Source organism: Metopolophium dirhodum, chromosome 5 (assembly GCF_019925205.1).
Source record: "Metopolophium dirhodum isolate CAU chromosome 5, ASM1992520v1, whole genome shotgun sequence".
NCBI classification, from domain to species: Eukaryota; Metazoa; Arthropoda; class Insecta; order Hemiptera; family Aphididae; genus Metopolophium; species Metopolophium dirhodum.
This window is the reverse complement of record NC_083564.1, coordinates 20,116,975-20,189,063: the sequence shown is the minus strand read 5'-3', so window position 1 is coordinate 20,189,063 and position 72,089 is coordinate 20,116,975. Positions and strand designations below refer to the sequence as shown.

Genomic DNA, 72,089 nt, shown 5'->3' with positions numbered 1-72,089 from the left:
CACTCATAACCTATTGAAAAAATATACTATTGTTTTAGAAAATATTTTCAACCTACTGCAGTAGCTATACCATCATCCGGGACGTTCAAAAAACGAACGCCTAAAATGAATTAATCGTCCTCGCGACGGTTAAAACTTCACACACGTTAGATACAGAAGGGTGCGATGGATACAGGCGAAGTACATGTATACCGTTATATACCGAGTGATTAATTCAACTTAAAACACTCGTTACCTATTGAAATTATACAAATGTTTTTGAAAATATTTTTGTTACACGGTTTCAGGTCGTTACAAAACAACGTTTTTTTTTTTAAAAAAAATCATATTTTTAAATATTTTTCATCCTTGTGATTTTTTTAAGTTTTTATACTTTTTTGAATTACAACATATTTATATTATATACAGTTTTAATTTCATCTTCGAAAGCAGAATACTTTTCCGAGTATTTCGATACATAAAAACCTTTTGTTTTAGTAGGTTATATTACAGTTATATATTTCTCACGTCTTGTTTTGATCGTGCAGATTGTTAAAGGAATAATATGGTATTATAATAATATACATAACAATATATATATATAGGTATAAGGTACCGCGGGTATCGAATTTCACGAGACGATAATTTTACTATTAATCAATTAAAATGTAAATGCAATGCATAGATTACTATAAATGTCATAATACTTTGGCAATTTAATAATTCATATCGGAAAATATTTCTATAACTACCAAGGTACTTACTTATATTTTTAAGAGGATGTTATAATACCCGTCATTTAAATAGTAATTTAAATATTTACATAGATCGATACAATTATACGGATATGTGTTATTGTTAAATGCTAATTAAAATCAATATTATACTTTCTAGCTAAATACAGGCGATAATGTGCCTTCGATGTCGATAAATAGAAATCGATTTAAGAGTCTAAACTCTATAGTACATAAAATAAAGATGTAGATATTAAAATTTGTCAACAAATTTACGATTAAATTAGTAGGCGCACTGTGCGTTTCATCATCGGTAGTGCCAATATTATTATTGCTGACTTATGTATAACGCGTTATTATATGCCTGCAGCGGATGTTGTAAAATAAATCAAAATATTAATTTGAAAATGAGGTGTATACAGTATAGAGAAAAAAAGAATTACTATAAATTATTAAAAACTTCGGGTTTTCTTTTGAACGTTAATCTCATATTTGGAGCCAAACAAAATAAAATATGAAAATCATTGGGTCGAATCGGCTTTCCCCCTTATATTATATTAAATTACTATCATATTTTTTTTATGACAGGGGGTGTGTATTATAGACACCACGGAAAATACTATGGACGTCTGCCAGAAATGCACCATCGAAAGTGTATATTGCGATTATTTGACATTTTTTTGCACGAACCAGGTTTGATAAATGTCAACTATTTGCGATACTCTCCGTATACAATTATAATATAACAATAGTAGAGTATTGTACCTATATAAGTACATAATGTAACAATAAATCAAACAAACGATTATTTACCAAAGTATAACACCGATTTTCGACCAAATGACGAAAATCGGACACGGTATAATCGCCCTTAAAAGATAATAATAATAATACGCATAGGCATCGAGTCGTCTATGAAGATATAAAAATTAATATTTTTTTAAATAAATATAATATATTTTATATAAAAATAGCAAAAGTGGTAAATTCATACAAATACAATAAAATTAATTAAATAATATGAAAAAAAAAAAATTACACGTAAAAATAAAAAAACAATATTACAAGCACATACGTCGAAAATGTTAAATAAAAGTGGTCTCGTACATCTTCGAGTAATATTCGTAATGTCGATGGGTTTTCTGACTCAACTGTATAACCAAATACAATTTTAATCTGTAAACAAACAACAGACGAATAAATATAAATACAAGATTAACGTAATTTTAGGTACATAATATTAATAACATGGTCGAACAATAAATCTTTTTTAACTATAATATTCGAGTTGGCGAGGAGTATAATATTATATTATTACGATCTACGTCGAAAACGATCCACAAATTATTAACAATTAATACATTTTATTATTATATAGGTAGGTATACTTTGATTGTATTATATTATTATAATATTATCATCGATTGGCGCGGACAAATAAATATTACTTAACATCGACAACGATCGCTATGGTGTTTTAATATATTTTTAAGGACACAGGTCGATTCGTTCGTTGACTCGTCGACTGTTTTCAATTAGCGAGCGTATACCGTCTATTCTGTCCGAAATGTTACCGCGTGTTACAGTATATATGTTTTTATAATTTATTCAAATTATTATATAATTTTATGTATATCGCGTGTAGCCGCCCGAGGATAAACATATGTGCATCATTGCCTGGCACTCCACTCCGAATTTTGGTTTCAAACCGATAGGTATGGGGATTTGTATATTATTATGAGCCACTTTTGTGCTGGAATTTAATGTCGTGGTGTTTTAATGTTAAGTTATTTAATAACTTGACGTCATGCGATATATTATCATCTCCGAGAGAAGCAACACGTGGCAAATTCCACAACGGTAGTCCTTATTCACAATATACAAGATATTGTAATAATAATATAATATGATGTTATAAGTTATTACGAGCAAAATACCTTTGAAATTTCCTCGTTTCTGCTAGATTTGCGTTCTTATAATAGTCACGCCCAACCCTTCTGATGCGATAAAATTATCTAATCGTTTAATTCATATTCATAAGACCGTAGTGTTATGTTTCGTAATAATACCCACGCGCGACTAACTTGTAACTTGGAACGATTTTATTTTTCAAATTTTTTAACCTGCAATCGCCGACCGCCGCGGTCCGATCTTGTCGACCTAACCGAGATTTCATTAAAGGTTTTTACTCAATACAATATTATGTACCTTAATAACGCGTCGTCTCGTCTGTATAACGGGGACATATTATAATTATGACGGTAAAATGTATGCATTATTGTTATGGGAACGCAGCGGAATCGTATCGATCGATTTAAACATAATATATTTTTCCATGTAATATAATATTATAAGTGTGGGTAAAAATAAGTAAATTAATATATTATAATAAAATTTTTATTATTTTAATCACAAACGGTCCTCACCTATTTCTACGTAAATCTGATATGGCTGCAGACGATGCGTCGTCCTTGTCGTCGTCCCGCGAGAACGCGAATCCGCCTCCGTGGTAGTCGGTATTATAATAATAAAAATAATATAATGATGATGATGATAATATGGTGATGATAATATTCTGCATACAATCCAAATCCGTTTTGACTAAATTGACGGTAATGTGGACTGGCAGCGGAATACATCGTGTGAGTACATATTGTATACAACAATGCGGTCGTATTATAATAATATGTTCCAGTCTCCAGACGTTGTATTGTTTATAATATATCCGGACGACCCCGACAAACAGCTGCGGAAAACAAACAAGTACGTTATAGTAATATACACAAGCAAAACGTTTATATTGTGACACGGTGTGCGTTTATCGACGAGGAGTGGGCGAATAAATAAATTGTCAGAGAACAAAAAGTTATGGAAAAAGAAACATAACCCAGCTGTATTATATTATATAGAATAAAAAAAAAAAATGAAAGAATGTGAACGAAAACCTTTATAAATAAAATGGGTTTGGTGAAAGATTTGAAAAATTTTAAAACGCGGTTGAAAAAATCGCGTTTGTGTAACATATATATATATTATTGTTTAGAATACCATCAAAGATTCTGGGGCCTCCGATAGTCGCGTTCTATATATATAATATTCGTATTTTTCTGGACAGCGGTGGCATTCTCCGAGTGGTGCCGCTGCAGAGGTCAACGAAACGGAAGACGCGTTTTTTTTTCCAAAAATATTACACGATAAATTCCAAACAATAAACATCAAAACCGCTAACGGACAGGAGAAAAAACCGGCTACGGCCTACAAGAAAGGTGACCCGCGATCGACGCATTTTTTAGCGGTTTTCGTCCGGTCACGGAGTCCTTGACCATCGCCGACCGCGATGTCGTCACTCGTCACGACGGTTTCACGGGCGACTGGGGCCGAATTATATTATTATTTATTAATTATAATATATATATATATATATCATATTTTTTTTTTGTATTATAATTTATATATTATATAATATTTATCATAATTGTATTTGTTTGTATTATTATTATGTTATAATATAAAATTCATCGCGGGACGTATAAGAATACGGTAAATATTAATAGTATTCCCGATCGTTTTAGAAGCACGTGTAGGCGCGTATTATAGAAGTATTATAATGGGTACCTATTATAATAATATACTAATTATTGATATCACACTAAACTCGTCCTTATCAATCGCGCGTGCAAATGGGTTTCGTGATAAAATGTCAAATATGTGGTGCTGGCATACCATATTATAGGCGCCGTACTCGTTACCTATGTAGGTATATCACAATAATATATGATTATAATAATATTATCATTGACGTTATTATAACCGTCTCGCCTGTCGTATATTTTTCACGAAATCCCATAATATAATATTATGCATTTTATACACAGGACCGATTGATTTCCGATTGCGCGCACGTAGGTATACTTATTACACTTTAACGACATTATTATGTCTTTGTCAGACGACCGAAAGCAAAAACTCAATTATATTAATATATGTGCGTTCACGAGTTGTATTATTTATACGCGAAAAATGTACCAAAATCGACGATTTTATTTGATAAACCGCTATAGGTTTATACCGTACACTATAATTTATTATATATTATTATTGGGTGTGCGCGCGTAAATGGTTTTTCAATCGTGACGGATCGTCTTTACGGTCGACGGATACGTCAAAACAAAGTTGACGGAATCAGTTGTAAAAAAAATTGTCGATTGTAGGTAGTAAGTATACAGATATTGTATTGGCTTCGGCTGAGACGTTAAGGTTTCGGGATTTTTTTCGATTTTGGTTTTTAAGTCAGACCAGTGCGTATTATTATAGGTATGCGAATGGTCATCGACGTCGTATTTGGCGAAATATTATTGTGTTCTAACGGATGAACGCATCGAATCGAATATTTAACGACCGTAACGTTATTTACGTTGTGCGTTTGATGTGCACATTGATTGTGCAGAAGATTCGCGAGTGTATACAACAATAACAATAATAGACCAAAAAAAAAATTATAAAAAATAATCAGTTATTATGGAACGGCCCAAGCACGTCCGACTGCTCGACCGTACACGTATGCGCGAAGACGACCTTTTTCGTTTGGGATCAATATTGCTAGTGTGAGTCTCGATCATAACAGATCAAGCATACTGTAATATATTATAGTACATAACACCTATTATATAGAGTATTATATTATAATGTTATTGTTTTAAATGGACTATACGATATATTATTGTTATTGCAAATTTACGACTTCTGTTATAGTACGGTTGTGCTGGCGCCGGTTTATCGCAAAGCCATGGACGTGATTGAAAACTTATAATGATTATATGGGAAACCGAACATTCGGATTGACGACAGGCGTACTTGACCCTAGAAAACTTTTGAGTCCGATCGATTTGTCCAATGATACAACACAAAATTATATTATTATACCTCCGCGTGTGGGTGATTTATTGAAAACTATACCGTACAGAGCTGCAGCTACAGTTAGCGGTACCTACTGCCTAAGTCTTGGGTGAAAACCGCGAAACGCGCGTTTTAATAAAGCGAAAAAATTCAAACGCTTACCTCGCGAGAACTCGGCGTGGAGACGTAGTGTAGTACTTGTGCGGCATATTATATATAAATATATATTTACAATCGGCGTACATATAATAATTATCATTTATCATAATATCTTCATTTGTGGCCTTGATAATTATAACATAATATTGTATTATATTATACAGCTATAATAGATAATAATACTATACTATAGTTATACTACGATACGAGGGTTCGAAACGTATAGCAAACGTATATTATATTATATTATGTGTCATAGGTATATTATATTATATTATATTATATTCTTCGGGCGGCAGCGTCTCTCTTCGGCGGCGGCGTAGACAGATATATAATAGCATAACCACGGTAACGACGGTATACAAATATCGTATCATATTTTGTACTATGAACGATGGTGTAATAATAAAGTATTATACATAGGTAGGAACATTTTCGGACGGACTTATTATTCTTCTCGTCACGAAAAAAATAAAACCGCTTTACGACTTTCGTCTCACTTCCGGCCGATGCTAACACTTGCGTCGCTTGTCCGTCGCCGTCGCCGTCGTCGTCGCCGCCGTCGTCCTGTTACTTCCTGTGTGCTTTTTCTTGTTCAGCATCGCGTCGAACTTCTTCGTCTTGTTCGTGTTGATCGACAGCAACTTGTCGATCACCTGTCTGATGGTCGAGTGTTTCCTGATCCACGGGTTCACGTACATTGTGTCGCGGAGAATAGGCGTGGTATAAATACCTAGGTATCAGCCGGTATATTATATTATTGTGTCGTGTGGTATGCGACGATATTATAACGACTGTAATACGATAAACGCCGAAACTCGCGAATATTATAATATTATAGACTGCGAAACGATTGCGACCGTAGTGGATGCGAAACGGATGACACGTCGAGACGGAAAACGAGCGAAAAAAAAACAAAAACTATATAATATTATCGTTGCGTACGGAAGTCTATGTGATGTCTGTCGCCGAAATATCCAAGAACTGTGATCGCGAAATATGACTATTGCAGTGGCGATTGCGGTTCCTCTGATATTGACATTGAACTCGGTACTGACCACGAGCGACCGCGCTGCCGACCGTTTTATAAAAAAAAATCATATCGCATTGACCGTGTGCGCACGCGTGCGCCAATCGCCGGCGTCAGCGGTCGTGGAAGTGGTTGACGGACGGGTGGCGGTGGCGGCGGCGGAGACTCGTTAATCGTTAGGTTGTACATAAATTATAATTATTATTATTTATTACCTACGAATAATATACATACATATTACACCTCTATATACGCTTTCCTGAATCGTACTCTACACGTTTCATTATCATAATAAGACGTGGAAGGTATAGACGTCATATTTTCATCCCCACTTAAAAAAAAAAACATTATTAAAAAAAAATCTTTTCGTCGAAATCGTAGGGTTTTAATTTAGTTTTTTTAGTTTTTTTTTCATCTACCCCGTTGGTAATAATAATTAACTTTATGCAATATAATATCGCAATCGTTGTAACCGTACAGTGTGCATAGGTAATTAATACATTTATTTTTAAAAAAAAACACTAAAAATTTAGTACACAATAATACGTATAATACCAATTTCGTTTGTTATATAACCAATAGATGTAACCGGTTTGCTGCATTTTTAACCACTTAATAATTATAATGTTAAAAGTTGTAGGTATACCGTAAAGTGTATAATATTATAGACGGATATATAGTAATATTATAAATTTATAACGTACTAATTTTCTGCACAAAACCCCTCGGGACTATCCCATCTATGCCTTTACTGTTATCTTTCGTTATACCGCTCTAATGATATGTTGTTGAATCTTTATTCGAAATGCGAACGCTGGAGAGAGGTTTTCACGGGATATCCGGTCGCTCACGGATAATCCGGGAGTGTCTGGGGTTTTCCCCGTTTTCTATCGCGTCGTGCGAGCCACTCGACTGCACATCTGCAAACCGGTCTTCCGGAAAACACGATATTTTTATTGTTGTTTTTTTTTATTGGTCACTCGCCATAAATATGCATAATACGCGAGAGATCAATTTTTATGATAATACATTATGACGTCGTCGTATAACCGCATACCTATATATTCAACTCTCTGAGAAGAAAGCGCACAGCGGGAATACACGTTTATACAAAGGTACTATTATAACTATGTACAACTACGATAATAATGAGCAGTTTTTTTTAAAGAGATATTTGTTGCAAATCCGGAGTCACACAAAACCGGACAACTTTATACCTGTCATGTACGAATAACCGGCCGCTGTATATTAGGGTTTGAAAAGATTTCTATTTCGTTTTTGGAAATAAAATTGCAAAGATCTAATACCAATATATTATTGCTAGAACAAATATTTTTTGCAAATTAATGTCCGTCGTTGGCGTCGACGACAGATTTGACGGATCGAATTGAGTTTCTTTTATTCGTCTACAATCGTGATGATAAAATGTTTTTCTAAAAAACCATATCACGCCACTCGATATTTTTCCTCCACAAGGACATTATCAAATATTTTTTTGTTGATAAGTAACCATGGCAACAAAAGCGTCAATTTGGCGAAATCTAAATCAGAAAAACAAAATATCTGTAACCAGCCCAAAAACATATTTATAAAACCTGAATTAATTTAATAAGTTCGATATCCAATACTCGTACTTCAACGTTTCTACAAAATATAACTGCAGGGATCGAGACTGGTTTAACCGGCTTTCTGAAAAACCGGTTAAAACCGCGGTTTTTTTTTTCATATTTCAACACCGTAACCGGAACCGAAACCAAAAGCTTTAAAACACCGGTTAATAAACCGTAACTGAAACCTAAAATCTTAAAAACCCATTCTTGAAACCGATTGAAATTTAAAACTGATATCGGTTTCTTCGAATTTTTTAAGTAAATTACCTATATTATTTACAATTCTAGTTAAAACGAGTATTTTTATGCCAAGAAAATATTTTGTTTGAATACCGATGCCATAACTGATTATTACTAAATATTAATAGATAATACGAATATTGTTCTATTTATATTTTTTAATATCAATACTAAATTCACTGATTCAAAATTAAAATGCAAATATCAATTTATTAATGTTATTACAATTGTTTCGTATTCGACTGATCCGCATCCGTCCCGCAGTCATAAATTGCTTATGTAATTATTATCATTCTCCACAGAATCTCCTGGATTATAAATGTGTGTACCAAATCTTATAACGTGTATTTCTTGAATCTGAACACTATAAACCTTTTTCAATAACAATATTTTCAATAATCCTATACTCTTTTTTTAGTATCCATTTAAATTGATATTTTGTTCAAATATCATAAGCATAATCACTTAACAAGAGATTTATTATATACTGTATTATAGTGTGATACTAATGTAAATTACAATTAAATATTAATATAATCGAATAATGATCTCAACCGTATGTTGCATGCAAAAGTAGGTATAAATATAATAAAATATAACTTTAATATAATATATTAAAGTTAACAACACGAAATTAGTTCTGCTATATTGTATGTATCTAGTTATACAAATCGGACATATTTTAGGGCTATAGACGCCGCTCAGCCCTTATTATTAAATAGATAGTTATTTTATATTATTAGTTGAAGGAAAAAAAAAATTTCAAAAACCGTTCTTGATACCGATAAATTTGAAAACCGATCTTAGAACCTAAACCAAAACCATAAATTGTAGAAAACCGTTCTCAAAAACCAAAACCGTAACCGTTAAAATTTGAAACTGTTTCGATCCCTGTACAAAAGTATTGCTCAAAAACGGAAAATGTCGAACGAGACGAAATAGAAGGATATATAGACATTTCTTTGTATAAAAACGTTTATTCCAAAAAGTTTCCTGAGTTTAAAAAATCTCATTACATATAGTATGGGGGGTCAAGTGTGGTCAATGGAAATGCAATTTAAATGTTAACAACTTTTTACATTTTTCATATTGTAAATATTCTTTATTTTTGGCTTAAGTAGCTAAACAATTTTTAACTAGGTATAAACAAAAATAGCTCCTTACGATTAAATCAAAAGTAAAAATGTTTGATTTGAGAAAAAATTATTTTACCACAACTGCGTCCTAAAAAATGTATATTAATTGCTCTATACTTTTAGGGTAGGTAAATGTAAATAACTACCTATTTCAAACTGCATCCGTCCTACTGAGCTCATTTAATGGACAAATAAAATCGTATATAATACAATATAATAATATGCCTGCATTTATTTTTTTAGTTGATTTAAACGACCTATATAATAAGCTTAAATAATAATATAATTAGAAAAATTAGGCTCAACATAAAGACTTAATGGGAGAAGGCCGCACCCACTTTCGACCCTCCTGGGCTGTGGTTATAGGGTAAGGTTAAGGGAGTAGGTCATGACACAATTTTCCTTACAGTTTTTCGAATGGTTTATTTTTTGTATTGTGGTTTTGCCAAATGGGGTGAACCGTTTGCATAATATTTATAACCCCCCATTTATTGGGTGGGTTATCGGGCATTTTTTTGGTTAGATTTTGTGCTTTGACGTTTGGGTGATCGATAAGTGAGTTGTAGTAACGTGTGTTATGTTTTATACTGGTTGCTAGTTTTAGTGTGTTCATTTTTAAGCCGACTGTCTGAGAATGTAGTGCAATGTTAACACCATTATAGCGAATATCTATAATAGACTCACTATAATAATAGTGTACATCAATAGTGTACCTAACCCATTTACTGCATTTTAAATATGGTGTTTAGAAAACTTTTGACTGTGAAAAAATGTACTTAAGTAGTTAAGTATAATTTTTATTTTTTATGATTTTTTAAAATGTCACCATTTTTTGAAGTATGTCTCATTAATTTTAAAAGTACCAAATAAATTACTAAAAAAAAATTAGATTTTATTTTTACTATACCTAAAGTACCCATAGGTACTTTTTTAAAAATTCTCAAAATATATTTTAAAAAAGTATATAAACACTTTTTGAATTTAAAATGTTTTTTACGCCTGGACAAACTTTATTTAGAAAAATATGAAATTTTAATAAATTGTAAAATAAAAACTACATGACTTAATTTTTCTATAAAACCAGATTTGGCTATTTTAAATTTATCAAAAAAAAAATGTATTTTCAGTATTAAAAGATAAAAATAAAATATGCGCAAAAGTCAATAAATATTAAATTATATTATATATATAAAAAAATGTATAGACTTAGATTATTTCATTTTTCAGGTCTTTCTAGCTGTTATAATCCATATAGATATAGGCATTATGATATTATATGACCTTATATAAATTTTTATTTGATTAAATAAATGAGTTGATAGGTATATACACCGTACATTATGATAAAAGTTCAATACAATAATTGTTTATTATACCTAATTTAGAAAGAACGCAGTCACTCTTTATGTGATCCACACAATAATTTAAAAAAGTAGATTAGCTATTTTTAACCGTGTCAATTCAATATTCTTTTCCACATTGGCATATATTATTCTATAAATTATCGATCTTGTGTTCTCTTAGCTTCAGTTAATTATTTCCATTAACATATAATCGTAGGTAGGCTGCATGTACAATAGGTACCTAAGTCAATACTAAAATGCAATATTATTATATTATACAGCTATAAGTGGACACGATGACGTAGCTTTTTATAGCATAAATCCGATCAAAAACATTTTCGCGGTATAATTCGTGTCGAAGATACGTTTTTATAGTAATCCATTTTCTAAAAACTATTTTAGTGTAGGTATAAGCAAGACTTACTACAGCTAGTGTTATTATAATTTATAATTGACTATAATAATACCTATGCGGTTTAATATCATATTGTGAAATCGACTTCTCCCATACGAAAAAAAACCTATATTATACGATAATAATAATATATTCGTATTATAATAATTACTATAACATTTCGGTTTTTTATTTATATCCCTCGTATTAATTTCTATTTTTAGAATCGAGTAAGTCGTTAAAAAAATTATAATTTATGCACCACGGAAAGCGCGGTAATACACATTGTTTATCGAGTTAATAATATTGGGATTTCAAAATAACTAACTCACGCACGCCTATTATAATAAAGTATTTTCATAAAAACAAAAAAAGGTACCTATAGGTATATTGTATTATGCGATGTTTGAAATATAATAATTATTGTACGTGTTTCGATTCTACAAAAAGTGTTTAATTTAAAAACCACTGTTATTTTGAAACCCATGTAATAATTATATTATTGTGTGGCTAGGTCCGTGCAGTACAATATATAGTAACGATATTATACAACTATGATGGTCAGTTAGCATACAGTGTGTTCCGTGAGGATATAACGATTAGCCGTACAGAGGGACTCACCGCCCAGACAAAATCCAGTTTTATGCTGTTTTACTTATAAACTAAAAAAATTATTGAAAACCATGAGATTAATGAAAACAAAACGTTGAAACGTCAAAATGTTATCAAAAACAAACTCTAAAATAGCTATTTTTCAATTGTTTCAAAAATAGAAAATATAACAATAACTTTTTTACCAAAAAATAAAATATGTGTGGTCCTTGTCTATATAAATCTAATGAAAAAAAAAGATTTATGATATATTTATTATCTCAGGAGATATATCAATGGATAAATCTTCACGAGACACCCTGTATATATACATCAACCTATTGAAATATTGAAAAACTTGATCTATACATATTTTATGTAAACGGTTATTATACAGCTAGTACTATTATTACTTAAGCGGTTTTATAATAATTTGTCGGCGTGTACAGAGCGGTTGTTTTATTAGTAACCGCTAGTTATTTTTTTTATAGTTTAAGTCGTTTTCGTTTTTGAAAAAACCTAACGGTTTTCTTTTTGAAAATCGTTGTTTTTTGATGCTTTCATAATTTTGTCTACAAGAAAATAATATCCCCGAAAACTTAAATGGTTTTCGAGAAAAAAAGTGTTTAGCGCTTTAATCACTCTCTGCAGCTATAACATCAGTAATTTATAGTTATGGTATTGCGCAAATCGATCGATAAAGCAAACGTTGCAATACAGTATATTATTATAGTTATAATATACTTAGAAACAATATAATAATTAATAAATTAGTACAATATTGTACAGATTATTGGTTATATTATCATAATATTTTAGAAATCGGTATAATATACAACGTGCACCCGTAATAATATAGTATTCTGATAAAAAAAAATACGATAAATCTATATAAATTATTTGAAAAAAGTGTGCTCGTAAATACCTCTAATCTTGAATATTGCGGCACGGTGGTTTTCTCGTATTTTATTATTGCAATTATTATATGCCTAGCACAATATAATAATAATAATATAAAACTCGTATGTTTATCGAAACCGCAAACGATGATGTGAGAATATGACGTCTATAGTCGGTGGTTCGCCATGGTGGCGTATGCTGTATCGGGGGGGGGGGGGGGGGAGGTGATTAACCACGTGAAATATTATTTAGGAATCCAATAATATTATTATGGACATAAAAATATTGACATCATCTGAAATCGAACGCGTTTTCCGTCGAATTCCCGTAAAAAACCGCGTAAAATTGCATCAGTCGCACAAAGACATTAACTGCACACATACTCGTTATAATAGTATAGTGATTGATTGCGTCTCAAGAATTTGATGAAATAATGTCGAACAATCAATAGTAAAGTATATCATTGTTCGCTTGTGTGTACAGGTACGACAGGTAGATGTAATTAATTTGCGATCGCTTTGTACAACATAACTATAGGCACGCTGCACATTACGCATTATAATGTTATATTTGTTAAACATAATATTTATATTATATTATGTTGTCAATGAAACTGTACGAGTCGTGACCTTGAAATACCGAATAAAGTTCAGAAATAAAGTATGATTTATATTATTGTATATTGATCCGTGATATTCAAATCACATGTTTTATGCCATTCGCCGGGTGTCCTGTGACAATACAAAATTGTTTTTTTCAAATGAGCGCAATTGGTACTAATATACAAATTTAGACTCAAAGGAGTGTAGTTCCTGATTTTATCAAACTAGTAATTATAGTAACTAAGTATTTTACATTTATATAATATTATAAACATTTTATATTTCGTACAAACTGTCCGAGCATAATAATTATAATATTATGTTTATGTAACCAAAATTGTTTAACCATTTATTTTATTTTATGTAAAACTTCATTAGTATGGACTGTTTTTTTTTGATTATATTAAGTATTAAAAACTCAGAAACTGCTCGCTTTAGTTCCAACTCAGGTGCATCAAAATTGTAAAAAAAAATCATACGCTCAAGGCTTAAAAATTATCAGACAACAACAATTTTATTTATTAAAAAAAAAAGGTTATTTGAAAAAAAAAGGTTTGTATCGCCACATGTTACTTAATTATAAACCTTCTGCGAGCATACGACCTCAGAGCACCTCAGCTATATTTCCATCGCGTGGGTTACGCAATTTGCTAGAATAATTTTATTCCGTTTTTTAGACGATCGATAGTTAAAATTGTATTTATTATAGAAAAAAAAATTACAAAATACAACAATAATATAATAGTTAACAATAATGAATTATTAATTTTTAATGCTTTTTTAATTTACATACCTAGCGTATAACATTTTAGCACAAAAACTTGATTTGTAATAATTTTAAACAACTTTACTCAACATTATGACATATATATGCTTGGTATAATTAGGTAAGTACTTGAAAATTCATAAAAGTATAACATTTAAATTTTAAGGGTATAAAATGGGGGCTGCAGTTTTCGATGAATGGCGAACCACTATATATGTATCTGAGAACGTCACACACACAATATTAAAATATTGTTGCAAATTAAATTTAAATGGTATATACATACCGATTGTTATTGACATTGTTTTATACTCTGTTTCAATAATTCTATAATTTAATTACTGTGGTAAAACTAAACGGCGTATTGAGCCGCCGGACCTATTGAATATTCACATTCAATCAATTATTGCAAATTATTCTTATTTAAGCTCGCACAACAATCAGTATCGTTTTAAACTTGATGAGCACTACCTATAATTATGTGTTTAATTTATTATTATTCCAATTTGTCGTAGGTACCTATAAATTACTGCAGACAATACGCCTCATAAATCTATGCATAATTACAATTGCACGTCTTTCATTCATTTCTATAAAGTAACTGAGTAAAGTAACAAACTCGTTCGTACACACTGGTTGACTTATGGTGTAGATTTGAATGTTTTTAGAGTGGCGAGCTAAATAAAAAAATTTTCCCCGTAATAGATTTTCCTAAAATGTTACCTAAATAATATCATGATTACCGATTTGTATATTAAGATATTATATTATATTATGTAGAAAAACCAGAAATCGAAAAATATAAAAAATTTTGGTAGATACGGCAAAATGTTCAGAAGAATTATACGCTAAATAATATATGGTAGAAGGGGGGGGGGGGTGATCGCATTATAAAAAGCAGAAGTTTGCATCTCCACGTGACACACTTGAAAAATATCGAATAGCGTGCTGAGTTATAGCTTATACGTTTTTACTTAATTATTACAAATAATAATAAAAAAAATTGAATCAAATAAAACATAACTTTTATCGTATTCAATTGTTTGTATTTATTTATTTATTAATTTTTTACATCCGTTACACATCATACAGGTTTACGGTGAGAAAAGTTTGAGATATAATATAATTATATTCATTAAAACCAGCTACAGTTAAATTGTCGATACGACGAGTGACGGATATTGCGTCAACCGATGTTAACAATTGTTCCTATAGTTGTTGAAATGTTCGGATTGGTATTACAAACTAAACGCGTTGCGTATGAAAAGTGTGAATTCTCGTCCATGTGGAGATTTCATATCGATGTTAAAATCACCTCCAAGAACAATCGGTATTTTATCGAAACCACGGCTTTCAACAATGTAGTATTTCGGACCATATTATATTGCATGATAATATTAAATTCTAAGTTAATCGTGTATCTATATAGCCTGCATAGACCACTATAGTACCTAGTGTCATGTACAGTGGTGCATTTAGAATAATATATGCACCCCGCGGTAATGCTGTGCAAGTTTACGATTTTTTTTAACTCGTTAAGTTAAGTTATTTTTAAATAATAAAGTTAAGTTAAGTTAATTTTAAATAATAAAGTTAAGTTAAGTTAATTTTAAATAATAAAGTTAAGTTAAGTTAAAAGTTAATCGTATTTAATTCGTTAAGTTAGAAGATAACTTTGAAAAAAAAGTAACTTAACTTGGTGTAAAGTTAAAATTTGCTAATTTGCATAAATACAATTTCCAGACACAAGTTATGGTTTGTTAGATAGTTTTTCTTTACGCTCAAGAAATTTACTGGGAAATTTAAAATGATAAATCAAAGAAAAAACTTCATTCAAAAATTTGCATTATTCTCCGGACGATATTTAACTTAATTTAGATAATTTTGAAATTAAATTAACTTGAAGTTAATATGTTAATAATAAAAAAAAGTAACTTATTAAGTTAAAAGTTAATTTAAAAAAAAATAACAAGTTAATTAACTTAACGTTTTATCTTAATTTTAACTTTAACTCATTAATACCCATCCTTGCAATCCACCATGGGATGAAATAATTTTATCACCGCCACTTCCCTACTTTCCCCACGCCCTTCACTCACTACTCTTTACAACCTCAGAATTACCCTCTCCACCATTTACTGAATTACTAAAAAATGAAAAATCTAAGTTCTGATGGTCGTTATTGCCCGTTGGTCCTAGATCAGTCGTTTCACTCACGTCACATTATCAACTCAAAATTATTTGATACGATAATCTGTTATCACTTCTATTACTTGGGGGTACAAGGTGTAGACAACTTCCGAGATCTAAGCGGCAAAAAGTCTACACAAAAGGCGATCACTATTACTTGAAATAATAAAAACGTTGATTAATCAATCCAACGATCAATGATTATGCTGTTCAATGTTATACATTTTGGGATAAGAAAAAAAAACTAATACACTGAATAAAACCGCCGCCTCTAAAACACTAAAACTGTCAACACTTTGCCGCTGGGGGAATTCGTCCCTCACCCACCCCCCTCCTTAAATTGGACACTGGTTATGTATTCTAAAATGAATATAAAATTGATTTACTATCCACTTGATTTTCTACGGCGCAAGAATATTATTAACTGCGACATCATGACAACGAAAACCTTACGGAAAATCGGTCGGAAGCAAAAAAATCTGCAGGTGTCCTGCCCATTAACATATAATATTATTATTTATGTTAAAAAGCCAAAAGGTGGGGGGGGGGGGGTGAGCATGCTCGGTAAATCACTATATATGTGTGTGAAATCGTTTTTATCGCGTCTCGTCGCCGTTTCTTAGCCAACGGTCGAGACGGCGGCGGCGGATGCTGCGCGTGTTGTTGAATCTATAGACTTTCATTTAATTTCTATAATATTTTATACTGTGGTACCCATATCGGATACGTCAGACATGTTTCGGCTATTTTTGAAAAATATACATTCTAATGTAGCACTACACTGACGTCAATGTATGACACAGTGCCTAGATGATATTTATATGCTTTCAAATTACACCTAACGCCTATTAACGTACAGTATAATATATATATAGGTAATAAATAATTATACACGCGAGACTATTATATTTTTAAATGTTCCCATTCACATAATTCCCATCGTATAGGTTGTAGTCGTATACGCGTCGTAGTGGGTACCTCTACCCAACTATTAATGTAGAAATAATAATATAATGTGTCTTCTACTCGCCTGACGTCCGACGACAGCATGCCTACAGTGTGTATAGGAGATGCAGTTTATAAATTTCACACAGGATTAACTTTTAGAAATTGTTGTTATTTCAAACTAACGTAAAAACAAATTACGCTGCGGTATGATAAAAATTATACCTGCAGTGACGACCAATATACGTCATACGGTAATATGAACGTAACGAATGTAATAAAACATAAATTATTAGGTACAACTCTAGAAGTCGCGAGAAGCGGTATGTAATTATTTTACCAATCACATATTATGCACACGTATTATAGTCTCCAGCAGCCAATGCCACAATGTATTGTACAGTTATTATTGTTGCGGTAAATATATTATAAATTATACACAATGATATTATGTAACAATAAGGGCGCAATTTCAATGAAAAAACTGGGGGTGCTGAAGCCCCTCTATTTTTTATGTCATCTTATGGTTATGCAGGATAACAATGAAAAAATTGAAAAAATTGAACAGTGCGTACGTATAGGTACGCATTATAATTTATAGTCTCCTGCAGCGGCTAATGTTACAATGTTGTACAATTATTGTTGCGGTAATTTATTATAAATTATACACATTAGTACATAACATAATATAATCAGGGCCGCAATTTCGATAAAAAAAAACTAGGGGTGCTAAAGTCCCTAAATTTCTTTCATATCATCTTATGGTTGTGCAGGATACCTATAAAAATGGAAATTAATATGAACAAATTTAGCTAATTTAAAAATTGGCTAAGCACAACCTAACCTCCCGCCCCCAAATTGCGCCTATGAATATAACAATATAACAATTAACTATACATTAATACATACATAATATATACATATACACCCCCTACCCACAACCAGTGTATATTATAGTGAAATCGATAAAAAAAATTCACTAGAAAATTAAATCAGTTTTATAAATTGCATTTAATTTGACATCACGCGTTACAATTTTAATACAATTCACCGAATTGAATTCATTATTGCGCGCTGTGATTTATATATTTTGTACATTTTTATCGTCGATACTATATACAATACTTGCGATGAAATTACGCAGAGTACTTTCTTTAAATTATTTTCTTTATTGAATAATATTCCAAATAAAAATAATTTATATAAGAGTATAGCGTTTATTATATATGAGTATATACGTCAATTGCGAAAGAGATTTAGGTTCAAAAAAGGTTATACGTCAATATAGCACCGGACGATATTGGAGTACCAAAAATGTTATAATTTAATTGAGAGTAAAAGTTGAAAAATAAACGATAATTTTTTTGAAGACAGTAAGTTGTCATTATGAAATATGAAACAATTTAATAATGAATAATAAACGTATTTACCACGATATGTATTTTAGATAAATTTTTTCAACAATAATTTTCAATCATAATTATTTTAACTAAGACAATTATTTAGAACGTTTACACTTGAGTATATGACCCACATAATATTATTGTAAAATTAATTCAAAATTAATTTAAAAATGTATTTATTTTTTTTTTTAACTAACTTTCCACATTAACACGTATTTTTTTTATATTTAATAAAAATATCAAAAAATACCGTGGTAAATGTTTTTGTTATTATATGAACTTTCAGGTGAAATCGATGTACTTATAACTTTTTAATTTGTGATAAACCCGTCGGTGCAAAAGATGTAATAATTATACGTTTTTAATTTGTTATATACCCACCGGCGCAGAAGATGTATTTGTTTCGGGTACCTACAGTCAGTAGTCGGTAGTCTAGAAAAATCGGCGCAATATTGACGAACACCGCGTATTATAACACGGGTTTAACATATGTTGGGTTGGGCCGGGTATACATAATATAGTAATGTAATATTAATAAACATTACAATTGTAAATATCAAGAGAAAAAAACCATTAGTAAAATTAAAACAATATTGACTCCGAGGATTTTTTTTCAAATCACAATGAACTCGACTTTTTCTAATGGCCAATGATTCACACGCGTGTCGAGCCGTGTTCGTCGACGATATGGCGTCTGAAGTGAAATTTAAAATTCATCTTTTTATTTTTTTTTTTTTTTTTTGTTCTGTGTATTATAGTTGTGTAGTATATGTACCGTTTAAGTCCAAAACAAACGCACGTTTAGCACTTCATCCTGCTTTCGTGTGTATACATACTTTATACATTACTGCCATATATGATAATATACGTTGTTTACCTTTGCATGGGTACAAGACGACGAATAAGCGATAAATAATATAATATAAGTTTTTGAATATAAATACAAATACATTTTAAAAGTATTCAAAATACTTTACAAGTACTTTTTTGTAGAATATTAAAACGTCTGTACGTTTATCACAAATGTATAGGTACTTAAAATTGTTAATAAAAATGTAAATTGAATAATATTACTAAATAATACCATCCTTATTTAGTTGGTCCAATAATTTCAAATGTCACATAGGTACCTAACCTATAACCTATATTACACTGTCAATTTAAACTTCAGCAAAGTAGGTGGATATACATTTTAAGTAGGTAATGTAGTTTATATTTAAATACAAATATTCAAATAATTAACAATATTGCACATTATTACGTATTTGCCTACACACAACATACAGAATCATCGTAAGAGCACCTAAATATATATTTCTTTTTTTCAAACGAGAACCGTCTTTTTTACTGTAAATTGTCAAGATCTGGTTTTAGGACATCTCGGCGAAAGTAATTTCGGCAAATGAGATAACGGTGAAACTTTTTCGGCGAATGAGAACATTGGCGAACGGATTAATCGGCCAATGGATATATCGGCCAATGGATATATCGGCGAAAATACATTAAACACAAATTTTTAAATATACGTAACAGTGTAGCACAGGGTTTGTTCGTAATTTAATACGTTAATAAATTCCTTACCAAAACATCTCTAGAGGGTTCTGTTACTGGACAGCCTCCCTCCTCGTAAATATATTATCATGTAAATATTCTTCATCACTTTTCCTATTTGCCTATTGTACATATTTTGTTACAAATTGTAAATTTTCTATTTTAATAAAAAAAAAAAAATACAATATGTTATCGGCGGGGACGGCAAGTCGGTGGTCATCATGTTTCAATTTGGAAGGTGTTTGAAGGTCTACAAAGTGCGGTCGATCTATCTAAATTGAAAGTGGTGCACGTCGAGGCTGGCAAAGAAGATAAGAGGAAATTAAAATGGAAAAGAACCACAGAAAATATGAAAATAAAGGTGGAAAATTATTCAAATCAAGACATAATACCGTATTTAAAAAGTTTGGCATACTATATTGACTTTTAAATTTTTATTATTTATTATTAGTTTATTTATGGTTCTAGGACATCTTTTTTTATTAAAGTATTTTTTGAGTAATAATTGAATTATATTATATGGAATTCAAATTTTTAATATCATACAATTCAATCAAATCTTCGGTTTTGCGGTTTTGCCATTTTATCCATTCACCGATATAACCGTTCGCCAAAAAAGATTCGCGAAATGTCTTTTGCCGAAATGGATTTCACCGAATTGACCGGTTATCTATTAATATTGGTACCTAGCAATGATTATAGACTAAGATGGAGGTGTGGGCCACAGTCGCACTTTGGAGGTGGAAGCTACGCCTCATTTGCCCATAATAATATAGGTTTAGAAATCAGAAGATATTGGGACTTTGGTGATTTGAAATTTGAATGTTTAAGTAATTGTTATAAATTAATAACAATTTTATAGTTTGTAAAAATGTTCTGAGTTCACATCCTTTATATATTATTAAGTACTAGACCAATAAATATTACATACACGTACTACTTTATATTTTTTATTTTATGTAAAACCATAATTAAATACTATAAATCTTAATGGGTACCTACGAATTACAATCTACATCAACTGATCAAGATTAATAACTCGGAAATTACTCGTCCAGATTTGTATTTAAACGGGTCAAAATGTTTTAAAAAAATTGTGCACTGTAAAATAGAGTAATTCTTATTTGGAAAAAGAAGTTTGTATCGCCCCGGAATTCTCCTCAAATGGTGCAAACAATTTTAGTATTTAAAAATGTGGTATGTAATTGTTATTAAAAACTATTCCGAAAATCAGAATTTGAATAAATTTGTTATTAAAGGATACAAGTGCGGTGATCTGCATACTATCGGTGAACAATCTCGTATATCAGAACATATTATAATATGTATTTTTTAAACTTTAAAAAATCAAGTCAGTGGTTACCGGTTGGCGGTTACGGATATAGAGTCTTATTATAGGTAGGTATACCACTCAGTGTTGACCGCATTAGAATATGATGATATTGTTGTTAAAGTAGGTGATATTTTAACTTGTAATATTTGTAATGTTCAAATACGTTTATAATGACCTATCTATATGAAGAAATCTACGATTTAAAATCATTATTATTTGTATATAAATATACATTATACGGTTCTGTGTGGTAATATAATGAAAAGTTAAAACAATTATTATGCGATTAGTGTTCTATTTTTGGATCCTATAATAATCAAGGGTAAATACTTAATATTTGCCTATGGTAAAAAATACCTAATTATTAAGCATATTTTTTTATAAATGAGATGATAGTATATAGTAACAATATGTTACGTATATTTAACTGAACAAAAACGATAATCAATAATCGCCTAAAAAGAAATAACTGTAAATGGCTACCTGTTGAACGATTTTTATTCGAAGCGGCGTCGATGTGTCTGCATTCTTCCCATATGCGACGTACAAAGACTGAATTTCTGGTTATTGATTGGTGCATTATAATAATATAATCTGTCGAATGTTGTATTTTTAAACGTTTGTAAACATTCGTGACTCGACAATACTGTTTTTGGATCCTTTAATGTCAGGGGTATAAAGACATGATAAAACTATTAAAATCGGGGCCGATGGTAAAAAAATTCTCAGCTTATTTTGTGTATCGAAAAAAATGAAACACCGCAACTACAGACCTGATGCCTAACCTGACGCATGAGATATTCAACTTTCATCCAATAAGCCAAAATTAAGCATATCTGTAGGTGCATTACCATTCATCTCATTAAAATTTTAAAGTCCAGTTTGTCCGATCATATATTTTGAAGAACCTTTGGTAAATTTTCGGAAATATTTTTTGAATTAAATAAAATATATTATTATTATTTTAATTATAAAACTATTGAAACAAAGTAGGGACTAGGGGTTCCATCATAAAATTGGACATTAAAAGGTTTCCCTGAAAAAAAAAAAAACGTTGAGAAACACTGAGTTAGGACATAATGAAGAAAAATACATTTACTATATTATTATCCGAATGGGGGGGGGGGGGGCGTGGGGGACAAATAGACGTAGTCGTTTTGACGTGGGGATTATAATAAATATTTTTTTTATTTTAGATATCGTGTTTTAAAATTTTAATTTTTACTACACATTTATTTATTATACATTGTATTATATTAATTATTGATTTATTTATTTTTTCTTACGACCCAATTTCTTCTAGATCGCTTACTATATTATAGGTACTCGTGATATCGTGATCTTTTCCGTTATTCTGACGACGCAGATAAGGCGAAAACAGTCGATAATGATTATTCTCATTACAATAATATACGTTTTGATGTTCGATTCTATTATACAGCCTTATATTGCGTTTTGAAATCAGAAAACGACGTAGGTATCACAAAACGTATAATAAACTGCAGGAAGCGTATAATTTCCCGGTCGTATACCCATCAGTATAATAATTATAAGTTAACACGTTGGAGTACGATAAACGATAACAAATGTAGTACTATACCTACCTATAGGATGTTATAATCGAGATTCGAAGATTAAACAAAAAATATCATCGCGAGTTCGTGTTTAATCGATACGGACATAATAGTATAATCGGGACGTGATTCGTTTGATCAACCTCGAATCGGAATTTGTTCGCGTATACCACGCTTATCGCAATAACATACGTTTTTGGGACTTAAATTGTAATAATATGCTTACTATTGCCAAGGTGTATTGAGCACGTCCTTATTATAAATGTGCAGCGTGCCTGACTTATCAGTTGCAGCATGATATATTTTACCTTATTGATATACCGAGTACGATTTTCACATTTTTGTAATAGCTGTTTGACAACAACAAAAAATTATATTTTTAATATTTGGTTGTAGTTTTGGAAACGCACTGTTATTCAAAATACATTTATAAATAAATTATTGTCTTCTTTGCAAAGAACCATGGTTCAAAGAGGTTTAAATGGTAATAAAAATTTTATTTAATTAGGTATTTTACATATTGTTGATTACAGTGCTCGAATTGGGAAAAATGAAGTAGAGGAGCTCAACCCAACGATTTAAAAACTGCGTTCCAAGGGCGCAATAACTTAACACAGATCCGTGGGGGGCCTTGCCCCCCATACCCCCCACACTCCTGCCTTACATACGTTTTGAAAACCACTTTCCAGCAACACATTTTGAATTCCAAATAGGTATAATATATTTTGAGAGGCGCACCTCCCCCCCTTTCCAATACGAAACACACCAATTATCACTGTCTAATATCACATAATCATCATTATAGGTAGGTACTCGTTATTAACTACTTTAATGTATTGACGACAAAAACCCCCAGTATATTTTTGGAAAAAAAATAATAAAAAGTAATGTGCCTCGGCTAAATAAAAAATGTAACTTAAAATTGATCTAATTATGATTTTCAAAGGTGATATTATCCGTAATGTAAAAAAAAAATATAACTTCTCCAACACTGGCCACGGAATTTATATTATATTAATCAAAGTTATTAGATCAAAGTATAAAATTAAATTAAATTTCGAAGTATATGAATAAACAAAAAACACAATATCAAAAATATGATTGGTTATGATTTTTAATTTGGTTCTCCATTCGTATTATAAATTGAACTCGACGGTATAACTAATCATTTTTTCATTATTTGATGTTACGTAACATAATGTATTTTGATTTGTAAAATTAAATGCATTACAGTTAAATCAAAAAAGTATTGCTATTTTTATTGCTATTAAATTGCATGGTATAATTATTTCTTTACATTTTAAATTTTGATGTACAATTTCTGAAATGTTGAACTTGCTTTTAATATTTTATAGGTCATCAACTTGTAAACAACAATCATTAAATTATATTATCCACTTAAAACGGTGGTAATCGATATCGTATCTATAGTTACAATAGCTTAGGCCTCTTGTCTGTTTCGAATAATTTCACGGCGCGGCGTGAGCACAATACAAATTGGCTCACAGCTTGTTCACTAAACAAAGTTTTGAAACCTTAGAATCACCGAAATCGTAAAAATGAACAATACTGCATGACTGATTTTTAAATATGGATAATATGACCGGGATTTTGGCAGTGCTAGTAAGTACATATTGTGATGTACGCATCAATGATAAAACTACAAACCATAATTTTTACTGTGAATTATTACAATATAAACCGTCAAGTCAATATAATAACATAAATCACCGAAAAATCATTATAATTATTATAATATGGATATTTTAAATAAAAATAAAAATTTAATCATCAACAGGTAGGTATTAAGTATAATGATAAAATATCTATTACGTGAGCACTTATATTAATTAAGATAATAATATTCAAATTTCGAGGCGTTCAATTTAATGCGACCATGAATAATACAAAAACCGATCGAAAATGTGAATAATAATAGTCTGTAGTTCAGTACAAATGGTTTCCATTATGAGTAATTAATATTTATCTCCTCATTTGCATTAAAATCCTAATTCGTTTGTATATCTGCGTTAGAGCCGTATGTATAGATGCTGCAACCATGAATACAAAAATATTCAAAACTACGATAGTACCGTCTTTTTTTCGAGTGTTATACTAGACCAATGTCGTTATTATATAATCGATTATATAATATAAGTAATTAATATTTGAATTCTCGTTTGGATTAAAATTCTAATTTGTTTGAATGTCTGCGTTAAAACCGTATATATAGGTACTGCCGTATAGGTATTGCCAGCCACGAATGCAAAAAATATTCAAAACTGAGCGAGTGCCTATCGGCATTTCTCGAGCATTATAATGTTACATACATCATCGATAAATATGCACATAATATGAACATATTATACTATGATAAAAAAATTGAAATTATATAGATTTATACATCCTTGTAAAATAAAAAAAATGTAAAACTATACCTACCTACAATTTATATTTTTTAATTTCTGAATATGCGTATAATCAAGCCTGGGCATAAACGAGTTAAAAAGTTAAAGTTAAGTTAGTTTTAACTTTTTAAAGTGTAATATTCATTAACTTGAATTAATTTTATTGATATAAACGTAATAAATAACGAGTTACTTTTAATCAAATCCAAGTTGCGTTCATTTATAAATGATGAAGTAATAAATATAATTAAAATTATTATTTACGATACATATTGCATAAACATTTACTTTTTATTATTTCAAAACATATTACTGGCAATATTAATTTATTTAAAAAAAAACTTAACTTAACATGCGCAGTTAATAAATTCATTGTAAGTTTCCATATCACTTTTAACTTAATTGAGTTAAAAAAAAAATTAGGATAACTATTAAATTTAAACTTTTTAAAATGGTTTCTATCTATATTTAACTTAACTCAACTAACAATTATCGTTAACTTTTCCAGGCTTGCGTATAATAGTATGTGCACTACGCGTCCTGCTAATTGTAATTATCGATATAACAAAGTACGATAATAAGAGTCGTGTTAGGAGGATGTATCAGCGTACTATGTTTTGTTTTCTCTGTATTGTGACACACGCGCAACATAATATAGCAAATTTACATTTATTAAAACCAACCCTGTGTTAATACTCTTAATATTAGAGCTAGTGAATCCACCTACCATCAAACTTTAGGTTTTAAGAAGATTACCAGCTGTGTCTCTACGTTGGCTATTTCATGATGTTTTAATTTTTTGTAAGTATGTTATGGCAGCGTGTAAATTATTACAATTTAAAAATGCTCATAAATTGTATAAAATCTAAAATATCGTAAAAAATCCAACGTAGGGACACTGATAATGTGTTTAGCTTAAAGTTTGATAGTTGGTGAATTCACTCTAATATTTATTTATTTATTTATGTTTACTAGTCAACACCAATCGGTGCAAAGATGTAGAAACATAATTAAATTATATAAAAAAATAGTTACAGGGATGAGTAAAAAAACATAAAGAAGAACGATATAACCGTGATAACAACTAGATAAATAGCTTAGGTACGAATTTGTCATAACCTCTCCGAATCGTTCAAGGGAGGGGTGCGTTGGCGGACAATCGACTTGTCGGTATGTAAAAAGTGCCCTGAAATCGAGTGTTACTGGGACCGCAGATGCTGTGTCTCTCTAATAAACGAGGAGCGTCTATTTGTCCATTTGATAATTCGGAGATAAAACGATATCCAAAGGTGGGGGCATTAACTTGTTAAAAAGTTATACATTTTTAACTTTTTAACTTAACTAGATGATTATTGTTGTTTTTGATTCATCAACTTATGCAGTTAAAATGTTTATTGGCGCAACTTAACTTTTTATAGTTAATTATAATTGTCATGCAGTTAAGTTAATTTTCTTTTCGTGCCACGTGGAACCAGCTAGAAAATACTGATTCGTCGATTCTTTTTCGATTTTGATAATTTATTTTCTAATTATATATTATAGTGATCGAATTTTTTATACAGTTTTAAACGTCTTGGCAAAATATGTTTGTGTAAACCAAAATACTAGGGCAGTATAGGTACGACTGAAAAATATTGTAACTTGAAAAAAATAATAACTTAATCTTTTTTTTAACTGAGTTAAGTTTGTTTTATATCTTAACTTTAAACTTATTTGGTTAAATTCAACTTTAAACTGTAGGCAGTTTAATTAAATTAATTTAACTTGCCACAGTGAATTATTTTCATTAAAATGCCCACCTTTGACGATATCTAACTAATAAGTGTCTGACGTCTAGATGAAACTGATTCAAGACGGAAAACCTCATTTACAGGCTGATAATCATGGCATAGATGAACTGTGACCATGAACTTACTACTCTTCTTAGTTCATGGTTTAAACGGTCCCCAGCATATTTATTTTTAGGAACCTGTTATGCACTTTATCAACTCTTAGTGAATCGTCTGGGATCAGAAATATATATAACTATATATAGCTCCATAGCTCCAGTACCGATCGTACCTACTGATGCGAATAAAGCACGAATAGACATTTGTGAGAATTATTAAAACTCGTGGAATGTCGTCTAATAAAACCAAGTTCACGTCAGGTTTTACTTATGATATCAAAATTAATAACCACGATGTTGGTTCTGCTTATCATACATTTGCTATGTTGCGAGTGAGTCGGAAAACAATAAATGATGATGCTCTGACATCATCTTAATGTTGGGTTTTGCGATGTACAGAATCTATTAACGACACAGTGCTGATATAGATTTATGTTATGTAAATTGATGACAACAAAAACCTTACGAAAATTCGGCCAGAAACAAAAAACGTGTAACCATCCAAAAAAAAAAAAACATATTTATGTTAATAAATTATAATATTTTATTTTTTATTTTTATATTTTATTAATTGGCTGGGTGGTTAGTCGTGACATAACAAAATAATTGTTTATCATTGTACATACCTGTTACATATTATTATGCAGAACGTCACATGATCTCTTATATAAAATAAATAAAATCGTCTAAAAACGGTACCTGTACGTATAATAATTGTGGCGTAGACATGATTTCTGAAAGGGAAGGGATCAAAAAAAAAAGAATAACGACATAGCTATATATGGGAGGGGAAAATGGGAAAATCTCCCACTCTCTCAAAACTTTATACTAAGGTAATAAAAATCCAATTGGGGGGGGGGTCTGATCCCCCCCTTGTTTACGCCACCGCGGTATATATACCTACTATACATTTGTTAAAACCTGTTAAGAGGAATGACTGCTGCAGAATAATCACGATTACGAAATAAAAAAATAATACCTGAGACGACTCGTAATTGGATATAAGTAGTGATTTTAATAGAGTTTGTATTCTATTATATAGCGTACCGGACGACGTTGCATCTACGACTGCAACTGTTTACGGGACGATTAAAAACGTCCTATGACGTCTCAGGTAAGCCTCGTGGTTTTTTGTTTGTTTGTTGATGTTTCCATCGTTCGTAGTCATTCGTAATTTACATAATGTTATCATACACCGCAACATCGTAGAAAAAACGCGAAAACGCGGAAAACCGTTCTCGGCGGCGGCGGCGGCGGCGGCGGCGGCGATGACGATGTGCCACGATACCACTCGTGGGTAATGATTATGATTAGAATGATAATTCTATGGGTTTTCGACGTGTTTCTGACGTGCGGTGGCAACGATCCCGTATAATTAATATATGCGTATATTATAGGTATGTGTTAGGTAGATATTTATATACCAGAGGTGGTAAATGGTAATGATGATATTCGTTTTTCCCCGACAAGGTCGTGTGCTCACGACTTATGTAACAATAAGTTTATATTGTTATAAATTATAGTAATAATGTATTGTAAATCGACAACAACAACAACAACAATAGCCGAGTTAACTGTATGCGTACGGGAAAAACCACCTCCGTTGCGTATAATATCGGTAAACGATCAACAAGGGTTTTGAGTCCGCAGTGATGCAACTTGATGACAAGTCTTGTTAAGTATAGGTAGGTACTTGAAAAAAGCACTTGAACAGAGCGTTTTAAATTCTTCTACAAAGTATCTGTATATTCAAAATCAAATACTTAGTATTCGTTTTAGCTTATATAATGTTTTATATTTTAACTTTAATCTTAATCAAGAAAAAAAAAAAAAAAATGTAAAACTAATTCATTTTTTTACCGTGAATTAATATTAAAATTCTAATAATTCGACAAAAAACTCTGATGATCTTTTAAAACGTATATTTTATAAGACCGCAAAGAGCCCATGTGAAAATGTCCAGACTGGGGTCCTTACTTTCAAATAAAAATTAACAACAGTCATACCTTATTATTAGGGGCCGGAACTTATTGCATTTGCATCTTTTTTTTCTAATTCTTACATTTGAGGCTCGTCTTTATAGAAATTCGACCTATATGTATGTCACGCAGAATGCAATAGTACAAATTGTATTTAGAATTTTTTTGGTATTTTTTGGTTGAAAGGTAAGTTTTTATCAATTTTGGTGCATTGTATGCACTTTCAAACTTTTTATAGGTATCATAAGTCATAGTGTTAATAATCATTATTTATATATTACATTTTTGTAAAATAAAATATTAAAATTAACTTTTCTTGTTTTCATGGCAGAAAAGACAAAAATTATTTTGTTTCTATCCAATATTGAGCTGCCGATTATGTTAGATGGCGTTCTTGACCAATCGAGTTTCGCAGGTAATTCTTAATCAATTTTAATTTTGAGAAAGATCTCTCCGCTGAAGCAACTGTTATTACGAGTAAGGTTAAATAAACTATACATGCACAATACGTCTTAACTGTGTGTAGTGCTAAAATCATTTTCTAAAATGAATATGACAAAATCTTTAATCATACTTTTTATTTTTGAAATGTTAGCAAACAACTTTTTTATGAATAGCACAATTTACGTGTTAAGTCTGGACGTATGTCATCATGATACGACCAAAAGTGGGCATTAACTTAACTAGTTAATTAATTTTGTTTTTCAGTTAAAATTTTTAATGTTGTAACTTAACTTTTTATAGTTAATTATCATTATCGTGCAGTAAAGTCAATTTTCTTTTCATGTCATGCGGAACTAATTTCATCAAAACGTTTAGTTGAAAATCTTGTTCTTTCTGTTACATAATAATAATTGGCTGGTACAATAGGTAATATTATTTATAAATTAAAAATTAAAACAAATAATATAATCTGTGTATATTACAGACTGTATTTTGAGAACTTGCCCCCCCCCCCCCCCCCCCCGAAAACGGTGGCCATGTTAATTACACACCCAACAGCCACATTGGTTCAACAATATTCACCCATTACGGGTGTTGGGTCGACAATATTGACCCGTTGCGGGTGTTGGGTCATTACCGGTACCTAAGAATCTAATATTAAAAGCACGAGTGACTTACGGATAAGGCACGATCGGAAATTTATTTTAATTCGTTTTAAGGGATCGCTGTACAAATAAGTATTATTGTATCACGATTCTCAAATCCCAAGTTTTACTAATTTTTGTTTGTTTTACAGGCACATAATTTAATAGGGACATTTTAAAATAAAATAAAATATTTTATTTCGAGAACAGTTTTCAAGCTATTTATTTATTTTATTTTATCTCATATAATATATTTTATATCTGCCAATTATGTTTAGTAAAATATTTGTATTTATGAAAAGGTTGCACTAAAAAAAAAATAAAAGTGCATTTCTTTAAAATACAATTGTATTTTTTTTAAGTGCAAAAGCGCATGCGTGTTTATTACTTTTTAAGTGCATCAAGTTCCGAGCCCTAATCATAACACTGCGGCGATCGACGTCACTATCTGGTAGATTGTTCCGGCCGGTTTAAGCCATATGTATATATTATGTACGTCGGTTTAGGTTGGCAGGCTGTATAAATTATATTGTAATAATAATATATTATATAATACCTATAATAATAGTAATCGGTGGCAGAATAGTATGTTTCGCGTCGACGTCATGTGCCAAGGACCTGCGTTCCAGTGCATGAGAAGTTTGAAATGAATATCATCATATAATGCACTCGAGTAAAATTATATTGTTATTGCTATAGCTGATCCCGTGCATTTCGTTACCCGTTAAATGTACAAACTGTACATGACTCAAACTTTGTTCAATATGCCTTATTTAATATCCGGTGTATGCGATGTTCTGGATTCGCCTTAACTTTTCTGTTGCCCGGAATAAAAAAAATTCTCATTCGCAGCAGTTTATATCGGGCGGTACAATGCGGTAAGTTTTTTGTTATTTTTAAGTGTTCTCAATCGTTCGGCCAAAAAGGTATAACGTTCACAATCGTTCGATAGCCATATCAGGTAGGCAATATTACCTGCGGTAGATCGCGGGCCCCGTGCTGTAAGTGTATGATTTAACTCTAAAGTATCAAGTTTATGCCAAGTTTGTCGTTTTTACTTAATTTCACCTACGGTGGATTAACCACCGATACATATAATATCAAAACACAGCGTACAAAAAAATTAAATGCATTGAATGCATACACAGATTTCACGGCAACCAATAATTATTATTATAATAGCTTTAAAACCCATGGCAACCATTTATAAACAAAAATTTCCACCGTAAATCTCTAAGTCCCCGTTTAAGCACATCCCCTGGTTGGACTTAGAGGGATGATTTGAGAATCTAAACCATCCGAGGCGTCACCAAAACGCATACGAAAAAATTCTTTCAAATCGGTCCGGCCGTTCTCGAGTTTTAGCGAGACTAACGAACAGCAATTCATTTTTATATATATAGATAATTTGACGTGATAAAGACACGCCAAGTCACGCGACAAAAAGTTGAATAATAATAATAATATTAAAACCGTGGAATGAATAAATTATAATGTTATAATTATATTACTGTAGTTGCCTGTCTTGCATTGACCAGTTGCGCTTTAAACAAAATGTATTATTAAATCGATAATTTATAACCTAAAAATAATCTTTTTAAATTTTTTTATAATATACAATTGGTATATACCAATGGGTATATGTTGTTCATATTATGTAGGAAATAATTAGCAACTAATATTTGGTTTACTAAGATAGGCCTGTTACACAGCCTATGACTGGTTTCTCGTTGTTCGATATCAAAATCAAAATTGATATTTTAAATCGAAAAATTATATTAGGGTCAATGATTATGAGATTATTCTGTGATTTATTGGCGATCAAAAGCTTATCAAATTGATAAGCTGAAACGGGCACGCTGTGTATCATTTATTCATCGTTATTTTTCCATCTGGCCCGTTGCAGACCACCCCCCGCTGACCTGTAAATTGATAAGCTTTTGATCGTCAATAATTATCATTGATCATTATTTGGGTGTTAATGTGTTATCATATTATAATATTCATGGCATAAATTAAATATGACATGGATTAGTCAATAGAATTTTGCACTCCTGACGTAATATATGGCTGCCAGACTTCATAGGTCTTATGATAAAATCTTAAGTCGGCTGTCTAGTTGTTTTATATAACTATGGGAACGACGAAACACGACCGTAAACGGAAACAATTAATATTAAACTATTACTATGGCGGCTTGATATAACGGAACGGGGCGATAGTGGTCCGGACGTCCGGATAAGACTGAACGGCGCTGGACAAAACCGTGCGCAAAGTACGCGCGCGTTGACGGAACGAAAAACGGGCGAACGCGCACCACGACGAACTCGAGTGATGGAGTCGGCAGAATGTTGTCCGGCGGACATGGTGGGCAGTTGACCGCGGTGGTGACCTGGTAACACAGCCGCGACCAGATCAATTTATTATCTCGTAATCGAGTAAAATATATTTTGTGGTGAGACGATCTTCGTTCGGCCGTACAAGGGTGTGACCGGACTCCGAGCCCCCGCTGCTGATGGCCAAGTCCAGCGCGTCGACCATGCGGTGAACATGCAGAGGTCGCAGGGAGTTCGTCGCTACGGCTTGGTACACGGGTAATTCCGACTCTGGCGAAGACCGGACCCTATCTCCAAGCCCGTGCCGCACCGGTAACCCGAAGGCCGTGATCCTTCTATCAGCGGCTAGACCGAGCGTGTCGATCGCGGACTGTCGGTCGTTGGAACGTTCGTACGACCGACGGCGTTTTGAGACTTCCACGTCGGCTTCCATTTCTGTCTCGTGACAAACAAATGGCGGAACGGTTTTTTTAGGAATGTTTAGGAGACTTGTCACACATCTATGGCAACGATGAATCGACGAAACACGACCGTAAACGGAAACAATTAATATTTTACTATTACTATGGCAGCTCGACAAAATGGAACGGGGCGAGTGGACGTCCGGATAAAGCTGGGTTTCCACTACATACGTGTACGTTTACGTGCATATATGCCAGATACGTTCGCTATGAACGGTCTCTCACAAACGTTTCCCATCGGTTAATATGGGTTAGATCGGTTAGGATTGGTAACATATTAGTTACCTCATATATCCTTATGTTATCAATATTGTTATCAATATAGAGCCGTGTACACGTGAAAAGTTGAACTGGATCCAACTTCATGGTATAAATGGTCAAGCCTGTGGTAAGAACGTATAACACTCTGGTATACCAAAAGCTTACCATGTATACCAACCAATCACAGAAAAGTATTTTTATGCACGTACACGTTACACGTATCTAGTGGAAACCCGCCTTAAGACTGAACGGCGCCGGACAAAACCGTGCGCAAAGTACGCGCGCGCGGCAAACGGCGCGCGTTGACGGAACGAAAAACGGTTGAACGCGCACCAGATCAATTTATTGACCAGCGAGTAAAATATATTTTGTCGTTTTTGAAAAGAAAAAAAAATTATATCCTTAAATTTAAAACATTAATATCCGAATTGAGGGCCAATAAAATTCCGTTACAAGATCGAGGACTTTTATGAAACGTCGTTATAATATCCAACATACACGAGTATGAATTCGGGTGGCTTTATTGGCGAAATCCAGTTATCACTATCGCTAAGGTTATTACTATTATTAGTATTGATATAATATCATATAATCATCTTAATCGGTTCGTTGAACCGCACTAGTAAAATACCTTTATACTGTTTGGGATAATATTATAACGGGGTAACACGACTATGACAGTATAATAATATTATTATAGCAACTAGTAAATAATAATAACATGTACAATTATCGTTTATTTTTTTTCTCACATTTTTGGTAATAATAAGACGTCTTCGTTATTATATATTTTGATTTCATATATTTTATGATGACGCTACACGGCCATTCGTTGCGTCTCCGTCTTACAAGTGCGTAACATGGTAGGTTTACGTTCAGCAGAACACATTTTTAGCTTCGATAGTTTAAAAACAACAGTGAATCGACTTATGGTGAAACTTGACGGTAAGAAGTAAGAACATTATCTGCGTTCTCGTGTAGGTTTTTGACGATATCATAATTTTTAATTGAATTATGAGCATTTTCAAATCTTAATATTTCACATACTCACGATTCACTTGAAAACTAAAATATCGTGAAAAACCTACGTGAAAACACAGATTCAAAGTCGTTCGGATTCAGGGTTCAAAACCGGGATAGACTCGCTGGACACGCATCTGGGTCGATTGACTCTAATTTGTTTGCAAACGAAGCTAAGCCACGCGATCTGCCGAGCGTACATATTTTACGCACTTGTATAAGATGGATACGACAATATATAACGGTCACATTTAGCGTCCTCTTAAGTCGAGTAACTAAAGCTGTATCGAACAATATAATAAAATATATTATTGTGCATAATAGGTATTTCAAATTTTAATTACCGACTTGCCATTAAACCTACTTACATGGTTTAGCGCAATTTATTGGTCCAACAACCCTGAAAATGACCGATATAGCGCTACAATATACAACATACGACGGACCAGTCGCGCGGCGTAAAAAGGTCATTCGTTTTAAGCGCACCATCGGTATATGAGTCCCCACTGCATCTATGTTTATTGCTATTATAATATTATATTGTAGTATAGTTGTAGCTGTATTATAGTGTACCCGGATGTCAACGAGAGTATAAAGTTGTAAGTATGCCTTAAAAAAACATGTCCTCCCGTAATAATAACCATATTTTTACAATAATATTATCGTGTGATTTATTTTTCACATCCGCATCCGCAGCACTTTGGTCGCAGCACATAATATATAATATGAACCGTTTCCCTGGCGGATCTCATAACACGCCACCTATAGGTAATGTACTAATGTGTGCGTATTATATTTTTCTGAGTCGTCGACGAATAATGCGCCGAGTGTAATATTATAATAGTAACAAAAATACGCGAGACGGAGATATCGCGCAAATAATAATAATGATATTACGTCTCCGAGATCGCGTTCAAGGGCGACCGGTCTCGATGTCCGGCGTGCAAATGATCGACAAAAATAAAATTGTGGTCCGTCTATGATCCACCGCCGCCCGGTTTTAACGGCGTAGGTATATAATATTATAAAATTTTTTTCGTTGTTTTTTTCGAATATAATATAGTATTATTGTGCACCGTTTGTTTTCCTCTCTTTCTCGAACACTATCGAACCCGCTCGCTCCGGTCTTCTGTTTTAGGGTCCTTCGCCAGTATAATATTATGCAATATTATGCGGATGGCCACAAGTATATTATACCTATCGCAGACTACTACCGAAACTTGAAAAAAAATATTACGTTTTTTAAAAATATTTAACAACGCTATAGCCGTCTAGCTGAATATCCCGGCTTCGCCCGTTTGCAGTTTTTTCTTGTGGCAAATCTCAAGCCTGGTCATTAATGAGTTAAAAAGTTAAAGTTGAGTTAAAAGTTAAGTTAATTTTAACTTTTTAGAATTTAATTTTCTTTAACTTAATTTTTTAACTCAACTGATTTTTATTGATATAAATTTAAAAAAAAAGGTGGGCAAGTGGATGTCGCTCTGCTGTACTGTAGGTTACAAGTGGGTCACTGTATAATGGATGGTATTAAATTTGAATTCAATGATATATCATTGTATAAGAAAAACGATTCTGAGTGGAGACGATATGTCAGTCTAGGTATAAGACATATTATACACTTATCTATGGTATTAAAAAAAAAATTGACCTATAATAAATTCCAAATTAATCATATCACAATATCCATTAGGTACATATAACGCGTTATACATCAACAACAAACCGTGATACTATCATCATAATATATCGATGAAAATATTACAAATTAGAAGTTTCAAGTGCCCACGAATAATATTATACAATCACAACAAAATAACTAAAATAGTTATTCTAGGTTTTTATGTAATTTCGTCCAAATTTGAACTTAAAATGACTATACAAATAAACTGTGCTTGTGTATTTTTTAGATTTTTTGGTAAACGAATTATCTATTTACATGGAATCTTGTTTTAAATTTTCAATCCTTAGCTATAAAAACTGAACATTTTATAATTTATTAATTACAATGGTTGATAATTTTCGAGATTTTGATAAATTCTGTCCAAATTTGATCTTTAAATGCTTATAAAAAAAAACTGTGCCTATGTATTTTCAATATTTTTCAACTGCTATTGTAAAAATATATCAGGAGTCTTGTATTAAATTTTTACACTTTTTGGCCCAACAGATAAAACTTTATTGATATTTATAGAAAAAAAAACTAAAAAAATTGAAAACTGAAAATGCCCGTAAACAGCTCAAAAAGTGTCAAAATATTTTCAAAATTGTATGGTGTATAGGAAATGCTAATATAAACATTCAGTGAAAATTTCATGCATCTACGGTCATTTGTTTTAGAGTTACACCAATAACCAAAATCGATTTTGTTAAAAATCGATTTTGCGTAAAAATTCCCGTTTTTCCTTAATTTTTCTTTTGTTTTTCACATCGCTTTTGAAAACTACTGGGAAATTAAAATTTTGACCTCCCCAATGCACCAACGATATTCACTTTCCCATCAAACAAGATACTGAAGTCGAAAATCGAAGCATTATTTCGACTACTTATCGTGTACACAGACACAAAAATAAAAAAATAAAAAAAAAAATAAAAAAAAAAATAAAAAAAAAAATAAAAAAAAAAACACACATCATTGTAAAATCAATACATTCATCGTTTCACTCAGAATCTAAAATAACGAGTTAATTTTTATCAAATCCATGTTACATTAATGTATAAATCAATTAAATAATAAATATAATACAATTATTACTAATGATCTATATTGCATAAACATTTACTTTTTATTATTTTAAAATTTTAAACCATATTACCTGCAACTATTTATATATTAAAAAATAAATAATTTAACTTAAGTTAATAAGTTAATTATTGTAATTTGGGTTGTAATTTTCATTATAACTTTTAACTCAACTGAGTTAAAATAAAAATTAGGATAACTATGAACTTTAAACTTTTTCAAATGTCTTCTATCAACTTAACTTAACTCAATTAAAAATTATCATTAAATTTCCCTGGCTTGGCAAATCTTATATATAGTATACTAAACGCTGTATAGGTGTGTTTCACGGTTTGAGTGTATCTCAGTTTTAGTGTAGGGCAGTGTACCTCATCAAACGGACAAATTGCAATCTGTGAGATTTTCGTCGAATTCGATCGAGTAGTTTTCGAGCATATTATAACTTATAAGCTACACACATACCTAAATTTGTTTCTAAGGTAATATTGTATACTGGCTGATTCTTTGCACTTCGTTGCCCATTAAAAATGCCAACTCTATATGAATATGTTTTAAACCAATGGCAACCAATAATTATTATTAAAACAGCTTTAAAACACATGACAACCATTTATAAACAAAAATTTCCATCGGAAATCTCAAAATCCCTGTTTGAGCACCTGCCGGGGTCGGTCCTCTCCCCTTTTGAATTAACCTATATTCTGTCCAGAGGTCTAATCTATCTCCGTACCAAATTATCCCGTGCACTTCGTTATGCCCGTCAACCAATAATTATTATTATTATAGCTTCAAAACCCATGACAACCATTTATAAACAAAAAAATCCATCGGAAATCTCAAAATAATATATAAATGGTTGCCATGGTAATATGTACACACACACAGACGGAAATCTCAAAATAACATACAAATGGTTGTCATGATAATATGGACACACACACAGACAGACGTACATTCATTTTTATATATAATAGATTATAGTGTATAATATATTCGAGGTCGTATGAGCGTCACGATGCATAATAATATTATGCTTGTGCCTGATCTGCCGAGTAACCAATGGCAACCATTCATAAACATACGAAAAGTTTCGATTTCCACCGTGAATCTCAAGATCCCTGCAGTTCTACCGCACCCCATTCAAATGCGTATACCGAAAAATTCCTTTCTGCATTTACGCATCTATACGCAGAGCATTATAGAAGGACCACTATATTCCAAATTTCGGAAACGAACGATTCATAGATTTTTGAGATATAACGACGAGTGGTATTTGGATTGTATACATAAATATTGTCCGGACATGACGTTATCGCGATTCGTGGGGCCGCACTTACAGAACTTACCTACGTTTCATGTGTTTTTCGTGACCTGACTGCTCGACGATAAGTGTACCAATATACTACAACACACAACCATAATATTATTAAGTTTATGCATAATATTATAATATTTATATTATTGTGTATTATTCATTGACTATAATATAATCGCGATTGTCCCTAGACCGTTCGACACGGCCGCGTTGTACAATATATACATTGTCGTAAGTACTTACATATTTATTCCACTTGGAGTCTGTCCAAGACTGACAATATGTAATATTATTATTATTTTATCGTAATATAATAATATTATTGTTGTTGATAAACAAAAAAACCGGATTCTATCTTAGTGATACTACTTAAAAATAACTACGTACAATATGCGTTTCGCGTACACGACTATTGCGATGTTTACCGTTTACTGTCAGCTGCGCAAATTTCGTGTGCATGAATAACAATGACGAGAAAAAAACGAAAAGAAAAAAATCTAGAGGGACACAGATTATAATCTATTTATATAACCACTACACTTATATCCGGTGCTTCTAGGAAATTGGACGCCCGGCGCTAATAAAAAAAATCCAGCGCCCTTACGTTGGTTGGGGGGAGGGGTACGGGGGTACGGGGTGTGCCGGGTGCCAACACAAAACAAAATGTTCGAACACGAATCAAAAAGTATATATTTTTAGAAAAACGTATAACTAACTGATTCCGCGCATTTTGTTGCCCGTACAAAATGACAATACTCTTAAGAAAATTGTGATTGTTCAACTCCTATGGGTGTAACTCTCTGTAAGAAGTGCGACTCAGCCACCTTCCTAGGCAATGTGCGAAAATTATATTTGATGCATGCTTGAACCTGATCTGCCCGATTAATAAATGGAAACCAATGTACAGATAAAATACTAATTTCTACTAATTATTTCTCCTATAACCAAAAGCAAACCATTTATAAAAGAAAATTTCCATCGTAAATATCAAAATCCCGGTTTGAGCATATCCCCGGGATATTGGACCTACCGGATCCAATTGTGAATCAAAATCTTACCGGAAACTACTCAAACACACACGAACAATTTCATCAAAATCGATCCAATAGTTTATAAATGCATAAAGGGCATATACAGACAAACATTAATTTATTACTGTTTTTATTTTTGGCCACCAAATTAATTTTTTCAAGACAAAATTTACATTAAATCCTTCTCCGCGACTCGACCCGATCTATTATAGACATTAGTGAAAACCGTATGAAAATCCGTTGAGTACTTTATATTATAATAACATTAATTTAACTAACCAATAGCAAATGAAACCATTTATAAACAAAAATTTCCATCGAAAATCTCAAAATCCCTGTTTGAGCATCTCTCCGGGTTTTAATTTCCCCTTTTTAAATAAGCATACAGCACTCAGGGATAATGTAGCATTCTTATGATGAAAGAATTTTTGAAATCTTCTTGAGTTATAAATGGTCTAACATTTTTTTGAACACTCTTTTATATAATATATAGATTATACGTATTTTATGTTCATGACTTTTTATTTTTCATAAGCTTAAGAGCGCCTGAGCGTCTTTATACTATTAGCGCGGGGGCAAGGATACCCATTACCCACTCACCCCCTACCCTAGATCCAGCACTGCCTATATTATTATAATAACGATCGACGTTTTTAATTTAATAAAATATAAAAACAGTATAGTTAACGGGCATTCGTCATTACACAATTTTAATCATAATTTTAATTTAATTTAAACACACACACACACATGTATATATCTGTATGTTATGACGTGTGTATAATTAATATTTATTTAAAAATAGATACAAATAAAGAAACATATTATAATTATACGACGTGTAATTAATATTATAATAATATGGTTTCGTCGATAGCTTATATTTTTTTTTTTGCTCCTAAAACGTTAGTAATTTATAACCGACAATTATAACGAACTATATTATTATACCAATAGTTAGGAGTAATCAAAAAGGTACCTAAAAACGTTGAATAAATAAGAAAACTGGGTAGTCTATATTATAATATTTTAATACATGTTTTTATTGTAGTGTTATAATATAGGTATCGATAAACATCGTTGTAAAAACAATTATAATATTATCGTGTATACGTTATGGTAATTTCAGTGATCTGGAACTACTCATGAGGGTGACGACGAGTGTTGTGCGAGAGACGAGAAAAAAAAATAAATACGAATAAAGATCAAAAAAAAAAAAGAAGTCTTAAGGTGACCCGGTATTAAATATTAATTGATATCTGTCGTCAAACGCTGCCCGCAGAAATTCCAGAACGGATAGGATAAACACGCACGTTGCAATAATATATAATATTAACATTATGTACGATGGGAGGAAATGCGATTTGTCCGAATTATTATTATTATTAAACATTGTCTAAAACGTCATTTTAATAATAATTAATAGCTAACCGGATACACTCCGGAACTCGACGACTGACGTGTGACGTACGCGCGTCTCGTGTGTACTACAGGTGTAAATTAATTTTATGCAAATCTTAAAACAACAACAATAATAATAGTAATAATAAAAATAATAATAATAATAGTAGTAGTAATGACAATGAAAGAACGTCGAGAAAACATTTGAAAAAAATAATAATAATGTATACACAGTATAAAACAATAAATTTAAAAACGATAATTATAAATTATGCATGTATCGATGATGGTGTACCTACGTCGTGTGTATCGGCGTTTGCCTAATAATATTATTATGTCTTACGACGGGAACGACGCTCGGCGGCTGTTCGTTCATCTGAGCCTGTTGTCGTATCGATAGTCCAATGGCACCGAATTGTTGGCAGTGAATAAGTACGGGCTGCGGGCCGTCGGACAGACGAAGTCCTTCATGATGAAGTCCATCGTCGTCTCCGTTTTCGTGCCGACGGGTTGCAGCATGTTGTTCCACAGCAAATTGGCAGCTGAAATTCGAAGGGTTGATTAATATATGATATTACGATTACGAGATTTGCGGGGTCGGACTCGCAGTTGTCGTAATCCACGCCACCCAACATTGTGTAATAAAGTTACCGAAGTAAAATTTTTTTTTATCATATTAAGTTTAAGGTCTTGTTGGTTTAACTATAGTTATTCAACTTTCCTGTTATCCATAGGCTCTAATTTTTTTTATTTTTTTTTAGGCTTTTTTAGGCGGGGGCAAACATTTTTCACAATTTTCTGACCCATTTTAATTGAGAAGTGTACCCTCTCTTTTTTTTCTGGGAGGCAACGGCATTCTCGTGACCCTCCCCAAATACTGCCTACGCTGTTATTTATACACAATATTTCATAATTAAAAAAAAAACCACATATCGTCAATTCATGCATATTAAATATATTTAATACGTTAATATGTTTCGTAACGTTCAGCACAATATGGAAACTTCAATAACACTGCAATTACGATTTCTCTACAATACTATACAAATATTTTTTAGACATAATATGTAATAAGTAAATAAATTTATATTTTTACGGCTGTCATTGGTTATAGAAAATATTATTATGATTGGATGTAATTAATTAGACATTATTGATATACCGGAAATTTAACAAGTTAATGATTTTAAAAAAAGATAAATATTACCTATAAACTATTTTTTTTTATTTTTAACATAAATATTATTTTGGGCTGAATACACGTTTTTTGTTTCTGACCGATTTTTTATATAGTTTTCGTTGAAAATAATGTTGAAAAATGTTTCAGTTGGTAATTTTTTAAGGAGTACGAATTAGGCAAATTATGTGGCAGGTACATCCGTCTTATGTGATTGTGTGTGAGTGTAAACTAACTTTAGTGTGTGCACTGCTAAAATTTCATTTTTCTCACGAAAATCGTTTTGTTTTAATTGGTCACAGAAATAAAAGAGACTTTAATATACCGAATCTATTTATACATAAATAAATTAATGTATGTTTGTAGCTTATATACTCAAAAATAACATGTTAGATTTTTACATTATTGATTAAGATTGTATTATTGTGATTATTTTCTGAAGAAAAATTTCAGGGTTTTGACAACACAACATTATAAATATATAATAATATAATGTACATAATATTATACTGCTCAAGTGAAAAACATTGGACTTGTGCATTTCCGACGGACGCTCCGTTGTACCTACCTAAAGCGTGTCCCTTTTGACTGAAATGGAAACAATCGTAAGTGACATACGATATGTCTATGACCTCTTCAAATTGCCGTTTCTTGTCCAGCGGCGCGTTGAACAGTTTGATGAACGGTTGAATGACCACGGTGAAGTCTTCTTTTTTATTGTATCGACCACTGTTGATCTATGGAAAATCAAAAACGCAAACAATTAAAAAAAAAGTGAGCAAGTGGGTATCGCTTTACTGTACAGTAGGTTACAAGTGGGTCACTGCAATGTATGGTGTTAAATTTGAATTCAATGACATAATATCATTGTATAAGAAAAACGATTCTGAGCGAAGACGGTCAGTCAGCCTATCATATTACTAAGTATAATATATTTGATGATATTATTGTGAATAAAGTAATTTATATATAACCTATTTACGTGGAACCTTGGTTTAAACTTTCAATCCTTCGATATAAAAATTGAACATTTTATATATTTTTAACTACAAAATAATGATTAGGTTAGGTTGATAAATTTTGTCAAAATTCGAAATTAAAAACTTAGAAAAAAAATGTTGCCTATGTATTTTTAATATTTTTCAACTGCTTGTAACAATATATTAGGAGCCTTGTATTAAATTTTTACCTAACAAATAAAAATTTATTGACAATTATAGAAAAAAAAACTAAAAAAATTGAAAACTAACAATGTCTGTAAACAGCTCAAATCGAGTCAAAATATTTTCAAAATTGTATGGTTTATAGCCTATAGGAAATGAAAATATAAACATTCAGTGAAATTTTTATGTATCTACAGTTATTCGTTCTTTAATTACAACAAAATAACTAAATCACTACTTGAGAAATTTAGTGAATATCCAATCATGTAAAAATATGAATTTCAAACGCTCATAAAAATTTAATTTGACTCGCTTGTAGAAATTTTTTTTATTGATAAAGATAGACAATTTTATGAAAAATGTTGTATTACATTTTCTAATCTTAGATTTAAAGAGAAACATTTTTATGAATTTCTAACTCTAACTATATTATCATTGTATAAGAAAAACGATTCTGAGCGGAGACGGTTTATCAGTGTTGATTTTTTAAATTTTTATTATTTATTATAGCCTTTAAGTTAAATTAATATTATAATATTATAATTTTTTATTCGTTGATAAACAAAGCGTTAAAAATTTAAATCCCATTTTAAGTGGTTTTTCGTAATTTGTCAGTAGTTTTTCCCATGGCATTAAATAACTAATGAGAAAATCAAAAAATGACCTCTCTGAAGTACCATCTTGATTCAATTTACTAAAACTAAGGTACTTTATGTTGAAATCAAAGCACTCCTTCTGGTAGAAATTTCGTTTACAGGATATAAAAAAAATAAATAGAAACCGAAATATATTTTAATAAAAAAAAAAAAAATGTTTTAATTTTTGTTTTTTTAAAACTTTATTCTTGTTTACCTACCAGGAATTGCATTTACTGGCGTTTACTTAAACATTTAGAAGTTTGAATTATTTTCAATTATATTTTACATGCACCATTTTTACTCCGCTGAGCACTGTAATGGCCTGAACTTTTTATCATATTTTACCCATTTTTACTAACTATACATTTTTTGCTTTTTCAGTACATGTTTAAGATATTTTTAGAGTATAAATACAGAAACATTTTAAGGTGTTTTTTCTATGGAATTAAGTCCTTATTATTATAGCCATAGAGTTATTTAATTAATATTACATTTTAAAAAATAAACTCACTACCTACCTACATCTTCAATATTATATTATTATTGTTAGATATTAACATTTAAATTTATTTGTAAATACTAAATTTGTAATATTTTTACAGTCACACTCTAATGACTAATATATTTAATGTAATAATGGCGGCTATGAAACACTGATTTTCTTTATTTTTAAAAGAATTTAATTTACAATCAGTACCGTGGAGTACAATAATAATAATATAATTACGTGATAAGTAAAAAAGAGAGAAAAAAAGTTTTCAACGGTGAAATGTTCTGGAAGAAGACACTTGTATAGTGTTGGTTTCGGTTTTACGGATAGTTTTTCGGGTCTTAATATCTTTCGGTTTTGGTTACAATGTTGGGGATAAGGTCGATTTTCACTTATTTTAGTCGAATTGCACTTGGATAAAAAAAGTTTATGTTCGAACTGCAATCGGGTTCAAAAAAGATATTTAACAAAAATTGTATAAATTTGGCGTAAATATTAAACCTAATTCATTGCATTTTTCACAAATTATACGTGTAACGTGTTTACAGTTTTATTTGAAATATTATGTCATAATTCACTTTCTTATAATTTAAAAAAAATGATTTCTTTAAAATATAATAATATATAATATACATGCGCCATTGATATAAAATTAAAAAGTATAAATATTATTAATTAGTATGCCAATGATTACATTTCAAGCAGGGGAGTTAGTGTTTAAAAAGTTTAAATATTAAGTTTATTTTTTGAACCCTTTTTTGAACCCCTTTTTGAACCCGAGTGCAGTTTGACCATTATCTTTTTTTAACACAATTGTGCAATTTGAATATTTAATTTGGGTAAAAAGTGCAATTCAGAAAACGAAAAAAACGACACATATAATCGATTTTCCAAGTATAGATTTCAACACTCTGACGAAACTAACCAAAATTTGTTCGGCAGTCTGATAATCTCGGACCATTTGCGTGATCTGATCCATTTCGTCTCCCTTCTGGTGGAAACAGGTACAGAAGAACCTGTGTAGCATATGGCACATGAACGACCTCTTCACGCGTACGCTGACTGACACGTCTACACGGACAAGAAAATAAATTATTACTTTATTTTATCATTATTATTAAAACATTAATATTCGAAAACGAAACGTCGCTCGCTAATAATATTATATTACCGTTACACAATGTATTATAATATTATAACGCTACATAATGCGTGGTCGTGTGCGTCTGAACGCATAATATGCATTTGTATAAGTGATGGACGTTATTATTCGAATGGTGATAAATATTAATTTACGGTTTATTGGAGTTTATTATTATGTAATAGTCGCATCCGAAAAAGTTTCATCCGTTGAACGCAGTAGGTAGGTCGTTTATAATGCGTACCACCAAGAAAAACCCATAATACTACATCACACGATGTCTTGTACACGTTGGAGTCGTAAAAAGAAGAGGAGCAAAAATGATTGTTGTAAAATAATATATATTAATGATATCGGTCGTCACTATAATAATAATAATAATAATAATAGCACGTGTCCAGTGTGCGGCGCTTCAATTAGAAATCATTAAGTGCGAGAATATAATATAATATAGTTACGTTATTGCTCGTAGATAATATAATAGTGTATCGTTTTACACTAGGAATACGAATTATGTAATAATACCATATATATGACTCCATAAGAATAGTCAGAAGTATAACTATAGGGCCCCTTGCGTTGTGGAGGTACATATTATTCGGAGACGGCACGTTTTAGGTGAAAATGTGAAATTAGTTCAAACGAAATTAATATTATGTGAATATTATAATACTATAAAAAGTAAAACACAAAATATATAGTATTAGTGAATATTATGAAATATTTTATCGGGAAAACATAATAATAATGATGATGGTATACTGCCAATATTCAAGTAGGAAAATTAATATTCTTGGAAATTCTACTAAACGTACTCATAGGTATAATATTATATTAATCAAATAAAACACCATAAACTGAAAATAACTTCTAGAATATAGGTACATGAGATTAAATATATTTAAAACTTTAAAAGGCCATCATCATAGACACGCGGGCCCTTAAAAATTCTAAACAGGTCCGGTCCTGCAATTAACGCTATAGTTCTTGACCTTTTTACATTCGCGTACCTTCCAGCTACACAGTTTAAACATTTTCATTTACAACTTGACCAAATTACTTTTTTTTTTTGCTTCTCAAAAATGTATACGTTATATTACATGTATAGAATTTTATTTTATTAGGAACTACAAACTTATGATATAATATAAGCATATTTAGTGCATAAAAAGAAAATTAAATATGCACAATACTTATTATTTATATTATTATTGATATCAACTAAACCAAATAACATTTAATGTGAACAATGATCGATTCCATTTTTTTTTTGATAACGGGAGATTTATTTAGCGTACCACTAGTGGTACGCGTACCACAGGTTGAGAGACGCTGTTATAGTCGATATAGGTTTCTACATACAAATATTTTCTAATCATCGATGACAAGTCACAATATTTTCGTTAATTTATTAATATTAATTACGCGCGAGACAACATTGTGAAACGTTACGGTTTAGCCGTTCCAATAACATTATATGTGGTGTAAGTGTAAGTATTCCCATCATTCAGTCGTGTACACACGCATTGCAGTGCCTACGTTAAACAATGACAACATAATACATATTATATTGTATTATATTATTATTATTATACATTATAATATACGCGACACGTATATGACACGACGACGTTCGCATTGACAGTGCGCTCGCGAAATGGCTTTCACTTTTGTTTCCGACACAAGCTCTTTTGGAAGTTCATTTCGTATGCGCAACGTGTTTCGAGGCGACTCTATATATACACTGCACTTATGATATATGTAACACGCCACCTCCGTCCGACGTGGTAACGTCAACCGCGGTATCCACGAGACGACGTCCCACTTTCCAGACGCGCGGTTGCAAAACGCCGACGCCGCTACGGAAACGGACGGACGGGTGTCAAAATAAATAATAATTTATTATTTAGACGTCTGAAAGCAGCGACGACGAGAGAAAAAATGACGAGTAATATTTGTTGGACGATATTATCGTGTCGGATTACGAACGAGTGATGTACGCAGATCGCCGCCGTAAAAGAATATAACGGTATAACATATGGACATATTATTAAGGGTATTGGATACCGTGGTTTTGTGTTTTTGTCCAACACACGCGCGACATAGTATTTTAGACGTGTTTTTTGCCAAATATACCAATTGATCTAATGAAGCGATAAGAATTCTGAAAACAGATTTGAATTTGTCGTCAAGTCTACTTGAAATCAACTTTCTCACATTTTTGATATTATCCCCCCCCCTCCAAATCCTTAAAAATGTCATATTCAAAAAGAGTATTTAAAAATTCTGGTATTTCAATGTTTGGAGAAGTTAAAATCAAAAATGTGGGAAAGCCGATCTCAAGTAGACTTGTAGTTAAATTCAAATCTGTTTTCAGATTCAGAAATCTTATCGCTTCAATAGATCAATTGTTTGGAATGTTTGGCAAAAAACACGTCTAAAATACTATGTCGCGCGTGTGTTAGACAAAAACAGAAAATCACGGTATCGAATCCCCTTAATAAATGGACCGATAGCAGAAAGAGAGGTTCTGACATTGTAAGAAAGCATACAACTCGAGACGGTCATAAAGAACAACTCACATAATATCATGGAGTGAAAAACATACGTTCAAGATTTTCAAGGAAGAAATTAGAGTTCTCGAGCGTTCAGGAAGTTACGCGTGCAATGTACAAGCGATACGTACCGGACCCGTATCGGACTCAGACTTCGATATGAGTCGGTACGTAACTATTCCATTGCGATACGTTTCCACTTCCAAAATGTATTGCTTATCATTCCATGATATCTCATTTTTTTCTGTTAAGATTTACTTAAACTATACATTATAATATCTCTTTCATATACATATTATGTATAATATCTTTGATCTCTTTCTAACAATGTTGGTCTCACGGTGATCGGGGTCGGGGTGTGTGGGAGGCGCAGTCATTAATATGTCTATGCGGTAATATTTGCGATCTGCTGCTGTGACGACGACGAACAATGGTAATATTGGAAACTCGAACTTGGCGGGGTCATATTATATATTACGAAAAACTATTATGATATTATTACACTTTTGGGCTTGGCCTCCGCTGCCGCAGACGTGCAGAGTCGAGATTAGGATTACCAACCAAGTATGATTATTATATGTACGCATTATACGCGTTGATAACAGGTTGCCATATAATATTTTATATCGATTTGATTTAAAATATTATAATATTAGTCTGTCGCGCCTACCTACCTATAGGGTATAGTTTCGTGACGATCGAATCTAACGACACACGATGTACGAGTTCTATATAATACACAGCACAAAACATACCGATATCGCGATGTTATAATATCGTAATTGTTGTTGTTGTTACCGGAAAAAGAGATAGATATTCGAACACGACTTTTGAAAACGGCGGCATTCGACCGTGTCGCTATAACAACGTGTACCTACGATATATTCTAATACATATGGCCACGATAAGACTAACGGTACTTATGTTATTATAATGCCATGACCGTTTCAGCTCGACGTCGTCATGAGATTCCGGAAGATCTACAAGATTGTTTCCGAGTGAAACCATCGGAAGACAGACGCTTATTTCTCCGCGTTATGACTGCGGCTGCAACGGGTACGACGATGTGACAAGAATGAGACGTAATAAAACACTACAAAAGTCGCTTGCGGATATCCAACGACGACTTACGACACTCCGACGGTACGTACGACGCGTCGCGAGATATTATTGATTAATTATAATATATTATTTCATCGATTCTTAGAAAAAAGTTATAAAACGGTGACGGATGAACAGAGTAAACCACGGTCAACGTCAAAACCGATATCCATCGATAGCGGTCGCGTTGATAATGATATAGGTACATTATTAAATTAAAATATAATATACCCCGCAGGCCTGAAGCGTATATTATGACGTAATCGTGTGACGACGCCCGCGGTGAATGAATATACGGACCGCGGTAACGATGATGGTGCATTTATTCCTTCATACGCATTCCGCGGGGTCTGAGAGTCGTGAAAGTGAATTGGCGCGGCTCTCATTCATAACAAGCGTATAGTAATAAGACATATATTTATATATATACATACCTACATGTATGTAGGTACGATCGACTTAACCGGGTTTACGGTATAATATGTGTCGGGAGCGTGCGGCGGTAACCCCTCCAACCGGGGGACCACGTATTATATATCCGTGGTTACCCTATCGGCGCTTTAACCTTGCTGTTAAGGTACACGTACCTATCGTACGTGCGGCAGTGCCGGTGCAGTGTGAGTGACGGTGCAGTGTGAGCGCCGGTTTCACTTCCGATCGCTGACCGGCGGACGCTGCATAGTATGTATATATTATAGTTTAATCAAGACCGGCGCGGTGACAACATTTTTAAAACTAGGTCAAGTTGGAAAAAAAAAACGTTTCGATTCTTAAATACGAGCAGAGTCTATAACACTATAGCTGCGTTGTCTATGCGCTCACTACTTAGCGACTTCCGGGCTAAGACGGTGAAGTCGATGCACTCTGGATGTTAGGAAAGTTTAAAAATTAAATACCCTACCTATACCGTAGAGATTTGATTCGAATTCGACACTTCTAGGCACGTTAAAACGACAGACCATCGACCAACGACCACGGTAATAGTGTACAGTTATACCACGCACGCTATACCGCATATAAACCTGCAGCGTACACGACGCAACATAATTATATCGTACAGCTGCAGTTTTGGGTAGTATTGCGAATACTATTTAAAAATACTTTATCTACATTAATATTTTTTTTCTTGATTTTTGGACATTTTTTACAATACAATACACATTTTAAGTCGAGTATCAACTTTTATTATATCGTACTTAGAATTATTAAATTATTTAATTATTATATATGTTGGCACTTAAGAAAGCATTTCTCTTCTATTTTTATGAAATATTCGAATACCTTTTATTTTCCGAATACCATTTAAATGTATTTTACTCAAGTCTGGGGGGTATGAGAATATATTGTAAGTATACACACCTAGGACGGGCACGAGGTTCACGAACGTCCTGGGAAGATTGGTCTGGAGGTAGTCTAACGCTTTTTGCAGTTTCTTGCTGTGCTGTAACGGAGTCGTGCCGTCCTTGTCGTAACACTGTCCCGAACACAAGTCGTTGGCGCCGAAAAACATGGTAATCAGCTGTATACGTGGAAAACATAGTACGTTATTAATCACACAATACGACATAATAATAATAATAATAATATCAGAAATAATTAATATACGTCTTTATACAATATAGAGATTCGTTAATGACAGCTGAGCTGAATTGTTGATGTACAACTAACGCGTTAATTATGATTTATGACGTATTATATTAATATTGTTAGGTCCGGCACTCCAAATATAAAACCATTGATTTAGATGAGGTGTGTCACAAGTATTATTACGCTAATTGCGACCATTGATCTGCAGTAAAGTCGTGGTGCCCACCAGTTTTCCAAATTAAGTATAGTCGTGGTAGTCAATTTTGTTTTGAGTGCGGCGTACTGGGCCTGTTCGTTTATATCATAAAATATGCATATATCGCAACGTATTACCTTCCAGTCGTTTTTGAAATCCACGTCTGGGTCTTTTTTCATCTTCTTCACCAAGAACTGCGCCTGCCTGTACGCGTCGAAGTCGGCCGACACGGGGAAAGCGACGTTCATGTGAGAGTTGGGCGCGAGAAATTCGCCTTTGCCCACGGAATAGCCCTTCAGCCCGGGGTTGAACTCCTTGAGGATGTTGGGCAGCGTCAGGTAGTTCCGCCACGTAGCTTCGCCACCTGCGGGTTGGATTATTAGAAATATGATTTATTATTACACACGAACGAAACAAGGTATCTACAGGTGTTAAACACGAACATAATATCATTATTATTATTATTATTATGAGCGACGACAAAATATTGGTCGACCTGTATCAGACACGATATATTATTATTATTAGATATAAGAACATTTAAAAATGGAAATATAATGTTATATAATACGCGCACATATACATATATTTACACTTTTAGGGCCGATGATGAAATACCTATAATACGTTTTCATCATACCGGATGTTGGGCACTACTGCAGGACATGATGACGTAATGGAAACACAACGAATGTTCAACAATATTAATCCACAACAAAATTAAAAATAAATTATTCTCAACATAAAGCACCTAACTCGAGTAGGTATCGCTCTCGAGATCTCGATCACTATAATTCTATAACAATAATATCGAGTTTAATACTGTATAAGATATACCTATGTACTATTTCTGGATACAGAAATAACGATTTGAGATATTACTTTTTGGATCACTTAGGTTCCATCGAGAACGAGTAAATTTAAATTTTTTAATGAACTGGCACGTCTAAACTAATATTACAATGGGAGTTAGATCGGCGATCGCCTGTCCTGAGCATATATAAGATGATCTGCGTTGTATACGAATAATTAAGGCATGGAAAAAACAGTTGTTTATCGCATTCACGCACACTCACAGAGATTAGCCCATCAAGTTTGCATAATATTATAGTATTTTGATATCGATATACAAATAATTGTAGACAGGGTGATTATTTAAGCATGCCTGTTATATTAAGATTAAATTACACATATTTTATTCGACATTACTTTTACATTTTTTTAGTATAATTTTCATATACCTTATACAGTAGTTAAGAACCATAACGGGTACCGATACCTGTATACTATTTTGTGCCGTCATAAACATTTTTTTTTTTCAAATCAGTGCTTATCAATGTCTTCAACGAATCGCTAATCAGATCATTTAATTAATTTAATTAGTTAACTGATTAGAACACGGCCTTATTGAATAATTGCAGTGAAAAACATCGAACAAACACGTAATTCAAGCATAGTATAAGAACTCCATGGTCACGCTTAAAAACACTATAATATACTTAATATTGCATACGTATACACTATACATAGGCAGTGTACACTATACATAAACAAATTATAATATGAAATGTCTATAGTGTATGATATAGTATAATATTCAGGGGCCAGGCGGTTGGCCACAGTCGCTAATGACGTGTGCTGCGGTCAGCCTCGTCCGGCGCCGCTAGCACCAGGATGGATGACCACCCGGGTTTTTAGCGACACTCTACATAATAATATGCACGCGTGTTGCTCAAAACCAACCGTACCCCCCCCCCCCCCCAACAAAATGCTAATGGTCATATTATAGTTATCGACGCGTCAAAAACTAATAAAAATATATAATAATATATACGTTGTATTCAATGCGGATCTACGCCGTACCTGCCGCCCAAGACACTCCTCGGTACTCGATCAACGTTCCCATGGCGAACTCCTCGAGCGCGCCGTTTCCGGCCACCAGACTGTCACCCATGGCTCCCACCACGTCAATGTCGCCGGGCCTAAGCCTGTGCACGCTGGTCGGCCGCACGGTACTCCTGCCGAGTCCCGGAGACGTCATGTTCTTGCACGGGAACGGCATCGATCCCGGAAACGACGGCTGTCTCCTGATTCCCGTGGGCCCAGGCGTCATGACGATGTCTTCGCTCACGGCCGGCGTCTGCAAGGGTAAACGGAAATCATTGATCGACCGCCACTACGACCGCGGCGCTTAAGGCGTCCAGGAGTCGGGGTAACGTATGGGACAGTGAGTCGATCAAAAAATAAAAATCAACACGTCATGTTTATAGTCAAGCGTGGGTGTAGAAGTTAAAAAATGTAGGGGCTGGACGAAAAAAGTAATTTCAAGTATTGGTACATAAAAGCATGGGCGTGGAGTTTTTATAGTGAATGAAACATTCATCATACATGATATACATACTAAATAATAATAATAATAATAACAAACTTTAAATAACAAAATTACCTTTTATTGCATATAGATATATCTATTATTATAATATATTTACGTAGACAAGTAAGACTCCTAACCTTAAGCAGCCCGGTGATTATAGGCTTTCGTTTCCAGTACATTCTATCTTAGTTCGTTTTAATATTAAGACTGTGTCTAGGTATCCGCGGGTGACCGTGTACATAATATAGCGTACACGGACCCATCCATGTATATATATTTAATAACCGGCCAAAGCCCCAACAGTGAGGCTAACGTGAAAAAAAATCATAAATTATTTACAGTGATGCCCGCCTGGCCACTAGCTCGCTGCGCCGCGCTCGGACAAAAAAAAAACGAAAATATTCCCCGACTTGCTGTGCAACACCACCTCAAGTTAGTTGGTCACAAGGTAACCACTCTTACCATTTTCTCTTATCACTCACGGGCACCCGGTTATCTAGACACAGCGTAATATTAACCGTGGATACCTGCAGTCCACCGGCATAATATAAGTATATATTATAACTGGTTTTTAGTGGAATAAAATAGTTCTGTCCATGAGAAAAATCATGGAAAAATAAAGACGGACTCAAATTGTCGGGGCCACTGTAGTAGGTGCGACGCTTTTCGCATTAGACTCTATGCACAATACGCATTCCAACCGTATTGGGTTCAAAAGTGTTGTGCGTAAACGGTGTGAATCAATTTATAGTATGCAATACAATGTTATATTGTGATAGTATTTATTATGCGTACCATTCGGACATTCCTGCCATTGTTTCTGTTGGGCAAAAGCTGCTCGAAGGTCAGCCTTTGGGCGGTGCACCACGCGACCGCGCAGAAATATATCAAGACGTTACTATTGGTCAACATGGCTTTGCTTGATGGCGTCTTTCATCGTGGGTCACTTTTCTCGTAAGCCCGTTTTCGGAGAAAACTGTGACAAAATAAAGGAAAACCGATTTAAAAAACAACAAGCACATAATATATAGGTAAGACACGTATAAGTGATATTATTACACAGTAAGTACATTATTATAAACGCGTTTGACCATATTATATAATAGCAGGAATCACACCTTGTCCCGTTAATCATCTCATGATAACGGATACGTTATAACGACCATTTTACCGAACATCGTGATAATTCATAACAATATAATATAATAGGATCTATTCAACTTTTGAGACGACCGTTTAACGAGCACAATAGCGCATTTGTTCTTATTGTTAACCATAATAATACGTCGTGTATAGGTACGTCGTCGCACGTTTCGAATACAAGAACATATAGGTATAGGTATACAAATTTTGTTTCGTCCTCTTTCGTCGTCGTCGTCGTCGTCGTACATACAACCACGGATGGCTGAATAATACATATTATTATATAATATTATGTGTGTCAAGTTTATGTTATTATAATAATTGTGTATACCTCTCGCACATTATAATATTATAGTGTCCCATGTGGGTGATTATGAGCGCGTTACCTCTCCGGTCAAACATATTATTATTATTATTTATTTACTTATTATCTCGGCAAACGTGGCCGTCGCGACGAGTTTCGTCACGGCTGCTGGGCGCTGGCATAGTCGCATATAAATATAGTTTATTATTAGGTAGACATAATACGAGTGTTGTATTTGTTTAGTTGTGAAAGATGGGTTTAATGTCTGTTTCTTTTGTACGCTCTGACATTACATTGTACTAAAAATCTAAAAAAAAAATAATTAAAAGCACGCGGCCATAATGTACATCACCGCACGCCGACCGTTGTTCAGATCTTTGCCAAATAATAATATTATGCGTTCAATAATGATTGTGTCCCGGTCGTCGTGAAACACACGCTCGCGCGTTATTACAACTAGAAAACACATTTTTTTTATTTCATGATTACATTATTATATATTTATTTGTTTATTTATTTATATTATACTCATGTGAGACTGGCGCGGGCCCGTGGCGAGGAGACGGAAGAATGCGTAACGCGCGTCGTCCCACTACTTTTTCGTTCCAAATCGTCGTGATTCCATTCGTGTACCTATTCGTAATTCGTATGGGTACCTACACCTCACCTAGACACTTACGTCGAGTTTCCGTCGCAATCATATTATTGTCATACCGTTTAGGCGTCGCACGTTTCGCGACCGACTCGCGCGTGTATATTATAGTGGGTAAAGTTTTTGTCGATATCGTACGATACGAGCGAAAGAAATCGTTGAAAACATAGTCATCTGTCAGAAGTCCACGGTCGGGTAGATGTTGCGCGCGCTGCGATATACATACGAACTCGGTTAGGAACACGGGAAAAGCAGGTTTGTTGACAACTTATGAAATATACGAAAACTGAAACAAATAGTTTCCGAAAACGCGTATTCATTTTGAAGTTCTGCTGGAGCATTAAAATAAATAACTCTAGGCCGGCTTTTCGTGGGGTAAACGCGGCTGTCTTAAGACTTTTACCGCTATTCCGCAGAGAAAACAGTTTTATCCCCGTAATTATAGGGAAATTTCACCGGTTATACGCCGTTTAACCGTCAACAAGCGTGACCATCACACCAAAAAGATTATATTGGTAAATAATAGACTTTACAAAAACGCATTTCGATCTGCTCTTGAGCGGTCCTAAGTTCTCAATATTATGGAGTGGATTTTAGTTGACGATTTTTGCTTGACATTTTTATCTGTATATAGTCTCTCAAAAATTCCCCTGGCAACGCCACTGTTTTAGTAAATAAGTACACTAGTAAGTAGGTAGGTACTAGGAGTATAATCACAAGTAAAGGATCTAATATTTATTAAGTTGCGTAAAAACTTCAAATTAAATTTGTATTTACCTTACCTATAATTTGGATACAACATAACATAATTAATTAAACGATATAGGTACATAATAGCACATAGGTATATTAAATGATTTATACACCTATATTTATATATTATCGTATCGATATGCATATAAAATAAGTTGTCGTAGTTTGTATAATGTATTTTCTCAGTATTTTTCTCAGATTGTATAAGGTTAACATTTTTTTCGCCGATGTTTACTTATTGACTTAGAAAAAGGGTAATTATTCCCTAGTTTACATTTTGTCACGATTTGTCGCGTCCCATAGAATATTATATTGTCGTATTTCGTCCGAACCGGTCGGTACACGCATATATCCTAACTCTCGGTGTCATGACTTATTATACGTCTTCTACCACGGTATAACGACGTTTTATAGATGTAAATAGTAACCGCCGCGCGGCACATTAATCGAGGGCCGTTAAATGTCGCCGAAGATAAAATAATATTAAAACAAAATAAAACAAAACACGTTCACTTGTCAAACGTTGCGCACCGGCACCGCCATTGCCGACGGGGTCGAAATTCGCACGCACGCAGAAAACCGCAAGCTTTCTAATGAGTTTTCTAAGGTCGTAAATATAAATAAAAAATATACGAAACACCGATTGCCATTAATATATTACAGTCGGACTGTCCGAGACGAAACCCGAGAGCCCGTCGGGCCCGGAGACGTCAACGAGCGTATACAACATTACACAGATTGTACAGGGTGATAATATTAATTGTCTTCCGTCGTCAACCGGTCACTGATAATATTACGATTTTACGTAGGTATCATAAAAATGTTAATTTTATTTTTTCGGTTTTTCGGAATACTAATCGCATTGCATAAGATATTATATAGTTATCGATACGAGACCGACATTTTTGTAAGATTCCCGGGTGTACGACAATGACGACAAAAAATATCACCCTATATAATATAATCCAATAGTGCGCAATAGTACGCAGAAGACCACAATAGTGCACTTCAACGACAATGATAAATAATATAATATTATTTATTATTATAACGGCCATCGCTGTATCACCTAATTGGATTTCGTCGTGTACACACGATATAGGTACCTATTACTGTATAATAATGGTAATAATAATATATATATGCGCCAGCCGTAAAACGAAACTCGAAGACAAAAAAAAAAAAAAAGTAAATATCAAAACGTCAAAGACGAATTATATTACGCGTACTGTAAAAAAAAATCGCACTTAATACGCGTGCGCGTGAGAACCTAAGCAGTGAGCATATTATATATAAGTGCAGTCCATATGTATATAATAATATATAATACCCATTACCTCGGGCGTGTCGCGTGTGTATATAAGTGCGTACTACTACGTAACAGCGGCGGCAATATGTAGACATATATGTATACAGTCTTCCGTTTGGCGGCCGTCTGACAATGGCAATCATTCTCCCGAGGTTCCCGGCACTATCCATCCGCAATATTGTCGGATCTATATGTGCCTACGTCGAGGGGCTCTAACATTTTCGTTAACATAAGTCGCTAAATACGTCTTCGGAACCCCAAAAACTGGGAATATAGATTTTAAGTAAAAAAAAATTATGAATCGTGATCACGATGGCATACATATATATTATCGATGCATTAGTCAATAGTTCGCAATGTTCGCGTTACATATACAATGGGTATACGACAAAAACTAATAATATTGAATTTGATTTAATTCGGATGTGTCCGCGCCCCGCGAACTCCTAGATCAGTCCGGAAGAACAATATTATAGGGTTGCGCAGAGCCACCGTATTATAGGTATATCTACGTTATTGTACACCTGCTCGGAATAACTTTTTAATCACGCTCACCCCCATTTTTCCATTTGATAGAACATATTTTATTCAAATTCTGATTTTAAGAATCTTTGAGTTTATCTAAACACTACATTTTAAAATTTCTGATATTTTTTATATTATACTACTATCAAGGTGGCGATACAAACTTCTAATTTGAGAACTCCCTTTTTTTTACTGCAAATTATTCAGAGGATGATTTTATTGAAATTGTTGATGTATCCAAATCAAAATTTTAATGAGTTGCTTCTGAGTTTGATTCAATGTTTATACTAAGGATAATAATCACTAAAAATGGTTTTGTAAGAATATAAAGTATATTATATTGGACAATATTAGATTTATTATTTAGATCAATTACAAACTTTTTTCAAATTATCTAAGCCCCCACATCTACTTAACCCATTACCGTATAGAGATAATATTATCTTTAGAACCTCCACACAGTTATAACTGTATAACTATATACTGTATGTATAACTCAAAAACTACTCACTCAGATTTTGATTTAGATGCATCAAAATTCTCGAAAAAAACATCTGATTGGTAATTAAAAATTAAAAAGGGGGAGGGGGTTCCTATATAAGAAACGGAAGATTGTAGGATCATCCTCAAGTGGTACAAAAAATATCAAGTATATTCGAAAACATGGTTTTCACTCTTCATGTGTAGTAGGTATTTGAAATTTCCAAAAGTCAGAATTTGAAAATATGCATAATTTGAGCATAATATAGGCCAAGAATGTTTAAAAAAAATCACTCTGTAAATCGTCATAGCATTGCTGTAGTACATAATCACGTTTACGGTTTTAATGTCCGATCGACTTTTATCCACCGCGGAGACATTGCTACGGAAGCAGTAACGGCGGCGATGATGGTGATAATAATAATAATATTTGAATGGATCGATTTATTCGCGTTTTCGCATTCCGCTATAGCTGCAGCCGACGACCGGTTCCCGTTAGAATATTTGAAAGAAAAAAAAAAACCGAGCACAGCAATACTGCGACTAACCTATAATACCTATATACCACTATATTATATTGAGTTTGCCAATTTCGGTCGTATATACTCGGTATACCTAATAATATATGTATTATATTAGGTACCTATACCGAATACCGATGTATAATATATAGCTGGTAATGTAGGTACCTATCGTGAGCACCGCGTGTACATGTCGCAGCTCACCGCGGTATATATAGGTAGGTAGGTGCATATTATAATACGTGTGCAAATGTGTTCCTACCTATATATAACGCATCGGATCATAAACAGGATTTTCGTTGCCCCGCCGTCGAGTTTGCCGGAAGTGGAATCGGTATATACACACACGTAGGTATACAAACGGGCCATAAATATTACCGGACCGATACTTTCCAAACGTGAACATTTTTTTAGTACGACCAAATATAATACATAAATGCGCGAAAATATTCTCGCGAGTATGATATATATGTATTCATAGTATTATATTATTATACGCGCTCGCACACGTCGAAAATAAAAGTTATAATTACGCGTTTGGTGCATATTATTATATGACCTATGGCCCATGCTATTGTACAGGGTGTAACAGCAGGAAGACCTGACAAATTAAATAACTTCTGTTCTAATCAGTATTTTTTTATTTCATTTTTTTACATCGTTTACAGACGCTTTCGTCACACGTATAGCGTGATATTTAAGATTTTTGATTTCTAAAACAATTTTAAATCCGACATAAATTTTTTTTAAAAATTGTTAAACAGCCAATTCGTAAATCTGGTTCATAGAAAAACGCTGATCGCAAAAACGTTTATTTAAATCATACAGTTTGTTTTAAAAAATTTTATGAAATCTCATTATTTTTGTCAAGTAATAATAAGTTTATCCAGTCATAAAGAAACATTTAAATTCAAAAAGTTATTACTTTTTGAATTAACGAGTCTTACTAAAAATATAATAAAAAATCATAAACCACTTGGCTTAGACAAAATATGTTTTACAATCAAAAGTTTTCTAGAAACCAGATTTACAAATTGGCTGTATTGACATTTCAAAAACAATTTAATTCTGCATTTAAAATGTTTTTATTTCAGTATTAAAATATAAAAATATTAAATTATCATACGTGCAGCACACAAATCAATAAATTGTATATAAAATATAAAAATACAAAATATCAATGAGAACGAAAGTTATTTCATTTGTCAGGTCTTCCTGTCTTCCTGTTACATCCTGTATGATACGTCACGCGCATTATAATAATACTCGTGCACAATATAATATATCCATGATACGACCATATGGACGAATCGTGCGCAACTGCAGTAGCGGAGACCACTGTAAATTTTCGGCGTTTACTTGACTACCTATATTTATGTGGTACCTATATATTATTATAGTTCGATCGCTTTGATAACACGCGACCGATATTTAAATAATATTATTCGGCGTCGATTTCGAAAGGAAAAAACGTAGGTATAATAATATAGCTGGTATTATGCAAATACCACTGGAAAATAATAATGATTTTGAATATTGTGCGCGAGCCTGGTTGATTTATCGTACGAGCGATCAGAAGCGGAATCTCTCACCGCGCGTATAGACTGTATTCTGCGATAATCGGTTTGAACGATACCCTCCGTTTGCAACAATTCAGCCTCGCGATTCAATTTAATGACTTATAGTCTTCCACTGAATCAAATATAAATTATGCTTTCCGCCATGATTCCCATCGTATATTATAATATAGCTGCGGCTCATCCATTAGCCGTATATTTAACCTCGAGCCGACGCAATAATCGAGTTTCTTTTTTACAGCTAGGTGCTTAATTTACGTCCCATATCCCTATAAATCATAAAATATGTTTTTCTCCACCTAAACCTCTGCGCACTTGGCGATTTCAATGCCCTAATTATAATTGTCGATCGTTCTAGGCTGCATTATACCCTTAGAACGGTTTCGAATCGGTTGTGCTATAACGAAACGACGTTTTAACGCGATAACTCGGTTGGAACCTGCACATTACGATCAAAATTAACTCAGTATACCTACACATGGTTATTACCAGTCATGTCGGAGTAGAAGGGAGTAGGGGAGGAGAGGGGTAAAGTTAACCAATTCAAAAGTGGATGTATTAAGCTAGTAATAATTGTAGAATTGACTTATTACTTTAAGTTTTCGTTAGTTAAGTAACCACGACAACAAAACCCTCACAAAAATCGGGCAGAAACAAAAAATCTTATTTCCAGCCCTAAAACGCATCAATATGTTGAAAAAAAAAAATAACCAACAATCGCGTATAGTCATAGACGATGTAAATAAATAATTTATAAATAGTTATAAAATATAACGTCTATATATCACGTCGATATGCGTCGTATAGTAAAATATAGATAACTTGGCGTTTTAATTTCGATTCATTTGCGGTAGGTATACAATATACATGTAATAATATTATGCAGTTATAACTTATATTATATACGTACACAGATAATATTATAATAGGTATATTCACAAACGAAACTCGTCGACACGTTTATAATAATATAATAGGTATAATACATACGAATTCGGTGGTCCAGTATAATATGTAATATCGCATCGGAATGTGTGCAGTGTAATTATTATTGAGTGTTAATTTATGTAAATGCGACGTATACGTTTGGAAAGTTTTTCGCCTCGAATTCCCGAAAATATCGCGACAGCGAAATACGGCCCGCGGGGTGGGGGCTGGGGAAGGAATAAAGTCGTTTGCGCGCTGGGACGATATATCGCGAGAATATTGTAATGATATAATTCTTCACACTATATTCACCACATACTATGCACATACTTTTATATTATATAATATTGTATTGTAGCTGTGACGTTGCTGGGCTAAAGATTTGTATATTTTTTAATAAATATATTTGTAAAAAAAATGTTTGTGCTATTCTTGTTCTATTATTGTAATACTAATATACAATGTTTAACCAATGGCAACAAACACTAATTTCTCCTATTACTATAATATGATCATAATATGTAAGCTGTAATCAATAGCAATCATTCATAGACAAAATATTCAGCCGTAAATCTCAAAATCCTTTCTCAAATTTGCAATAAAAAAAAATTAAGGGTCACTTATCGACTTATCGAGATAAACAACTATCCTATCCCTCAAGTTGGACCAATCATGAGAGACGTTTACAAAATTACATTAAAATCGGTTAAGTGGTTTCGGAGATTAGCGTGATTGAACATCGTGACACGAGATTTATGCATAAAAAGATGGTCTGGGACTACCGTGTGGGTTCTATGTCACACGTGTTTACAAACCTATAAAATACCTTCTTATAAATTTATTATATTATCCAGTCTTGTTAGGTATTCGAATGCTTGTAATTAAATAATTTTTTGGTATATTCTAAATACTTTACAAATATCTACTTTTTGACTAGTGCATCTAAACCTATTTTAAATACTTTCAAAATACTTTTTTTATTTTTACCGTCATATTTCAACAAAAAATTTTTGTTTTGTATGTTACAATTTTAAAATAATTTATAATGCTTCTAAGAGTTTTTAAGATTTCATTAAATACGCAGATGACGCAATATCTAAAATACTGCATAATATGTATCTACCTTGCTCAAATATAATAGTCATGCGAATTATTTAATTTAAATACTTATTAAAAATTTTAAGTATTTTAAGTATATTTTTTGCATTTGTGATAACTGATAAGCGTACAAACATTTTAGAATACTAAAAAAAAAATACTTTTAAAGTTATATATTTTGAATACTTTTAATTTTTAAATACTTGAAATTTTGAAAGACAGTATTCGAATACGTATTCTGGATATACATTTGAAAAGCATTCTCAACAAGACTGCATCATATATTAATATATATAATATAATATATGCTCGACGAGTTATATTAAACATAATATACATACAACGAAGTCCGACCGGTTGGTCTATTTAGAAAAAAAATAAATAGGCACTAATAATAATAGCGATAATTTGTCAGATCGCGGTTATGTAAACGATGACCCGGCGAAACCAGATCATATCGCGTCGCCGACATAGGTATCTAATATACACATTATATTATCATAGTTATAATACCTAGGTATGTATCTACCATACCTATATAATATTGTTATACGCACGCCGCCGCCGAACAGCGTACAATATTATGTATATAACTAGCAGTTACATATTATTGTATAATTCCACGCGTTTATCGATAAATTCACGTATGAAATCGTATATAGATATATAATACGTGTGTGTATTTTTTTTTTGTCTAGACTCGTTGGGCAACATTAGTAATATAATATATAAATATTAGGTAGGTATACATATTACAATACGCCGTAATCGAACGCAAACGGTCGCCAACTCGATTTTTGGACGGCTAATTGATGCGTGATGTGATTATAATATTAGGTACGATTGACATTATAATATTAAATATTGTGCGTCGGCCAGGCGGAGGGTTAGGTACAGCTATAGCCGTTATTCTCTGCAAAGACGAAAACGAAAAGCAATATAGTACGTATATAGCCCAAACATATTTTATATAATAACTCGGTTTCATGTTTTATATAGTAGGATTCACACCTCTAGAACAAGACTGCCATAACTTATATCTTGCCAAAATTCATCAATTTTGAGTTATGACTACTTTCGAATAGTGAAAATATAATAGCTCTATAAAATGCAAGAACGCATATCGAATTCAATATCATAAACATTTAGTCGCTAAAAAGATGTCGTGTCAGCGTTGAACTATTTCATTATTTTTAGCTAGTTTTCAAAGCAAGAGAGCCATATTATTTACTTTATAGCAGTCAAATTATTTAAATTTATCTACGATTAATAAAAAACTCCCTTCATCCGATTTGTGGTGTTATTGCGCATTGAATAAAAACTAATTATCGTGTAAAATAATGTTGAGTGCAAAACAGCCATATTTACAGTCGTGGCGGTACTGCATTTTATAATTTGTGGTATCACAGCCACTATATAAAATTCAACACTGCCATGTTTCAGTATATATTATGAGTTTATGACTGTCTTAAAATAAATTTCTGTATGCAGTACAACCGTGTCTCAAAATATGTCAGTCTTGCGTTTACTTAAAAAATTGTTACAAGTTTATTTTTTGGGGTTTAAGAGAGAGTAGGTATTTCATAATATTTGAAAAGTTCATAATGTTGTAAAGTACCTATGTTTGCAAGTATTTGAGTTTTTAGTTTCAACACATAGGCAAAGAACTCTTTGAAATATCTTGGATTCAAACTTCGATTTTTTTCAAAACTATAAATTTTGAGTTGTGACAGTCTTGTGCTAGAGGTGCTAATATAGGTGCATAATAATATGATGACGATGATGATGGGTTCGAGGATACAGTACGCGCCGATTGAAAACAATAATAACAATAATAATAATAATAAGGAAAAAACCGGAATACGAGAAATATAATGTGTGCTTTTCATTTTTTCACTTTCTATCCGGTTGGCCGATGAATTATATTATATTATATTATATGTCAGCTGCTGCAGTACACACCATGGCAGATGGCCACGGCGATTATCCTGTAGGATTCTTATGTTCACCGCCAAACGATGACCATTGATCGATACGTATTCCCCTTTACTTCGATCGGGGGGGTCGCGAGGAATTGGAAGAAAAACGGGTTTTGGCTGCGGCTGCATCGTAGGTATGATAATAATATTATGGTGAGTCCATAATCTGTCCGCCGCTGCAGCTATATAATATATATGTTATGTTATGGTGGTGCGTTTATACATATATCATGCATGTTATATTATTTTTCGTTTCAACATTTTATCCGCCGAAACCGGTTCGCGCGCGAGTGATTAAAAATCGAGAGTAGGTATCTGTGTATATACGCGGTAAGTATATAAGTTGTTAGTGAAAAAAAATCGGAAACGAAGGGAAACTAGAAAAAAAAGTCGTCTATATATCGATGCCCACGCCTAACTTTATAATAAGGTCGCGGCTGCAGGGTAAACGGCGGCAGCGCATGCACATGTGTTACGATTGTTCGAAGACTTAACCTAAGTTGTAACTATCGTTGTTGACCCCTTGACTCATTGTCTGTCCTCCGATATTTGTTTTCATAAACTCGTTATAATATTATTATTATTATTATACGTATTGGCAGGTAACGGAGCTTTTAGATCGAACACGTTTCGTTTTTCACGTTTACGCTTACATGTGCAAAAAAAGAAACGAGATAATTTTTAAGAAAGAGTGCATCGTATGCGCGCAAGGCTCGGCCAATCGATTTAGTATGATAGTAAATCATTGCATTATTATTACCTATTATGCGTTGCGGTGGCGGGTTAACACTATATCGGCGGTCATGACATATTACAATTGATTGTATACGCGCCATATTAACGCATACCTATATTCTTTATGTAATAATTAAATTAAAATTCAATTTTACATTAGAAAGGTTACGCGCACTATGTGTGTTATACTGCCGGCGATTCTCGATTCCGATTCGCACTCGCGATTTCTACTACGGCGGATCTTGATAACTGCATTATTATATATTGTTGTATATATTATATTATACAGTTGCGCGATTTCCCACGGACGTGATTTGGCGCGGCAAAACTTCGATGAAGATTCGATGGGATAATAATATTGTAATGGTATAAAGAAACCGCCGCATCGCCGAAGGATGATTTGCACATTGTATAATATTACGACCGCATCGACGGAGGAACAGCATAATTCGTTATTGCAGAATATCACGCAAATAATATAATATTATGTACCTACCGTTTAAAACAAAAAAAAAAAATGTGCAATAAGAGCATTTGCGTCGAGAAGGTTGTGATGCACCTACCTCCTATTATACGTATATAGTCGCAAAGCCAGTCGAAAACCTATTAGGACACTCCGGAACTACACCTACCGCGATCGTTGCACATTATTGGACTATGATTGCAACTAGAAAATTCACAAGTGACGGCAATACGTACATGATTATTATCGTGAAAGAGAGACCTTTTATAATATTATGTAAAACGTTGTAACATAGGTATTAAATTATTTTATCGATGAATGGGGTAAAAAAATATTTAAAATTACAAAAAAAACCACATAAACTCCTCACAATGTTGTTAGAAAACCGCGAGAGTACTTACCAGATCGAGATCGACGCCGGCCATGGCACGTGGTCCCCGCGATGAGAGTCGAACTGTAAATAACGTCGGTGAAGCGATCGCGGCGCACAAGTAACAGACACTATGCATACTCTCGTGCGCACACACACTCACACGCATGTTCTGGTCGACGGGGCGGGTGAGGGGGTTCCGGCGGAGGCGGCAGAGTGTGTGCCGGGAGTGTGCGCGCGCGCGCCGGTCCGAACCCGACTACGGACCGTCGATTATTATTATAATAAGTGAAAAAAATATAATCGCCATCGTAATATAACGACGGACGACGATAAAATAATGGTATTTATAATAATATAATACTATGATGATAAAAAATAATGCCGTAAGAATAATATAATATATAATATTATAATAATTCGCCGCCGTTGAACCGTGCTGCAGGTCGTCGGGGACCCCCGGGTGCGGTTCGACCGGTCGCCCGCGGTATACCGCGCACCAGACTTCCGGTAATCCGACGAAGGATAAGGATATCGCGTATAGTTTGCTGCCCGTCGAGAGAAGAGTTTTCAACACGCCGCGGGTTTCACATAATACTCTTTTCTCGTCCGCGCCGACCTCCACTGCTCGAAATTCAGTAACGCGAGTATAGGCACCAACCTATATACTTGTGACTACGACGTAGTCGTGGAAATAATATATTATACGAACGATGAAGACAAAATATAAAACATAACGACTTAACCTAATTTTGTTTTAAATTATCGTAAACACATTGTGCAAACGCATTAAGATTATTTACAAATTAATAATAATTAAAATCGTGAATGGGCACAGATTATATTATTAAAGTATTAAGTAATTATATCATAATATCCGTATAAGTTGTCGGCAATCATTATTCTTGCGTCGGCGACGTCGCGTGGCACCAATATAAAAATGTGTTACTTAACTGTTCACCGAATGTTTGTAAAATATATTATATTGACCGAAAGTAGTGAAGTCGACGCAACAACTGCGATTCAAACCAGTTGAGTCTCTATAGTATAATCAATAGCAGTCGATATGTTTAAAAGTTGTAAGACGAATTAATTAATTTGTTTTTACGCAGTTCTAGCTTTTCATTTAGCGTATTACTTATGGCTGTATAATGTGGGAACCTGACCTTTACTTTGAATATTAATAATGCCATAGTGTCTCGTCAACGAGCATGTGTGTTCCTGCTTAACATCAATCATTGCATATTTGCATATATAGGTAATAGGTATACCTATTTTAATATTAGGTATTATGCACCATTAAATAGTTGCAAGTCTGATAACGAAACGAGTGTCAAGTATTAAAGTAAAAATATACGAGATATTATAATTTACAAGCCTGGGCAAGTCAGGGTTTATTTTTAAATGAGTTAATACTACTTAAGTTGATTGAAAACATTTTCAAAAGTTGTAAGTTAGTACCTAGTTACCCTAATTTTTTTTTCAAACCCAGTTAAGTTAATGGCTATATGGAAACTTACAACACTTATTCAAATTAAGTTGAGTTATCAATTTTTTAATATACATAAATAGCCAGTAATATGGTTTAAAATAATAGAAAGTAAATTTTTATACGATAAGCATCATCGAAAATAATTTTATTATATTTATTATTTAACTATTTATAAATTAAAGTAACTTGGATTTGATGAAAAGTAGGTAAATCGTTATTTATTAAGTTTATATCAATAAAAACAAGTTAGAAATTAAATTTAAAAAAAAAATTAAAAATAATTTAACTTTAACTTTTAACTCGTTTATGCCCAGGCTAGAAAATGTATACAAAACTCCCTTCGTTCTTATTTTCTTTTCGAACAAAACTCAGTTCAACAACATACATTTTCGAGCACCCCTCTCTTCAGTATACGACACATGAATGCTCAATAATAATTATGTATAGAAAAAGGATCCGGATACTTGCACGTCGCATAGTTCGAAAAAAGTTTAAAAACTTTTGACAAATGATCCACTTGATGACTTGTCTACAAAGCAATATTCCTGTATCATCTATATCTTTGCAAAATACCTTAAGAACACGGTACAAAATATCATGTGGAATTCAGGAGCATGTGTAATCTGCACCATTAATTGAGCCCCCCCACGAAATTGACGATTAGGTATAAAGCTCCAATAATAAGTGACCATCAACGAATTAATATAGTAGGTGTACGTAGTTTGCAAATCAATTAATTTTTGATTGTTTTTCCTAAATCTTAGGCTTGAAAACATGAAATAATTAGTCCAAATATCGGAAACTTCTAAATCTAGATTCAAAAAAATTGTTCGTCAGTCGACATTGCGGGTAGTGCAAATTCAAAGTGTCAATGGAAATTGTATTCAATTGAAACTATTCTTAAATTCTTATATAGATGCTGCCACATTATAAAATAATAGTTAACTACAATCACAACTTGTATAATATGCAAATGTATAGGGCGCCATACAAATATACAATACGCTACTTTTTTATTAGTTGGTCAAATAATATTATTTAAATATAATACATTGTCCGGGGGTGGTTAGAAAGGAACATTTCAATTCAAGGTCGACTGTAAAAAATATTTGTCCGTGACAAAACCGTAATTTATATTTTTTGAAATAATATGATTTTTTTTCGAAAACGGTTATTAATGTTTTCCACTCTTGGCGCACTAAATGCTCTGAAAATAGAAACAATAGCCCCCAAAGAATCGAAATTTACAACGACAATAATAACTATTGTAGCTAGTCTAACAATTTTCTGAGCAGTACTAACGGAAAATGAGTAGTTCGCCATAATGCTCTAATACTGATGTAACGCGTCACTACAAAATATTCGTAAAAACTCATATCCACTGCTGCAGTTACTCTAATATTGTGCTCTATCAATAATAGTATAAAAACATGTAATTTAATAACCCGAAATATTCATTCTATAAAATATCCACTACAACAGTATTATATATTATTAATATTATAAGAATGTGTAGGTGCTTACCGATTGATGGGTTACTGCAGAAGTCTCGGTCAAATACACGACGGTCGGGCGCGTACTTCTGCAAATAATTATTGCTATATTAATATCGTCGCAGTCTTATTGTAAATCTAATAACAGCAAATGAAAACGAATCAGAAGGCGAAAACGATGGTAAATTCGAAACAAAAAAATGAATACTATTATAGTGTCATGACTATAATATTATTGCAATAATATATTGTGGACGCGTTCGTACTCGCGGCCCGTATATATAGGAGACACAGATAATATTATGTGGCGTGCACCCTTCGCCGTTTCGAAACAATATATTAATATAGTACTTAACATGGCGATGATGATGATATTATTTTTTTTAATAATTGGTACGAATATAGATATGTATGGGTACGATATATGACAACGCACCTATAGTTGTTGCATATATGCAACTCTGCATAGCTCTGATATTGAAGTTTCCCCATAACGTCATTTTTTAAACGTTCGCGGGTAAAGAGTGCTATTATTATAGCCGATGATAATACGACACACATTACAGCCGGTATACAACGCAGTTACTGTCGTCCGGTTGGGAAATCGAAGTAAAAGTCTCGTGACGTGCAGCACACGCATATCGTTATCATCATCATAATTAGGTACCAGCTATAATATTATCATTTAGGCGTTATCATAAAAGTGTTGCACATTGATGGCTGTGCGCCTGTGCAGTTCTCGGTGCAGCAACAGTCTCGATCGGTGGCTGAACCATCGTTGAAACTGCAGTAGGTAACGCGGGCGACACAGTTTCGTGACCTAGGCCCGAATATTCGGGGGGGGGGGGGGGGGGCTGCGTGTAAATAATCATAATATAAACATCTCGTCAGCGTGTACGTATAATAATATTATCGTCATTACTGTCGCACATCATAATATATCATTATCGTCCTGTCGTTATATTTTATTTGTTATTATGTACATAACATTATTATATAGGTACACGCCTATACGTCTTATTACACGCTCGTCTAAGCGGGTAATCTACACGACATATCGCGTATGATTTTAAGGCCGGTGATTATATAGTATTTCGTATAAACAGACGTCGTACGAGCAGTCTGTAATCTGTGTGTGTAATATTATTAAATAATACAATATGGTATTGCAAATTAGTAAGGTGCTGTAGCGCGCGTGTATTACTGTTGAGACGACTCCGACGACGATTGCGCATATTATATTAGATTGTCATGCCATTATTGCCATTATATTATTATTATTGTAGTATAGGCAGGAGCTGGTACCTACTATTATTGTAACAAAAAAAAAACCTAGTCGAGAATAAATAACAATTATTATATTACATTATATAATATTATTTTGTTCCACACAACGTTGCCTCCATCTTACTAACGTATAAAATATGTAATATAATATACCAAAATGTACGTCCATCAGTTCAAATGTTGTGTTGTTGGCTTAAATATTAAAGTAAATTGATACCCATTTTCAAACGAAATGTAAGAAAATGATCTGTGTTATTCAGTTATTCTTTCGTTGCTTAAGTGAATTATGACTTATATGTGCAATGTGCATGTAAAATATTAATACATAACACTGCTTATAATTCTCTTAAAAATAAAAATATAGTAAAACCATACGAAAGAACATAGATATTAAAAAAAAAAAAATGTTATTTATATTAACTGCCTTGGTGACTGCGACTATAGGACCATTGGATACAAGAAATTTAACATAATTATTATATTAAGGACCAAATTGTTACAACAAGTTTCCGTGAAACTTATAGCTATATAGAGATAATAATAATATATTTTATGTGAATACATTGTACATTTATAATACACATTATATGGACAAATTTCTAAATAAAATGCATAAGTTCTGTAGCTCTGAAGAATTCGAGAACATTAATTATGATACCAGTGTTTCGATTTTCAGCAGGATTGTGAATTGAACATAGATTATGTTCTTACGTTTAAGTTTAATAATAGGTCAATAATCAATATTTACTATAATATGTTATAAGCCAACCACACAAAGTTGGAACTGCTGGACGTATACATTTTGGTATATATATATATATTATGCGTTAGGAAGACAGAGACAACACCTAAACGGCTCCCATTCATGGTTTGCTTATTCCCAAATGGCTCCCGTCGAAAAATCTATCAGGAATACGTAAATTCTCTAACGGCTCAGGTATTCAGATATTCGATAAGTATTTTTAAGGTTATTGACATACCTATCGAAGGACAAACAGCTGAGACTCAAATAAAAGCTCGCAGTCATGTAAATATATCAAGTACCAAATAAAAAACAAACACCGGTTCATTGGAGCCATCGTTTATTAATTTTCATCTAAAAAAATATCCAGAATAGATTATATAAAAAAAATGTACGTAACGTATGATTTTCATATTTTTCATGGGCTTGAAACCGAAAACATTTTTTCCGATTCCGATCTCGGTGTTGAATATTATTGGTATAATATATGTACAAATTATTTTCGATTTCACT

General features: G+C 32.7%; 1 protein-coding gene and 1 long non-coding RNA gene across 2 annotated transcripts; both read right to left on the bottom strand.

The window, feature by feature from the left end:
* Nucleotides 1-1,646: 1,646 nt before the first annotated feature.
* Nucleotides 1,647-6,839, bottom strand: LOC132945222 (uncharacterized). The gene is made up of 3 exons (XR_009664526.1): nt 5,772-6,839; nt 3,140-3,459; nt 1,647-1,889 (listed from the first exon to the last, which is right to left on the bottom strand). It is a non-coding gene; the product is annotated as an uncharacterized LOC132945222 (long non-coding RNA).
* Nucleotides 6,840-40,913: 34,074 nt separating this feature from the next.
* On the bottom strand, nt 40,914-66,746 carry LOC132945034 (phospholipase B1, membrane-associated-like). Its single transcript, XM_061014644.1, has 8 exons — nt 66,594-66,746; nt 54,522-54,702; nt 53,216-53,492; nt 51,490-51,716; nt 50,929-51,088; nt 45,698-45,843; nt 43,050-43,218; nt 40,914-41,846 (listed from the first exon to the last, which is right to left on the bottom strand). Exons 2-8 carry the CDS (start codon nt 54,636-54,638, stop codon nt 41,677-41,679), a joined length of 1,266 nt encoding a protein of 421 aa, XP_060870627.1. The 5' UTR covers nt 54,639-54,702; nt 66,594-66,746; the 3' UTR covers nt 40,914-41,676.
* Between the last annotated feature and the right edge of the window lie 5,343 nt (nt 66,747-72,089).

Coding starts and splice junctions, on each gene's coding strand:
- LOC132945034 (XM_061014644.1), bottom strand. CDS start 54,638: ATGTTGACCAATAGTAACGTCTTGATATATTTCTGCGCGGTCGCGTGG. Junction 43,219..45,697: donor AGACTGCCGAACAAATTTTG/GTTAGTTTCGTC, acceptor GATTTTCCATAG/ATCAACAGTGGTCGATACAA. Junction 41,847..43,049: donor TCAAAAGGGACACGCTTTAG/GTAGGTACAACG, acceptor TTCGAATTTCAG/CTGCCAATTTGCTGTGGAAC.